At 35.3% G+C, this 72089-nt stretch overlaps 5 protein-coding genes and 1 pseudogene across 9 annotated transcripts; 1 reads left to right on the top strand and 5 right to left on the bottom strand.

The window, feature by feature from the left end:
• Nucleotides 1-24043: 24043 nt before the first annotated feature.
• LOC113360383 (uncharacterized protein Mb2253c-like) lies at nt 24044-24652 on the bottom strand. The gene has a single exon (XM_026603895.1). It carries the CDS (start codon nt 24650-24652, stop codon nt 24044-24046), a length of 609 nt encoding a protein of 202 aa, XP_026459680.1.
• A 12-nt stretch (nt 24653-24664) lies between these two features.
• Nucleotides 24665-25252, bottom strand: LOC113360382. The gene has a single exon (XM_026603894.1). The coding sequence runs from the start codon at nt 25250-25252 to the stop codon at nt 24665-24667; it is 588 nt and encodes a 195-aa protein (XP_026459679.1).
• Nucleotides 25253-26820: 1568 nt separating this feature from the next.
• On the top strand, nt 26821-37177 carry LOC113358132 (protein trichome birefringence-like 6). Of its 5 annotated transcripts, XM_026601655.1 has the most exons (9): nt 26821-27651; nt 27827-28019; nt 28108-28298; nt 28503-28661; nt 28744-28780; nt 31961-32011; nt 33050-33154; nt 36131-36295; nt 37002-37177. In XM_026601655.1, exons 1-9 carry the CDS (start codon nt 27008-27010, stop codon nt 37029-37031), a joined length of 1575 nt encoding a protein of 524 aa, XP_026457440.1. In that variant the 5' UTR covers nt 26821-27007; the 3' UTR covers nt 37032-37177. The 5 variants fall into 5 exon arrangements, with proteins under 5 accessions (XP_026457440.1, XP_026457441.1, XP_026457443.1 ...); XM_026601656.1 differs by lacking the exons at nt 36131-36295; nt 37002-37177 and adding an exon at nt 34082-34277 and having other exon boundaries at nt 26823-27651; XM_026601658.1 differs by lacking the exons at nt 36131-36295; nt 37002-37177 and adding an exon at nt 34779-34878 and having other exon boundaries at nt 26825-27651.
• On the bottom strand, nt 34174-35749 carry LOC113358134 (annotated as a pseudogene).
• On the bottom strand, nt 37092-38491 carry LOC113360381 (DELLA protein RGA2-like). Its single transcript, XM_026603893.1, has 2 exons — nt 37317-38491; nt 37092-37146 (listed from the first exon to the last, which is right to left on the bottom strand). Exons 1-2 carry the CDS (start codon nt 38489-38491, stop codon nt 37092-37094), a joined length of 1230 nt encoding a protein of 409 aa, XP_026459678.1.
• A 17643-nt stretch (nt 38492-56134) lies between these two features.
• Nucleotides 56135-56716, bottom strand: LOC113360380. The gene has a single exon (XM_026603892.1). The coding sequence runs from the start codon at nt 56714-56716 to the stop codon at nt 56135-56137; it is 582 nt and encodes a 193-aa protein (XP_026459677.1).
• Nucleotides 56717-72089: the final 15373 nt, after the last annotated feature.

Here is a 72089-nt window from a genome sequence, read left to right as displayed (position 1 = left end):
TTTGATACCAAAAGTGATGAAGGTATCTTCCTTGGATATGCTTATGATAGTCGTGGTTTTCGAGTGTTTAATCTCAGAACCCAGGTCATGATGGAATCTGCTAATGTTATTACCAATGATATTATTAATTTTTATCATGATGATCCTCCTTCTGAATTGCCTCCAACCGAGACAATTGAGAAAGTCAAAGAAATACCAGAATCTGTTGAAGTTATCCCAATTGTTGATGATCCTGATATTTCTAGTGACGAGGAGAAGAGCACTGATCAGGATACTCCTGACGAACAAGAACGTGTCCCTCCACGACACCTCTGGGTTCAAAGGAATCATGATCCCAATAGTATTATTGTGGGAAGAGATTCTATAATTAAGACTAGAGGACAACTTCAAAATATCTGCAATTTTGGTTGTTATCTGTCACAAGTAGAACCAAGAAATATTGATGAAGCTCTTAGCGATCCCTTCTGGGTGAATGCAATGCATGAAGAGTTAAATCAATTTCAAAGACAAGACGTATGGGAACTTGTACCTTGTCCCTCCAATATCAATATTGTTGGTACGAAATGGATATTCAAGAACAAGTCTGATGAATTTGGCACAATTGTCAAAAATAAAGCCATACTTGTCGCTCAAGGATATTCACAAATTAAAATTATCTACTTTGACGAAACCTTTGCACCTGTGGCACGCCTTGAGTCCATTAGACTTTTATTAGCTCATGCATGTTTTCTCAAGGTTAAGCTTTTCCAAATGGATATAAAATCCGCATTCCTAAACGGAATTATAAAGGAGAAAGTTTATGTTGCTCAACCTAAAGGATTTGAAAACCTTGAGTTCCCAGATCATGTTCTTAAACTCAAAAAGGCATTATATGGGTTAAAACAAGCACCTAAAGCCTGGTTTGAAAAACTTACCACTTCTCTTATTACGAAAGGTTTTTCAAGAGGCGGAGCTGATAAAACCTTGTTTACCAAATGGAATGGGAAAGATGTTGCCATTGCTCAAGTTTATGTAGATGATATCATCTATGGCTCAACTTCTGAGAAACTTGCAAAAGATTTCCAAGTTTCACTTGCTAAAGAATTTGAAATGAGCAATGTTGGTGAATTAAAGTTCTTTTTAGGATTACAAATTCAACAACATAAGGATGGAATTTACTTATCTCAAGAAAAATATGCAAAGGATCTTGTTTCAAGATTCGGTCTGGATAAGTCAACTCCAAAACTAACACCTATTCCCACTACTGGTAAACTGCACAAACATGAGAAAGGAGTAAAAGTGGATCAAAAGTTATATCGATCTATTATTGGTAGCCTTTTATATCTTACAACCACTAGACCTGATATTTCTTTTAGTATTGGTTGTTGTGCTAGATTTCAGGCTAATCTAAAGGAATCTCATCTTGCAGCTGCAAAAAGGATCACACGATATGTCAATCACACAGTCGGGTATGGTCTATCCTACACTTTTGATACTAACACTGACCTTTCTACTTATTCAGATGCTGATTGGGCAGGATGTGTAGAAGACAGAAAAAGTACATCAGGGGAATTCTACTATGTAGGACTGAATCTTGTGGCTTGGAAAAGAAAAAAACAACATTCACAATCCCTGTCTACATGCGAAGTAGAGTATATTGCTGCTGGGTCGTGTTGTACTCAACTTCTGTGGATGAAACAAATACTGGATGATTGTGGAATCGATACTTGAATAATGAAGATCTTTTGTGATAACTCTAGCGCGATTCGAATCACTAAGAATCCTGTTGAGCGCTCAAGAACAAAGTACATTGATATAAGGTACCATTTTATTCGAGATCTCTATGAAAATGGTATCATCAATATGGAATTTGTGCCTTCCGAACAACAGTTGGCTGATATTCTCACCAAACCATTAGACACTGCTACATTTCAACACTTATGGCAGTCTATTGGTGTTGTTTTGGTTCATTAGTCGTTTCCGTAACTCTTGCCCCTGTGTTTATCTCGATCTTTTGGGCAATTGAGTTTGGAACTCCAGTAAGTGTTTACTTCAATTTTGCATTTGTTTCAGTAGGTTGATTTTCTGTCAGTTTCTTTTTTAGTGTGTTGTGTCCAAAGAAAACCTTCTTTTCTTTTGAAATTAAGGTCGCTCTTGTTGTTCTTTCGGGAATGACATATTATGCGGGAGAGTTCTTAATTAAACTTGTGCTTAATTTCCAAATCTTTGTGGGGAGTGCGGCTGTGGAATATTATAGGGGTTATCTTGTATCTTTAAACTCCTTGATGAATGCATTTATCTTCGGCTATATGATTGCATCTAAATAAGATGATATGTGCCTTCTTTTGGTCATGAAATGTCTCCTTCGGAAATTCATTAGGATCCCGTTTTCGTACCTTTGCCAATTTTATTAACAAAAATGGGGAGAATTAATATGTAGTTCACACTACAAATACATATGGTTTTCAGATCATTATGTAAAGGGGAGTGGTTTCCATGTGAGATGGAGTATTGACTAAGGGGGAGTGATACATATCACCATAGTATTGTTGTCGAAGTTGTGATGCAATTGAACTTTGATACCATATAATGATACTATGACACTGTATAACAATAATTGAGAACTCTTGTTTTCTCGTTGTTATAACTATGGATTTTCAACAACGATGATGCTGAACTTACAACCTTTGGGATCATTGGAGTACTTGCAAGTGACGAAGATTTCGAGTAATGTTGAAGATTATGCATGTGGAATAGGAGTTACAAAAGTTATTTCATTTATTTTTGCATTCCATATGTATTGATAGTTTTGTCACTAGAATTGACAAAGGGGGAGATTGTTACAGCATTGCTCGGTCGAACTCGCATGCGTTGCTATTTCAAGCATGTTTGTCAATGTTAGTGATCAAAACTATAAGTCTTGATTTCTAGTCTACTATAGATAAGTCTTGGACTAGGATAGAAAGTGTAGTTGAGCTCAAGATCTCCATGGCAATCATCATACAAGATGAAGGACTACTCAAGGAACTAGTGGATCTTCATCGACTAAAAGGTATGTGGAGACTTGAACTTATCTGTCACTCAAAAGTCTATCTACTTTATCTCCTATTCTGAGATAAAAGTCGTTTTGCTATATAGACTTTGATTATACACATTTGCTATTTCGAGCCGAGTTTATCTCGCCTATCTATTTCTCGAAATATGTGTTGGTAAGCTTTTTCTTTGGCCAAGTTCATCTTTACCTAGTGACAAAAGTCATGTTATGTTTCAATCACTTTGAAAATTGCTCTGACGAAAAATGATTTGTGAATAACAACTATATAACGTCCTCTGAGAATGTTTCAATGATTGAAATGAGAGTTTAGATTATATAAAAATTGATGGATATAAGCATTGTGTGGTAACACATATATGTATAAGTCCTTTTTCCTTGAACCGAAGTTTGCGAACTTTGTTGATCAAGAGAACCGGAATAGTGGCGTGAGCTAAGTCCGCGAACTCAGTCCGCGAACTGGCGGAAGTTCTCGACCCGAGAATATCTGCTGGAGTTTGTGAACTCCTTCCGGGAACTCAAGTCCGCGAACTAAGTTTGCGAACTTGAGTTGGTTATATCTAAAAACGATTGTTTGTGAACTTATTCATATTAACTAAGGAATGCTAAATGCAAACCGTGGCTATATAGTTCATGAACCGATTCGAGTGAATCAAGTCCGCGAACTTTGTTGATCAAGAGAACAGCAATAGTGGCGTGAGCTAAGTCCGCGAACCCTGTCCGCGAACTGGCGGAAGTTCTCGACCCGAGAATATCTGCTGGAGTTTGTGAACTCCTTCCGGGAACTCAAGTCCGCGAACTAAGTTTGCGAACTAGAATTGGTTATATCTAAAAACGATTGTTTGTGAACTTATTCATATTAACTAAGGAATGCTAAATGCAAACCGTGGCTATATAGTTTTTGAACCGATTCGAGTGAATCAAATCATTTTTTCTTTGATTGTGTCTTGTGTAGTTACATAAGATTTCCTTGCAATTGAACAACTCTCTAACTAGTTCATTTGAGTCATTTAAACTAGTTATAGTGAAGAAGAACATGGTTGATATGAAAGTGCTCACATGGCTAACCATTTGGTTAACTACTGTTGAACCAACAAATGTTCATGTTTGGGTACGGTTAGATAAACCCAAATCAGTACATTTCATTTGTGTGTAACAAGATAAGCTTTCGAACTAACTGTTGAAAGATATTAGCTTGGATCTAATCAGGTTTTCATCAAACGGTGAATATTGAATGCTTTGTTACCAAGCTAACATTGATTGCAAACCCTGATTTGAAAGACTATATAAGAGAGAACTCTAGCAACTGGGAAACGTAATCCCCACACCTACCATGTGATACTAGTTGTATTAGCTAGAGTCGATTCTCCTTTAACCTTAGGTTTTCTTCTTAAACCAGGTTAACGACTTAAAAACTTTATTGGGTTTGTGAATCCAGACCGATACTAATTTCTTGTAGTTGTGTGATATGATCTTGCTGATTCTGTCGTGTTGAGTATAATCGTAACGATTGGATTGAGATCTTTATCTCCGATAGGCAAGATAGAAAAGTAGTCACAAACATCTTCGTCTCATCGTTTGTGATTCCACAATATCTTCTTTCGCCGCATCGATTAAGATTATTGTGAGGTGATTAATAATACTAGGATGCTCTTCGGGAATATAAGTCCGGGTTATCAATTAGTTCTTGTTCACCTTGATTTATCAAAAGACGGAACAAAAACTTGTAGGTTTATCTATGGGAGACAGATTTATCTATTTTATAGATTTTTCTGTGTGATACATATTTTTTTATTAAAGTCTTCGACTTTGGGTCGTAGCAACTCTTAGTTGTGGGTGAGATTAGTTAAGAGAATCAATTGCATAGTATCCTGCTGGGATCAGAGACATAAGTAGCACAACTGTACCTTGAATCAGTGTGATATTGATTTGGGTTCAACTACAGTCCAGACCGAAGTTAGTTTGTAGTAGGCTAGTGTCTGTAGCGGCTTAATACAGTGTGGTGTTCAATTTGGACTAGGTCCCGGGGTTTTCCTGCATTTGCGGTTTCCTCATTAACAAAATTCTGGTGTCTGTGTTATTTTTATTCCGCATTATATTTTGTTATATAATTGAAATATCACAGGTTGTGCGTTTGAATCAATCAATTGGAAATCCGACCTTTGGTTGTTGATTGAAATTTATTGATCCTTGAACATTGGTCTTTGGTACCGTTCAAGTGATTTCTCTTGTATTCAATTAGACTCGCGGATTTGTATTTGCTTGAGTAAGAATTGAATCGAGAAAGAGAGATACAACTCTTTGATATACTTTGTTAAGATTGAGTCTTATTGATTCTCTTGAAAGTATATTGGAGTTTTGTCCATACAGATTGCTAAGCGAAATATTGGGTGTGGTTGTTGTACCCCCGCTTTTTTAAAGTTCAAAAAGACTATGATGATAGAACTTGTTCCAAGTGCTATAAGTGTGTTCATGTTTTTTATGGTAATCCTGATAGGAAGGTTAGTGAGTTAACCAAAGCATGTATGGCTACTCTAGACTACTGTCCTGAGGAAGATGTCTACGAAAGTTCTCTCAACTACTTTCATGATATTCACACCTGTTCTTCTAACATTTCTGATGTTTCCATGATAAATGATCCTACTTCTCCGAAAAACATATATCAACTAGAGAAGGATTTTTGGATTAAAAGGATTAAAAATCTGGAATGTCAACTGAATGAATTAAAACATGAAATTGCTACTCTTCGCAATTGTGATTCTAAGAAGAAAAATCGAGTATCGTCGATAAACTCTTGTAATCAGCATATTACTCCTGAAAAGATGTCATATCCTTGTGATGAGGATGACATAGTAGAATACAATGACATAACAAATTGTTTGTCTGTCTTGTATAAAAAACAGGATGAACCAGAAACCATGTTCTCAAAGGTTCTTAAAAAATCCTCTTCTGATTTACCTTGTCAAAAAAAGAAAAGAAAATCTCCTAAGAAAGCCTTTCCAAAAGAGATTTTCAGAACCACTCATAGTTTGCAAAAATCGATAAACAAGATATTCAGAACTATACAGGAAAGGAAGAAATATACTCTAGATTTTCCATCCATAAAGAGAAATAAGAAACAAGGGATTATGAAATTTCCATCCTCTCATAAGAAACCACCCGGTCGTGTACTAGATGGTGATTGTTACAAATTGTAAAAGGATCTAAGATTGTTCTTGTTTATCCCTTGAGCAAGAACCATGATCTTCAAGAGGGCTGTAAAGAAATTTTTTTTTTGGTTGTTTATCTCCTATCTTGTTTCTGGTTCCTCTTATTGTGTTCTATTTTCTATTTTGAGCTAAGAACCGTTCCTCTACATAAACGGTTTTCCTAGTCTTTTTGGGATATCCAAAATTCTTTTAGGGTTATGGTCAAAGGTTGTTTTGGAAATTTATCCCATATCTTATTCCTTTTAAGTTGAAGACTTTTCTCCTTGGAGAAAGCACTTCATTTACCTCTGCTGTCATGTCCTCATCAAGTATTTCTAGTAAAGAAGATTATGTCTGGACTGTTCTCTTTTGTTAGAGCATAGCTCGGTTGAACCCACCAAGCGTTGGTATGTCAAGTTTGGTTGTCATATTTTAGTGAATCAAAACTCAATTTAAGAGTCGCTTGATTATGCACTAGAGACAACTTAGTATAGGTTAGGCTAGAAAGATTAGGATAATGAGACATACAAGTATTACCCGAAGACTTGAAGAACGTGAATAAGTAACAAGCTACATCGACGACATCATCCTTCCTCTTGAGGTTAGTAATATTTTGACTTGAACTGTTTCATTCCTAACGTATCTTTCAAGTCGTGCTATATTGAAAACATAACTGCGAAGCTGTGAATGATTATACTCTAGTAGACATAGTGTTAAGGAATTATAATATGAAGTATAACGCTTATCTTATGAACTTCGTATATAAGACATCGACATAATTGTATGAATGCAATTGTGATTATGTGTATGTGTATGGGTGAAGATTTCGTCCTAGGAAACAATGTTTACATTCGTTTAAAGGAAGTACATTCATGAACTTGTTTTGTGAATCGAAAGGGAAATCGCTAGGCTTATTGGTATTGTTGTTCATTGCATATCTCTGGATTAACAATATGTGTGAGTTAGTAGAACCGATCATTACTTGTTATGTATCTTGGTAAAACTAGTCACAATGCATGACTTATGTATTGGTATGACTTTTATTAGTGTAACCGATCCTAAGTAATCACCTAAGATGGTATGATCGATATTTGTAATTGGTGTGACCGATCCTAGTTTTTGGTGTGACCGATCACAAAAGAATGTGTAATTGATCCTTGTAATTGGTGTAACCGATCCTGGTAATTGGTGTGACCGACCACAAGTAATACCACGAGAATATGGTAACCGGTCCTGGTAATTGATGTAACCAATTTGGTAACTGATGTAACCGGTCCCGGTAACCATATTAAGGTAGAACCGATCCTTGTGTTTGGTAGAACAGTAAACCCATGATTAGTGTGTTGATTTGATCAATCACATAGTTCTCGGAAATCAGATGAACCAGTTCTAAACTTGTATGGAAGTGTGGTATAATCGGTTCCAAGATTGTAAATATCAAAGAGGATTTACAGAGAAATAAGATGTCGACATACTTTGAACATGTTCAGTAACTCTTATCTTTTATTGTTCAAAGATATTCCTTAATAACTCAAGGATATCCCAGACCGAAATAATTGGAGAATCTTTTAATTAAGGTTGTTAATTTTATATGCTTTTAATTACCAACAATTAAAATGCATATCTCTGGAAAATAAAAATTGGTAATGTGCATCTACTAATTGGAGGTTTTCTAGTAGGATTTCGGTTAATATTGGACAGAGCATTTCTAGGAATTATGAAAACCAAATTTGGAAATATATTGCATATCTTGAGAATATTTTTGGTTTTGGAAATTCCTTGGTGTCCAAACTTCCTTGGTCTATAAATACCCAAGTTTGAATTTCGAGCAAACTAACCTAAGAGATAGCAATACTACCTTGTTGTGTTGTTACTGGTGGAGCCATCTATTCGGAGAGGAAAGTACCCTAATTATGTGAAATCTCTTACGACCGCTCGTTTAAAGACTTCATTGGGATCAAGAATCTTTACGAGTACCGTTGGTGGGAAACTAGATAATTGCAGTATTATTAGTTTTCGATTCGATTTGATTGACTAACGGTTGTTGAACTTAGATTGCACCTAGTTTGTTTATTCTTGAGAATCTTCTATTCTGATATAAGATTCAATCAAATTAGGTCGAAGTGTCGACGGGATCTTTAGAACTGTTTGTAGATCTAAAGACGTCTTGTGATAATCCATTGTTAACAGACTCCGTTATGTGCGTGATTGATCACAAGAGATTCAAGTTTTGGTGTGCATGTGTTTATTAAAGATTTAAGAAGATTTGAAGACGAAGAAGATTTCTGATTTTGGTTCATAATCTTTGGTGTGCACAAGACTTGATTGGCTGAGATCCAATTATAATCGGTTTATCTTTGATAGATTTGATTGATTAGTAGTGTAGATCAGCATCAATATTTAGCATCTTGATAGATCCAATTATTGATTGCATAATCTAAACTCTGCTACTTTGGTAGTTTTTTGATAGATTGATCTAAACTCGACAAAGGAGTTTACTGGATTAAACAGAAGAGCCTTTGTCTAACTCATATCACTGAGATTGAATAGAGTTATGTTGTGTTCCCACGACAAGATTGGATCGAGACTTACGTTAAGAACAGAGTAACTTCCTTAATTCCGAAGAACTAAAGCCTTCTAGCTCAAAGAGCTAGCCTAAATCGATAAATCGATATTTTGATTATAATTTGGATAAGAGTTTCAATATAGACTCAATCAGCTTATAAAGCTATCCTTTCCTAACCTAGTATCCACGACTCACAAGCGTCCACTTGGTTACATCCCAGCCCACCGTTATAACTGAAATAAACTGACTAATTACATAATTAAGATAATTAATTCAATCTACTACTAGTAATATTAACCAATACTAAATACCGACAGAAGACACGATAAGGGACACCCTCCATTTAGCTAGGTACATGACAATACCTTCCCCTCCAAAACATCCTTGTCCTCAAGGATGGAGGATTGAGATGCAAGGCTTTTCCAACAACCTCATTAGGATATGATACCAGCCACTCTTCAGTAGAACACAGCTTGTCATGATTCCTGGTCACCACTCTTTGCTTCGTAATACCTCCCACATCTAATGCAACATTGTGTATGAGCTGACTGAACATGTGTGTACAGTTGTAACTTCCCAACACTTCCAATTTCCGCACACAAGAATAACCCTCCTTGGAACGACATTTGTGCTGAATTAAGAAACCCAGCAACTGACTGCAACAAGAAAGGCATTTTAGCTGCTCAAGAATGCCAGTCTGGATCCTGATCATACAAAATGAACTGTGCAAAGCCACAAACATGTCTTCTGAGAAAAAATTTCAGTTTAGTAGCAAATGTAGCTTGGTGGACTTTCTTAGTTGAAGCACAAGAAAAAGAACGCCAACTAGTATAAGAATTCCTCCCTGATGTCAAGCTACCTGAAATTTCCACCAACTTCCCTATGACCTCCACACCCACTTTCTGAAAGACGGATATAAGCCTGACATTTATAAATTCACCAGTTAAGGTGTGAGCATTTCCTTTGGCAAATACTGGGTTGCAACACTGAGCTGGCACAACATGCATCTGCCACCTAAGAGTTTGTTGGAGCTTGGTCGGCCCCCACTCTTGTTCCACCAGTTCTACAATATGAGTGTTATGATTCCTTTTGGCATTTCTACTCATCGTGTCTTCTAGTAAATCATGTATTATTCTCTAATCATCCTTAACCACTTTCAGCATCTCCTTGATCTTTTCTTTCCTTTCACATGACTTTATCCCTTTACAACTTCTTTTGATGATCAATAGCTTATTACTATCACCTCCATTAGTTGGTATACAAACAATTACGCCAGACAATGAATCTGACCCATTAAGCACCAGCTCACAAGAAGTAATTGTATTATCATGGAAATCATAAGAACTATCAAAACAATAATATCCTTCTATCAGTTCAATATCTCTCTTACGATCAAATACTCTACTGGTAATTTTGAAACAAGGGTGAAAAGATTTCTCAGTAGTTGGTTGGTGACTGTTAACACCTTCCCCGTTGAGACACATAATACATAATTGAAGCATTTTAAGAAACAGATAACCTCCATCACCAGGATTACCATTTTTAACCAATGAATTTCCTATTGAATTCATAAACAACAATTTGAATCGAAATCCATGTTTTAAAACTGATTCACAAACGAATCTCCTATTGTAAACATCCATTAAAGCTGACCCATAAAACCATTTTCCACGATCGAATATGGAACGATTATAATCAAAATGAAGATAAAAAGAATTCTTACAATTCTTTTTGAGGTGAGTAATGAAATCCTTCGAAGTTTCCTTTTGTTCGCCTTTTTTCTCGCCAGTTTCAGCCTGGCTTGTCCTGATGAAGTTATTCACTTCAGCTTCATCTACTTCTTCAAGTTCTAAACTCACACCCTTGGTCGATTCATCCTTGCCTTCAACTCCAGTAGGAATTGATACAACTTCTTGCGATACAAAATTAGGGAAAACTTGATAAGTAGTTTGAGAACCAGAACTACAATTGAGGTCACTCACTTGATTAGATTTGGTAGTATCTATCTCTTCAACTCTTTTGTTATCTTCCTTTCGAGTAGTTGTTTCAATCATTTTACTCAGTAATTCCTTCATCTGCTCATCTAGTCTCCTTGAAGATACCAAACGAGCTTCAACTTCATACGCACATTCATTCAACTCCTCCATCCTTTGTATCAACAGATGCAGCGCCTCCCTCTCTTGATGACTAAACACATACCTTGCCATCGAATCCCCCATGGATCGTGGCTGCTCTGATACCAATTGTCGTGTTCCCACGACAAGATTGGATCGAGACTTACGTTAAGAACAGAGTAACTTCCTTAATTTCGAAGCACTAAAGCCTTCTAGCTCAAAGAGTTAGCCTAAATCGATATTTTGATTATAATTTGGATAAGATTTTTAATACAGATTCAATCATCTTATAAAGACATCCTTTAACCTAGTATCCATGGCTCACAAGCGTCCACGTGGTTACACCCCAACCCACTGTTATAACTGAAATAAACTGACTAATTACATAATTAAGATAATTAATTCAATCTACTACTAGTAATATTAACCAATACTAAATACCGACAAAAGACATGATAAGGGACACCCTCCATTTAGCTAGGTACATGACAAGTTGTTACAGAATAGATTTGTTGTTCCTTTACTGTTTAGAATACGAACCAAAGGAATTCTTCCAGTGCATGCACTTATTGAATGTCGGAAGCGCAAGGATATTGAAGAAACTAGGTGAACTATAAGTTTAGTTGCTTGGTTTCAACTATACGAAGTTGGTGTGATTTTGTATAGCGGCTTAATTCTGAGAGTATTCAATTCTGGACTAGGTCCCGGGGTTTTTCTGCATTTGCGGTTTCCTCGTTAACAGAATCTTTTTGTATCATTTACTTTTGTTTTCCGCAATTATAATTGTTGTTATTATAATTTAAAGTAAATTACACAAACGTTAACTCCGTATTACTTGATAGTGATCCTATAGAGTTTGGTTAAGTCTGAACCTATTATCAAGTAATCACACTTTGATTGTTGTATTGTCTCGATATCGTATCCATAGACGATCACACAAAGTGTGAATACCGATTCGTTGTATTGTCTCAACTCAGTCCATAGACAATCACTTTCGGTAAGAGGACTTATAGGTGGAAAAGTATAAGATTGCCTTATATTTGGGTACCCTCGTCTTTTCATCTTTCCCTCTAAGAAAGTTCGTTTCGATTCTTCTGATAATGAGATGAGTCAAGACAAACGTGATTCCTCCTTTGATGTGAATCTTACTGTCTCTCATTTTGAGAAACTCACATTAACTATGAATCTTGTCTCGGAACAAGTACGTGCTTTGAAGAGTGAACTCGAATCTTTAACCAAAAGACTTGAAGACAATATGGATAATCTCGAATCCTGGATTGATTTAATCGAAGACGAGCTTGATGATTATAGGGAGTACGAGAAGAGTCTTTAAAGTAAGTAAAATGATAGCTTTTTCTTGATTAAATAATTGTATAGGAAACTTCTTATGAGAATTTATTCTTATGTTGAAGAAGGATAACTAGGGTTTGGAATAACAATTATTTTGAGTACACATAGCTATTTCAAAACGATTTTCATCTTGCAATTTTTTTAGATTTATTTATTTAAACGCTAAAGTTTATTTGGAAGATGATTTTGCAGTATTAATCTTTATGGTTCTATTGAAACTTGTTATGGGATATGTGTGTTTGCGTTCGTGAACTTTGATTGTCCCATACATGGTCAAAAGTTAAGTCTTTCATATGTCAGTATGCAAGTATTGACAAAAGATTGAATAAACTTTTGACAAACAAAAGTTAAACCTATTATATCATTATGCAAATATTGATGGAAGATAGGATGAACTTTTGTTTACAAAGATTAAGTCTATTACATATCATTGTCCAAATAGTGATGAAAAATAGAATGAATCTTTGTTTATTCCGCAGTATTGATCTTCTCTGATCCATATCTTTATGTAACTACTGTGCGGCTCCGTAAGTTCTCTTATGTGAGCATTTCCGATTAATTTAATCATGGGTTGTCTTGTGGTTAATTTAATTGAGATTTTTGGATACAATTTCATGGGAATTGTTAATGTCCAAAGAAATCCTTCTTTTCTTGTGAAAGCAATGTCTCTTTTGTTGTTCCTTTTGGAATGACATTTTAGGGGGGAGAGTTCTTAATTGAACTTGTGCTTAATTGCCAAATCTTTATGGGGAGTGCGGCTGTGGAATATTATAGGGGTTATCTTGTATCTTTATAAACTCCTTGATGTATGCATTTAGTTACGACTATATGATTGCATCTAAAAAGTTGATATGTGCTTCTCTTTTGGTCATGAAGTATCTCTATGGAAATTTCATTAGGATCCCATTAATTTTCGTACCTTTGCCAATTTTATTGACAAAAATGGGGAGAATTAATGTGTAGTTCACACTACAAATACATATGATTTTCGGATCATTATGTAAGGGGATTGGTTTTCATGTGAGATGAAGTATTGACTAAGGGGAAGTGATACATATCACCATAGTATTGTTGTCGAAGTTGTGATACAATTGAACTCTGATGCTGTGTAATAATACTATGACACTGTATAACAATGATTGAGAGCTAATGTTTTCTCATTGTTATAGCTACGGATCTTCAACAACGATGATGCTTAGTTGAACACATTTAGAATCATTGGAGTACTTGGAAGTGACGAAGATTTCGAGTAATGTTGAAGAACTAAGGAGATCAAGCATTTGGATGAGAAGCTACAAAGTTTATTTATTTTATATTCCATATGTATTGATAGTTTTGTCACTAAAATTGACAAAGGGGGAGATTGTTAGAGCATTAATTGCTCGGTCGAACTCGCAAGCGTTGTTATCTCAAGCTTGTTTGTCAAGTTTAGTTGCCAAAACTATAAGTCTTGATTTCTAGTCTACTTATAGCTAAGTCTCGGATTAGGATAGTAAGTGTAGTTGAGCTTTAGACTCCACGGCATTCATCGAATGAAGACGAAGAACTACTCAAGGGAACTTTTGGAACTTCATCAACAAAAGGTATGTGGAGACTTGAACTTATCAATCACTCAAAAGTATGTCTGCTCTATCTCCTATTTGAAACAAAAGTCGTATTGCTATATAGACTTCAATAATATACATTTGTTATTTCGAGCGGAGTTTATCTCGCTTATCTATTTCTCGAAACATGTGTTGGTAAGCTTTCGCTTTAGCCAAGTTCATCTTTACTCGTGACGAAAGTCATATTGATTATTTCAATAACTTGAAAATCGTTTTGATGCTAATAGTTTGTGGATAGTAACTATTTTTAACATCCTCTAAGAAAGTTTCAATGATTTAAATGAGAGTTTAGAACAAGTAACCATGTTTGGATATAAACATAGTGTGTTCTCACATTTATGTAAAAGTCCAAAACCGGGAACCTAAAGTATGCGAACCCGTACGCGTATTGCCGGTTGTTGAAAATCCGGGTAAGTATGCGTACCCGTACGCATACTGGCGGAAGTTTCACATCCATGAATTTCTGCTGGAGTTTGAAAGTAAAAAACAAACTCAATCCGGCTACTTAAGTATGCGTACCCGTTTGCATACTTAAGCAGGTTACTTTCTAAAATTGGTTTGTTCATCAACTAAAACATTTATATAATAAGGAATGCAGTCTTTGCAAAGCGTGGCTATAATGTTCATGAATTGATTTGAGTGAATCAAAATCGATTTTGCTTCGATTGTGTCTTGTATACTTCTATGAGATCTAAGCAATTGAATAACTCTCTAACTAGTTTCATTTGAACTAGTTATGGTAAAGATGAATAAGGTTGATATGAAAGTGCTCATATGGCTAACCATTGGTTAACTATTGTTGAACTGACTAAGTGTACACGTTTAGGTACGTTTACTCAAACCTAAATAAAGATACATTTTATTTGTGTATGACAAGCTAAGTTCGATCTAACGGTTGAAAGATATTAGATTGAAACTAATCAGGTTTTTATCTAACGGTGAATATTGAATGCTTTGTTACCAAGGTAACTTAGATTGCAAACCCTGATTTGAAATCTATATAAAGGAGAACTCTAGCAACTGGGAAACCTAATCCCCACACCTCCTGTGTGATATTAGTTGTATAAGATAAAGTCGATTCTCCTTTAACCTTAGGTTTTTCACGAAACCTTGTAGGTTAACGACTTAAAGACTTCATTGGGATTGTGAAGCCAGACCCAACTATTTTCTATGTAGTTGCATGATCTGATTTTGCTGTTTTCTATCGTGATTGATTACAATCGTAAGATGCTTGAGATTTATATCTATGATAGGCAAGATTGAAAAGTAGTCACAAACACCTTCGTCTCATCGTTTGTGATTCCACAATATCTTGTTTCGTTAATCGATTAAGATTATTGTGAGGTGATTGATAATACTAGGCCGTTCTTCGGGAATATAAGTCTGGGTTATCAATTGGTTCTTGTTCACCTTGATTTATCAAAAGACGGAACAAAAACTCGTAGGTATATCTGTGGGAGACAAATTTATCTATTCAATGGACTTTTCTGTGTGATACAAATTTGTTTATCAAGTCTTCGACTTTGGGTCGTAGTAGCTCTTAGTTGTGGGTGAGATCATCTAAGGGAATCAAGTGCTAAAAACCCGGCGTGGTTCAAGAGGCGTAAGGAACACGAATGTACCTTAATCAGTGTGAGATTTATTAGGGCTCAACTACATTCCAGACCGAAGTTAGCTTTGTAGTAGGCTAGTGTCTTAAGCGGCTTAATACAGTGTGGTGTTCAAATCTGGACTAGGTACCGGGGTTTTTATGCATTTGCGGTTTCCTCGTTAACAAAACTTCTGGTGTCTGTGTTATTTCTTTTCCGAATTATATTTTGTTATATAATTGAAATATCACAGGTTGCGCGTTGAATCGATCATTTGGTAAATCCAAACTTTGGTTGTTGATTGAGATTGATTGATCCTTGAACATTGGTCTTTGGTACCGTTCAAGTTATTTCTCTTATATTTAATCAGTCTCGCAAATTCTTATTTGTTTAATTGCGGATTGAATTGAGAAATTGAGATATAACTCTTTGATATACTTTTCTTAAGATTGAGTCTAACTGTCTAGTTGATTCTCTTGAAAGTATATTGGAGTTAGTCCATACAGATTGCTAAGTGAAATATTGGGTGAGGTTGTTAGACCCCCGCTTTTTCATCCCTGTTTTTAGGAGGAACACGATTATGAGGTTTAACCGATGACTTAGGTTTATCTCTAGAGAACCGTTTACTTCTCTTCAGAAGAATATCTCTAAATTGTCTGTGATCAAAGAGATTGACTTGTCAAGATCTTCATCCGATGAATCTACCTCAGAAGGATCATCTTCAGAGATGCCAACACTTTTACTTTTATCAAGTAATTTAGTGTTCTTTTGTGCTTTGAAAGCAATATCCTTACCAGATTTGGATACATGCTCATGGTCAAAGATCTTTAACTTCCCAACAAGAGTATCTCTGGAAAGAGTTTCAAGGTTATTTCCTTCAACGATGGCATGTTTCTTAGAATAGTATCTAGATAGCAATGATCTGAGAATTTTCATCACAATGTCCTTTTCAGGAATAGTCTTACCCAACGCAAAAGATGCATTAATAATTTCAGACACTTTGTGATTAAACTCATCAAATGAATCTTCATCTTCCATACGAAGGTTTTCCCAATCATAATTTAGGTTTTGAAGCCTAGCTTCTTTTTCACAGGTATTCCCTTCAAATACGGTTTCTAAGATATCCCACGCATCTTTAGACCGAGTGCACGTAGTCACGTGGTGCTGAAGATCTGGGGTAATGGCATGGATGATTTCATTCAATCCGTCAGAATTTTGCTTCGCGACAAGAATCTCGACGGCATCATAATCACTGATATCCTTTGGAATAGTTACATCGCCTTCTGTAACAACCGGAGGATTATAGCCATTAACAACATAAACCCATGATTGAAAATCACGTGCTTGAAGAAAGGCACGCATAGCAATTTTCCACCATATGTAATTCAAGCAATCGAAGACTGGTGGTACGTTTATAGAGATAACACTTTTGTCCATAGAGTCAGATCGCTACAAACACAGACTTATGAGGTCTTAAACGTGTTTGCCTGCTCTGATACCAATTGAAAAAGCGGGGGTCTAACAACCACACCCAATATTTCGCTTAGAAATCTGTATGGGCTAACGCCAATGTACTTTCAAGAGAATCAACTAGACAGTCAAACTCAATCCTGAAAAAAGTATATTCAAGAGTTATATCTCAATTTCTTAATTCAATCTGCAATCAAACAAATAAGAATTTGCGAGCCTGATTGAATATAAGAAATAACTTGGACGATATCAAAAACCAATATCCAAGTGTCAATCAATTTAATCAACAACCAAAGGTTGGATTCACAATTTATTGAACTTACGCGCAACCTGTGATATTTCAATTATATAAATGAATATAATGCGGAAAAGAAATAACAAAGACACCAGAAATTTTGTTAACGAGGAAACCGCAAATGCAGGAAAACCCCGGGACCTAGTCCAGATTTGAATACCACACTGTATTGAGCCGCTACAGAAAGTAGCCTGCTCCAAGTTAACTTCGGACTGGAATGTAGTTGAACCCTAACCAATCTCACACTGATCAAGGTACAGTCGTGTTCCCTATGCCTCTAGAACCACGCCGGATTCTGCGCACTTGATTCCCTTAGATGATCTCACCCACAACTAAGAGTTGCTTCAAACCAAAGTCGAAGACTTGATAAACCAATCTGTCTCACACAAAAAAGTCTATTGAATAGATAAATCAGTCTCCCACAGATATACCTATGAATTTTGTTCCGTCCTTTGATAAATCAAGGTGAATATGAACCATTTGATACACCAGACTTATATTCCCGAAGAACAGCCTTGAAATATCAATCACCTCACAATGATCTTAATCGTATGATAGCGAAACAAGATATTGTGGAATCACAAACGATGAGACAAAGATGTTTGTGACTACTTTTTATCTTGCCTATCGGAGATTAAATCTCGAGCAAATCTTAGAGAAGCTAGTACTCAATACGATAGAAAACAACAAGTTCAGATCGCTCAACTATAGAGAAAATATTGGGCCTGGCTTCACAATCCCAATGAAGTCTTCAAGTCGTTAACCTACAGGGTTTTGGAAAAACCTAAGGTTAAAGGAGATCGACTTTAATCGCAACTAGTATCACACATGAGGTGTGGGGATTAGGTTTCTCAGTTGCTCGAGTTCTTCCTTATATAGTCTTCAAATCAGGGTTTGCAATCAATGCTACCTTGGTAACAAAGCATTCAATATTCACCGTTAGATCGAACTTATCTTGTTACACACAAATGAAAAGTGACTTCATTTAGATATGAGTAACAATACCTAAACGTGTACACCTTTGTTGGCTCAACAATCATTAACCGAAGTTAGCCATATGAACACTTTCATATCAACCATATTTATCTTAACCATAACTAGTTCTAGAGATGTTCAATTGTTTATATTCTCATAGAAGTATATAAGACACAATTGAAGCAAAATCGATTTTGATTCACTCGAACCAATTCATGAACATTATAGCCACAGTTTGCAAAAGATTGTATTACTTATTATTTAAATGTATTAGTTCATGAACAAACCGATTTTAGAACATAACCTACTCAAGTATGCAAACGGGTACGCATACCTAAGTGGCCGGACTTGGACTGTGTTCGCCAGTATGCAAAGGTACGCATACTACCGTACACTTCCAAACTTCAGTTGAAACCTGTACGCGTATTGGTAAGCATACTATAGTACTCGGACTTCAACTGACTTCGTCAGTACGCGTACAGATAGGCATACTCTAGCTCCCGGACTTTACCTGACCAACCAGTATGCATACGGGTATGCATACTATGGTTTCGGTCTTTGATCAAGACATATGCAAGTATGCTTACCGTGCTTATAATCCAATCATGGTTAAGTGTTCTGAAATCCCATTTTAATCATTGAAACATTCTTGGAAGACGACAATAGCTGTCTCGCACAAACTATTATCTTTAAAGCAATTTTCAAGTGATCAAATGATCAATACGAAACATTCCGAGTCTACATCAAATGACTATCTCACATAAATCATGTAAGATGTTACAACGCGATTTTCACATGATCATCTTTTGACTTTCATCAAGAATATAAGATGAACTTGGTTAAAGCGAAAGCTTACCAACACATATTTCGAGAAATATGTAAGCGATTAAAACTCAGCTCGAAATATCAAATGTGTATAATTGAAGTCTATATAGCTATACGACTTTTGTCTCAAATAGGAGATAGAGTAGATAGACTTTTGAGTGATAGATGAGTTCAAGTCCCCATATACCTTTTGTTGATGAAGTTCCACAAGCTCCCCTTAGTAGTTCTTCGTCTTCAATCGATGAAAGCTGTGAAGTCTAATGTTCAACTACACTTACTATCATAATCCGATACTTAGCGATAAGTATACTAGAAATCAAGACTTATAGTTTTGGCAACTAAAGTTGACAAACAAGCTTGAGATAACAACGCTTGCGAGTTCGACCGAGCAGTGCTCTAACAGCATGTACCCCTGATGGCATAATTGAACTTTTATCCACAATCATAATTTTCTAATTTCTTCTTTTAACCTTCCTCTCTAACTTTGGTTCTTGTTTACTTCTTCGAACACAGAAAACAAATCATCCCTCTAACCACCTTCATCTCCATCACTCCTACCACCATTACCATCTCAATCGCCTCCACTGCGACCAACATCACCACCTTCGTCACATCCGCCACTATTATCAGATAGTGAATAATAGTTTTTCGATTCCAAATCGATTTGTAAGGTTTCAGAAAACCTAATTTTATCGATTTTATATTGATTTTTCTAAATTTAATCATGACTAAAGTAAAGATCTATAACTATCTTGTCTCAATCTCGTTATTCTAGCTGGTGATTGGTACAAATCAGATGGTGGCGGTGGTGGTGGGAAGGATTATTTGAAACATTGGAGATATCGAATGTAACAACAAACAAAAATTAATTTAAGGTTCCTCAAATTTAACTTCAATCCCTCAGGTTTTATTGAATCTCAAGGAGTAATTGATAATGATGTGATGGCAGTGTGGCGTTTGTCGAATAAGAAGAAGTGAAAGTTGTAATGGTGAATTGAGAGCATAAGAATATGAATCTATATTACGATGATGATAATGGTTCTGACTTTAAATGGAGATATGATGCTCAATCTTTGATTCTAATGGGCAGAGAAGATATTACTCGAAGCAAATAATGGTGTTTGTCACTGTAATTGATTGAATTAGAAATAGAGTTAGGGCTATCATATGAAGAAGATCCGATGGGATCTATGTTGAGTCAATAAAGATAATGGAGGAGATGAAATTGAAGGGTGATGTTTCTAGGGTTCGATTAGAAATGGGTTTTAGTAATTGTTGTTATGTTTTCGAATTTGGTATCCTAAATTGGTTGGATTTGATGATGGATTCGATTATGATGATTTATAAGATGGGAGGTGCTGTCAAGAATGAAATTGGTGGTCTGAGAAGAAAAATTGCAGTTGGCAGTGATGATTGAGTTGGTTGCTGGATGCTATGAGTACTGTTGTTGTTGATTTAGGTGGAAGTTGGAGCTACAGTTACAGAAAAGGTGGAGTTGCTATGGGTATGGTAGTCGAGTTCGAGTTCGAGATGGTGCTGGTTGTTTTGATGGTTTGAAACTTTGAATGCAAGAGGAATTGTTGGAGAAGTTTTAATTTTGAAGCACCAGAAAAGATGAGAAATAATTAAATCTTATAATTTGCAGATGGAATTGAAGAATGGTGGTGTGTTGAATTAATAATGTTGTTTTACTGGTGTTGTAGAAATCAGTAATGAATTGGGTTTGTCTTGGCAGATAAATGGCATTGATGTGATGAATTAAAGGGTGAAATATGATGTTGTTATCTATTTCGTGTGGCTGTGTATGGAGTTTAATTGGCAGGTGTATTCCATGGAGGTTCTGAGATAAAGAATGGAGGTGAAACTGAGTGTACTGCTTTGGTCTGCAGATGGTACAACAGGTGTTTGAGCTGAAGCTGGTTTGCAGTGGGGATGCTATCGAGTCTGAAGCAGGGCAATGGATTATGGAGCTTCTGAAGTGTAGTTGGTAGCAGATGTTGGTTGTTGGTGCAGTAGATGAATGCCAGCTGAAATGCAGGAATGAAGCGCATTTAAGGATCCATTGTGTAAGTAGTACATTTAAGGACCTCCACCCTATGTTTTAGTACCATTATTTCCTTCCTAAAATTGATATATTACCTTCGTGTAAGCACTAACTGTATGGTATTTGTAGCAATGTAAGCTAATATACGGGATCAACCAGTGCATTGATGCTCTTCTCTTTTGAATACTTGGAAATGAATGCAACAATAAGTAATTATCCCGTCCCATGTTTTCGGTGAAACATTATAGACAGTTAACTATTAAACAACTTCTTGAATGCTAAAAGCTTAGGTGTTGTTTATCACAGTTCTTCTCTCAAATTTTGTATCTATTGGGTTTGGACTTTAGGATATGAAACTTGTTCTTGTTGAAATTATGTCTCTATGTCTCGTTGATAGAACCAAATTCTTTAGAAGCTTTGTTTGAGTGGCTTTTGTATTTGTATTTTTGTGCTTTGCTTCTTGCAAAGTGATTTCAGGTTGTGAAGGAGATAATTTTAGGTTGTTTGTTGGTTGGCATGTTTGGTCTGTATTACTATTTATCTGTCTATCAGATGTGATTTTGATATGTTGTTTTGTATTGACGAATCTGTAGTGCAATGGTAGCACAACTGACTATATGTCAGAAGATGTGTGTTCGACTCACGCCAGGTTCATTCAATTGTGTATAATTTTTCTTTTTGGAGAGAACTTGTGCTAGTTGCCTACATATCCGAAGACAACTTCTTCTAGTTGCCTCCATATTTGGGTACAACTTGAACAAGTTGCTTATAGATTTAGAGACAATTTGAGCAAGTTGCTTTTACTTTTGAAGACAACTTTGGGCTAGTTGCCTCTACATTTGAAGACAACTTGAGTTAGTTGTCTCCATTCTATTGGAGATAACTTGTGCAAGTTGCCTCCACTTTCGAAACAACTTGAGCTAGTTGCCTCAGATTTGGAGACAACTTCAGCAAGTTGACTCCACCTGGTGGTGGTGGCGATGACGGTGGTGGTTGTGGAGGAAAGTGGTGGTGGTTGGCGGTGGTTGGTGGTGGTCGACAGTGGTGGTGGCTGTCGACGGTGGTGGAGGAAAGTGGTGGTGGTTGTTGGTGGCGGTGGTGGTTGTCAACAATGGTGGTTGGCGGCGACGACGATGGTGGACAGCGGCGGTGGTTGGTGGCGGTGGACGACGACGATGGTTGACAGTGGTGGTGGTGGTGGACAGTAGAGGTAGTATTTTATTTTTTTATGTTTTTCTCTTAATAGTGCTTAGTGGTAGTGGTTTGTACATACAAAGAGGGTATTTTAATAATATACTCCCTCTGTCCCAAATTAATTGAGCTATTTGGTTTTAAATTTTGTCTCATAAATAATTGAACTATTTTACTAATCAAGGGGATATCTCTAAAACTACTCTTTTAATTGATTATTGTTACTATAAGAAATATATATAATTTGATAGTCTTGTTTATATTCGTTACGTAGATGTTTTAAAATGTTTTTCAACGGTATAAAGTTTATGAAAAACCGTGATACAGTTTAAGTTTTACTAGTTATTATGTATAAGGGTATGATTGTAAAAAATATTTAAATGTACTTCTATTTCCTCTTGTCTTAAGAATTGTGCAAACTACAACTAGTCCAATTAATTTGGGACGGAAGGAATATTGAGCTTAGGGGTATAATTTAAGTTGATAAGGGTATATTTCATTGAGCCTAATAATAGGGTATATAGATAATATGTCCCCTACGAGAAAAGTCAACATTCCAACTAACGATAACATACCAAAGTTTAGTTATATCATTTCCATTGAAAGTATGTGGGTTGTTTTCTTAAATGTTTAATTACCAGGCTAGCGTATTAAAATCATGGGACGCATTACGCTATAGCCTATAAACACGTTCCCTTCGGACTGTCAAATTTTATTAGACCAAACATACCCCTTGCCTCAAATGTATTCCCAACTTTCGTTGTTTGCGTTAGTTGGTCTATTTCATATGATTGCCATAATTTATTGCAAAATGATCCAAAACCGGCTCTAATGCGACTCTTCATTTATTCTTTACTATTCATCATTTTTTAGAACTAAATAATATCCATGTAACTGTGACACCAAAGTGCCATCACAGCCGCTAGTTGGATACCAATGTCGTTATTTGGCAGAAATAAATGCAGAGTGGATATTTATTGTCGACGTTTTGAATGATAGTGTGTGATCTATAAACATTCAGTCCCAACAAAATTAATGATTTGCTATTTTCAAATTTCAATTGAGCCGGTAGGGGTAAACAATCAGTTAAAAAAGAATGAAAATGATTCATTGATCGAAAGAATTTACCGTAGATTTCACGTGTCTCACATAAAAACTGGCCCCTGTAAATCCTCGGTGATGAGCTTCAATGGTTTCACTTTTTATGTGAGGCAGGGAGAATTTACAGTGAACTCTTCCTGTCAGTGAAGAATTGTTGAAAAAAAATGCCACTACGCTCTGGATATTAGAGGGAACCAGTACTGAGGTTGGTCCACTGACTTAGTCTGCCCATGAGAGTTACACCCAGTTGTGCCATATAAAAGGAGCGGATGATTCACTTTCACCATTATATTCATATAGTATCTCGTACTTTGAGTGACAATTTTCTTTATAACGATAATTGAGTTAAAACTAATATCTCATCATGAGACTTTGAGTGACATGTTCTTCTTATGAGACTTTATATATTTAGACAAAATAAGTATAACATTACCATTAATTACATCGGAAATCAACGGTTAATAGTTAACGCATTTTTAACTGTTGAAATCAATTTTTTTTAACCAAATTTTTTTTTATTGATAATACCAAAAATTACAGAAACCGTAAAGAGCCAAAATTTTGGACAACATGTCCTGCTGACCCATAACTGAAAATAAAAGAGGCGTAGATAGACGACAAGTCTTAAGCCCATTATAACCGAAGATAAAAGAGGCATGGATAGACTACATGTCTTAAGCCCATTATAAAATGTTTTTTTTTAAAACGTGTAATAGATCTTGTCAGGCATTTCCATCCTGTGCATGTTAGATGGCCTGTTAGAGAACTTCATTTCCTGCCCTTTCATTAGATAAACACATTTATTGGCAAAAAAATCAGCAGAAAAATTAGTTTCTCTGTAGACATGATTAAAGTGGATGGATCTCAACTTCCTGCAGATAAACAACCATCTGGTCCATACAAACCATGGAAGTTTGGTTTTTATGAAAGCAGTAATGGCAGTTGTAGAATCTGAGTTGATGTTAACCTTGTCTTTAGAATTTAACACAGCCCATTCCAAAGCACCAATAATCCCCAGAACTTCAGCTATAAATTTTGTTGAGATACCAAGTCTAACACTTTCAGCAAAAATGAATTTACCTTCACTGTCTCTAGCAATGAACCCATAACCAGCACATCCAGGATTACCTTGAGATGCTCCATCACAGCAAAGCAATATTCTATCTGAGGCAGGTAGAGAGAAAGTACACTCCAATGCTCTAAAGGATTTCACTTTTCTGCAGCCAATGTTAGAGTATTTCAAAATTTGGAGATCATAAGCAAAGTTATTCATATTACCTTTCAATCCGACTTCACAATCATGAACCATCCCAGCTATCCTTTATTTTTCTTTTCTACTATTAAGGTATATATCTTCAAAAAACAACTTATTCCTGATGAACCAGATATCCACCAATATGTTAAAAGCGGCAATATGCCACAATTCCTGTATCACTGAACTTTTGTCTTTGCAAGAAGACATGATATCATCAAATGATTTAGGATTTTTAAAAGCAAAGACTCCCCCTATGCAATTCCAAATAATTTTCCCATAATCACAAGCCCACAACAAGTGAGAAATGGTATCTTGGTCTTTTAAGCATAGATAGTATCTAGAAGCAATATTCATACCTCTTTTCTTCACATTCTCATCAGTTGTGCAGGCACCTCTGGTAATTTTCCATACATTTGCAGTTGTTGAAGAATGCACACATGCTTTCCATATTTTTTTACACCATCTCAGTTTTGGATGTTTTTGCCTGACTATATTTATTGCACTTTGCACTGAAAAGGAGCCATCTTGAGTTGCAGTCCATATTAGCTTGTCAGATTCTGTAGATAGTAATGGTAGATCACCAGCTGAAAAAAATTTGAGCATTTCTTCTGGTATATTCCAAGTATTATTAATGATCAAATCTTCCACTTTCATATTGATGTGCTGTTGGATGTATTCATCTTCAGGAAATAATTTAATAATACTTGATTCCAGTATCCAATTGCCCTCCAAACTGAAACATGGTGTCCATTACCCACCAGCCATCTAGTATTGTCTTGAAATTCTTATAAAACCCATTTAATCCCATGCCAAATAGAAGATTTTTTGTAATGTGTAATCCAACAACCATTTTTTTCTTGATATTTGGCTAAGAAAAATCTTGCCCATTCTTCATCAGATGTACAAATCTTCCATAAGAGTTTCATCAATAGAGCTTTAATGTTGAAATCAAAATTGATAGATAATAAAGTTTGGTATTTCGGAACGTGTTCATTTTTGAGAAGTATGTATAATTTTTGTAAACAATCCGAAATATTATCTTCAAATTTGTTATCGTTTAAGTTTTATAAAAAAATGTGAAATAATATAAAAATAATACTGTGAAGGCATCTCCCTAATCACGTAATTGTAAAAGTTAATTCTAAAGATCAAACAATTTTTTTTTTTGATGGAAAGGATCATATATTAAAGCTAGCAAATGTAATACAACAGATTTACAAAATCATTTTTATCAAACGAATTAGAATCTATGCTAGATTTGTGAACTCGTTGGTTTAGGCTTTCTGACATGTGTTATAGCTTTTTAATTCTTGCCTCCTTAGCAATGTAATCCGCTGCATTGTTGTTCTTTCTCTTTATAAATTTCACTTTAGCTTGAGGTAACTCGTCCAACATTATCCTTATTTCCTGTAAGGTATTTTCTGCCGACCATGGAGATTCTGAAGTAACCTGGTTTAAGTTGTTTGCCAAATCTTTGCAGTCAGCTGCAATGACCACACTTGATAAGATATTATCCTTTAACCACGTAATTGCCTTTAGCAAGGCTTTTGCTTCTGCATGGAAAGCTGACGTAGCCCACTCCGAACCCGCCGAAAGGTGCATGAAGGTATCTTCATCAGCAGAGTACAGGATGAAAGCATATCCCATCGAAGAATCTTCTTTCTTGTAAGAAGCATCAATGAAGATTATCCAGTCTGAATTCAGGTTGGACCAAGAATTATTGATTGATATTTCCTTTTGATTCTCCTTATTGCTTTGTAGGGTATTCGACAGGGAGGAATTTAAGAAATTATTTATTTGTCCTAGTAAACTGACTGGATCTGGGTGGATTTTCTCAAAAAAAACCGAACATCTGTATTTCCAAATGAACCTAAGCGTGCCGGATATTTTTACCTGGAAATGACTTAGATCAGCTTCCGTAATCCACCATTTAACCCAATCAACAGCACAGCTAGGAGAGTATCTAATGATTATTCCAACAATTTACTACATAAAATGTTATTCCAACAAACTTCTTTTTTCTAAACTGTTTTGCCAAACTAACTTCGGATTTTTGGAGCTAATTAGCCTTAACATTCCAACAACTGTTAACTTAAATAGAAATGGCAAATTAGTCATTTAGTGTTTGTCACTAAAATCCCACTAGTCCATTACCAACCAACCAAATAACCAACACACTCCCACCTTACCTGTTACACTCTGCCACTTCTCTGTCTTGTCGTGTTGATTTCTTTCTTTCTTTACCATTTTTTAAACACTTTTTTCTCTTTCAACCAACATCTATCTTCTTGTTTTTCTCCTTTCATTAACTATACACCATCTCAAAAACTGTGTACCTTTTTCATCTTCTTCTTCATCTCTTCTTGGCTTTTGGGGTTTCTTCTTCTTTCATGGAAATCAAGACAAAAAATGGAAAAACAAAGAAGTTTTTCATTCAAGTCGAGAAGTAAATTTCTAGTCTTTTTCTTCATTGTATCGTCTTCAGTTCTCTTCTTTTCATTTCTTTCTATATGGGTTTTTCAAGTTTCCCCTTTAAACCATCAGTTAAAATTTCAATCCTTTTCAAGTTTGAGTCATACCTTTGTAATCAAACCTCATAATTCTACAGATAATGTTATTAGAAATGGGAGTTTGAGCAAACCCCAGTACAACAAATCAGATCATTCTTCTTCTATACAAGTTCAAGTTTTAGTAAAAGGTGTTGATGATGAGAAGAAGAAGATTAAAGAGAAAATAAAGGTCAAGGAATCTGAGATAGTTCTAGGTAACAAGAATGCTGCTAATTTTACAAGTCCTGATATTATTAGTAAAGTTACTGAAAAAGTTGATATTTTAATTGTAAATGAGAATAATACCAATATTGAAGTGGAGAAAAGAGATAATAGTAAATGTGATATATTAAATGGGACATGGGTGTTTGATGAAAGCTATCCTTTGTATAAGAGTGATTCATGTCCCTTCATTGATGAAGGTTTTAGTTGTGAAGCTAATGGAAGATTGAACACAAATTATATGAAGTGGAGATGGCAACCTCATGAATGTAACATCCCAAGGTACCCCACTTTTCTTTCTTCTTTTTCCATTTTCTTTTTCAGTCAATGGGGTTGGAACCTTAGACCTCTTAATAAGAATGGTCATGAGCACCAAAACTGGATACTAGCATTATTAGTATAGTTGAAACTAGAAATGAAATTTGAAGTGGTGGATTTTTTTTTGTATTTGTAATAGGTTTGATGCAGTGAAAATGCTGGAATTGATTAGAGGGAAAAGACTAGTGTTCGTAGGAGATTCAATTAACAGGAATCAGTGGGAGTCAATGCTGTGTTTATTAAAATCAGCTATTACTGATCCGAAACGTGTTTTTGAAACTCATGGAAGGAGAATTACTAAAGAGAAAGGCAATTACAGTTTCAAATTTCTGGTAATTTTTGTCTACAAATCATGTTTGTGGAATTGGATTATGTTTTTTTTTTTACCGGAAAGTGTAATCATTGAGTTGATTCTTGCAGGATTATAAATGTACAGTTGAATATTATGTTAGTCATTTCTTAGTTCATGAGGGTAAAGGGAGAGTTGGTTCAAAACGGGTTCAGACTCTGAAAATCGATACCCTTGATAGGGGATCATCTAGATGGAAGGGTGCGGATATTTTGGTTTTCAATAGTGCGCATTGGTGGTCCCATGCCAAAACTAAATCAGGGTGAGTTCTGAGAACAATTGGAAAACATTTTCTAGTATACGTTTTCATGTTCTTTAGGTGATCAGAATAGAGTTAATACTGGTATGCAATACAGTAAATTTAAGTTGACTCTAAATGTCACCTGACAAATGTACTTCACTACTGTGATACTTTTGGTGGGGGTTCCACGTAATTCTAATTCAAACTCATCTTATTTTATAATAGGGTGAACTACTACCAGGAACGGAACCAAGTTTATCCACATCTTGATGTTCCTACAGCTTTCAAAAGAGCCTTAACTACCTGGGCGTCATGGGTTGATAAATATGTTATACCGGGTAAAACACAGGTGTTTTTTCGAAGTTCAGCACCAACTCATTTCAGGTAAACCATCTTACATTTGCTTTATGAACCTAGTTCTCTCTTTCTACGTGGTCGTGTAGTAAAATATTGTCTTGCTCGATAGGGGTGGTGCATGGAATGCTGGCGGACATTGTAAAGAGGTAAATCAACCCCTTAATTATTCTTCAAATATATTTGACCCTGAAAAAAGTTTAATAACCGAAGAGGTCATAAAGCAAATGAAAACCCCTGTAACTATCTTGAATGTTACTAGTTTGTCAGAATTTAGGATAGATGGTCATCCATCTATATACGGTAAAAAACCTGGGAAAGCCTCTCGCTCACATGTTGAGGATTGTAGTCATTGGTGCCTTCCCGGAGTTCCAGATACTTGGAATGAATTGTTGTATTATTATTTGCAATCTAATAAAAAAGTCAGTTCCACTGTGTAAATTGGGGTATTCATTGGCTCATATATTTAGTGCAAATCTTCATTTCGTGCATTTTGTTTTTACAATTCCTTGGTACTAGTTCTATTAGTAAACGATTATACATCTTGTGGATGAGTAAGATGTCTAAATGACCATGAAGTCCTAGCTCCTACAGGTAATCATCACTACGAATATATAAAATGTGTTACAGCAAATTGAGATGCTGACACGAACAACATGAGGAGTTCTTGATGAGAGAGAGAGAGAGATAGTTACAGACACAATGAAACTTCCTGGAAGAAAGAGAGTGTATTGGCATTTCCTTCCACCCAACAGTTAAGGATTTTCCATCCAAGCCAACTGTGCAAGAACTCCAACACGGAACTACTTTCAGAACCAGGTTAGCTTGATTGATACAAGGATGAGAAACTTCTGTTTCTACAATTCCAGATCTTGTAAAGAATGCTCTCCGTGTATCAATCAATATAAACGTATATTCTAGGCCTTCCTTCGCCACATATTGGTAGATAATTGGATGAAACACACACTGGCAACACTAATTATTTCTCGTGGGTACAATCTCCGAACACTATAGACTGTACTAATGTTTGTTTCGCCTGGCTGCTAATTTAGTTTGACTTCTTGGGGAGACCTCCGGTCATCTTAAATATTGCGTTCTTCATTTTCCAGCTTTGTTTCTATGCATGGTATAAATGTAATCCTCTCTGAAACAAAGAAAGATAAAAATAAATTCCAAACAGATGCTGAAAGTCAAGGCTGGGTTTTTAGCTATAAAATTATTGGTTTATAATCAGCTGTCTACAATTATTCAATCTGCTCTCACTTTTGAGTTCCTTGCCTATGTTTGTGTGTTTAGCATTCAAGTCTTGAGAGTATATTGAGTCAGTTTAGAAGTCTAATACAATTGAACCATCATAACTTTCCAGAGTGATAGTTAACGCATTTCTCGCTCAACTTTCAATTTTGGCGGGCATGTAGGTAACTATCATTGTCGTCAAGTTCTGTTTACTCACTTTAATGTTAATTGAAGTATAAGGTATTTGGAGTAAAATTATTTCTGTGCTCTTTGAAGAACTTTGCACGTGACGGAGTACCTCATTAGATAATGACCTAGCAGAAGAGTTACCATAGTTCCTTTTTATCCAACGGCATACATAAGTAGGCCGCAAGTACTCAAAACTCAAATTATTACGTACTTGTATTCATAACTTGCATGACTATGGCTAAACTTTACAACCATAGATGTCAACTTATAGGTGATTCAATATCTTGAAATACACATAGTCGCCATGTAGTACATTTCACGACAGTGGACAAATTTAAGAAAATTTAGCAACAAGGAGTACACTGTTAAAAGAAACGAAGAAGCTTCTCGACATAGAAAATTTAGCAACAAGGAGTACACTGTTAAAAGAAACGAAGAAGCTTCTCGACATTAGCTTTGATGTACACACCATAGCTCCTAGAAATAATCGTCAAGTGTGCAGGAACTCCAACATGTAACTTGGTTCACAACCAGGTTAGCTTGACACAAAGCTGGGGTACTGAGTTCAGATTCAACCATTCCAAAATCTCAGTAAGAAGGCTCTTCTTCAATGGCACATGTCGACATACATGTTCCCAGCCTTCCGCTGCCTCTGTATTGCGTATTCCTTTATCCAAGTACATCCTCTCAAGTATTATTCTGCTCTCATTATCTTCATTGTCCATACAAGATTCAAAACAGTCATACCCGCACTATTGTAGTACGGAACTCAGTAAGTCTATTATCAAAAAGTGATGAGCAATTTGGTCCTTCATATTCAGTCACCACCATTATACATGGGTTCAGGTTTTTGATCACTGTCATTAGAGCAGTTCCTATGGAATGAACAAACTTGAAGTTTGTTCATTTTGCTCCCACTATGGACTCAACAAACATGAAAAACGGATGGGCAAACCAACAAATTAGTGATTCTACGTGACCAGGGATGGAGATCAACGACTTCAGTAACATTGGTCAATTAACAGAGACAGCTCCATCATTTTTTATATCAGATAAGTTTCCTTGATAACTTTCTTATGCGTGATATAATTACTATCTTGAACTTGAATTGTAAGTTGATAGGTTTTGCAAAACTTTCTAATCTCTGACATGTCTCCTCTTTCTTCTGATGCAAACTTCCAACATTAGTTACCTTGAGAAGAGAAGTTTAATTGGACATTGATGTCTGGTTGCACGAGCTTGCATAAATACTATACCGAGCAGAAATTTATAATGCTACGTTATCTATAGCAGTTTGCATTCCTGCAGATTGCAGTATTTTCGGGAAGGGGAAATTGTGGTGGCATGCAAGAAGTTTCCGGTCTTGGGTTCACCATGTTTTTTTTTTTTAAATTTATTGAGTGGCTGATAATTCTCTCTATCTTTTAGTACTTTTGAATATGTTCTTCCTGTTACTAGTTCAATCCTTTCTCTAAGAGCTTCTGAAATCAATATATGACTCTCTGAACTGGGTTCCTTGTGCACGGTGTAACAGAAAACATCGGTTTGGCAGTTCACTTGCTAAATCGATTTATTTGTTGCTTACTTATTTAGCCGCGTGCAATAGTAGTTCTGTCTCTAATTTCCTCATCGGTAAGAGACAAAATAGAAGTAGGCACGTTAGGATTGGAATAGTTTTTGGCAGATAATTGGAAGAAACGCGCACTGGCAATACTAATTATTTCTTGTGGCGACAATCTTCCAGCATTATTAACAGTGGTAGATTCTGCTTCACCTTGTTGAGCATTTAGTCTTATTTTTTTGAATTTCGAGCCTCTCTACTTGTGCATTTAGATGCTCCAATGATGTTAGTTTGTTGGAACATGGATTATTCTTCCCTTGTTCATATTTATCCTCTATTACAGGTAGGATTGGCTGCAGATTCTTGGGAAGAGGATGATCCGGCCATTTTACTGGTAAGTGAAATATCACAACTAAATAATCATATTTAAGGTTGATTTTGAAGTTTTAGCTCAAGTTTCTACACATGTTAGAAGCATAATCCCCAATAAATAAATAAGGGAACCTTAGGCTGATTAACTTGTCATAGTGTCAAAACTATATAAACCTAATAATGATGATTAACTAACTATAAATGTTATTGACTTAGCTTGCTGCGATATCATGTTAAAGGTTTTAACAATGCAGTCAGAAAAGTTGAAAGCTAAGAAACAAATTCAGGTTTCAAAACAACACGTGTTATATAAGAATTTTTGTGGGTGTATTTATTGAAGGTCACAGTCAACTTATCATTTCCTAGAAAAACTGATGTTGGAGTCTTGGCCAAACTTGCACCCATTACTCCAGTTTTCACTGGATGTCTTAGATAATGTGGCCCGCTTGATGCATCGATCGCTGGTGTGTAACGTGTGTAACCATTTGCTTAAATTAACTAAAGAAACACTCGAACCGACCAAAGAAGAGCAAGTTTGGTGAGAGGGAAACTCCAGCAAATAACCTTGTATCTGACATTGCCACGGACAGGAAATCAGGATCGATAGGGCAACTATAAAAGAGATCCAAGTAGTAATATAAGCAGGATTGTTGTTTCTGCATGTCAAGTGGCAACTCCAACACTAGATTTGTTTCTAGAATCAGGTTAGCTTTATACATATAGACGGCCTAAGTTACGCTTCTACTACAATAAAATTTCCAGTTGGTGATTTTGGGTGTATACGTCCATGCATTTATGATATAATATCCACATTTGAAAGTGTGTGTTCCTCTAATCTTTTCCTGTTGCCATCTCTTATTGCCTACCCAATATTGTCACAGCTCTGGCAGGAAATCACAGTATATGGGACACAAGATAATAGATTTTGCAATACGGTTAGGCACTGTAGCATATGCAATGATGGTTTCTTTGTAACTGAACTTCACATTAATGCATTTTCTTGTGTTTTTAATATATATACTACTTAGGAACCAAGTTTATCTCCATGTTGTTCCTATAGGTTTCAGAGAAGAGCTTTAACTACATGGGTTACGTTCACAAAGATGTCACGGGGAGTAAAAGACAAGTCTTTTTGCAATGTTCAGGGCACACCAATACTTTTCAGGTTAGCCATTTTACATTTCTTGATGAAGTAATTTTTTCTTGCATGTGCCTCCTTAGTAAGACCAGTTTCATGTCTTTTTATATTACAAGTAGTGAGCATGTGCGATGCATGTCGGCAAAATTAATTTTTTAATCCATTTTCTGAAATGTGGTACCTTCATTTTACTTTTCAATTTAGCCTAATATTAGCTAAAAATGAAAAGGAAAAAAAAAGTAAAATATCACTTTTAATGAAACGGAGGTAATCTTTCGTATCGAAACTAAAATCTATAGATTCTTCTAAGTAATTCTATAGTATATCAGGTGAAGTATTTGAGCATTATATAGGCAACATATAAAAAAAAATACATAAGCTCTTTCAATTTACCTTTAAATTATAGCTATTTTTTCGGAGAACTATAAATATATTAAAAAGTAATATGGTTGTTTATACTCGTTGCGTGGGTGATTGAAAGAGCTCTCTAAATATATAAAATTCACAAAAATCAATAGGAACATTCGAAGTTATCTTTGTTTTTATAAAAATGGCATTTCTGTAAATAAACAATTTCATATATTATTATTTTTAAGTCCCTATTCCGTTAAGCATTTCAGTCCTTATTTATATTTCTTAACTAAACAGTCGCTATTTTGTTTAACATTTTAGTCCCTAATCCGTTTGGTTAACCATTTTCGGTTTAGTTAACCAAAAAATGAATAAGGATTTCAATTAAGCTTGCTTGTCTTAAAGAGGGGGGAGGTAATCTAATAAAATAGTCAGTTCCACAGAGTAAACGGACATATTCATCTTCATATACATGTAATGCAAGTACATTTTGCTCGTCTATGTTTTCAATTTTATACTGTTTTGTGCTTAAGAAACATTTTATCTACTAGAGGTAATCATCACTAAAAATACAGAATATTTTCCAACAAATTGGGATGCCAGATAGAGAGGGTTAGTATCTCAACAAAACTTCCAGGCAGAAAGGGAATGTATTGGAGTTCCCTTCCACCCAACAATTAGGGATTTTCCTTTCATTTCAAGTGTCAAGAGCTCCAACAATCAACCTGTTTCAGTATCAAGTTAGCTTGATACAATAATGAGTGACCAAGATCCTCTTCTGCCATTCCAAATCTTGCAAAGAATGCTCTCCATGTACCAATCTCCGCATGTCGACATGTACGTACATGGCCTTCCATCGCCACCATATTGCGTATTCCTTGACCACAATACATCCTCTCGAGTTTTATTCTGTTCTCTTCATGTTGGTCATCCATGCAAGTTTCGAAACAGTCAAAAAATGCACCATAGAAATATAGAGCTTTGATGAATCTATTATTGAAGGAAACTGAATTATGCTTTCCTTCAAATTCAGTAACCACAACGATACATGGATTCAGGTTTTTAATCACTGTCATTAGTGTTTCTAAGTGGTCAGGATGGGTGATCATCGACCTTAATAACAATGAACAGTTGACAGCAACAGCTTCATCAGCTTCTATATCAAATAACTCTTTCTTAATATCTCTCATATGTGATACAAGAGCTATCTTGAACCTAAACGGAATGTTCATAGATTTTGCAAAGGTTTCCAACCTCTTACCTGTCTCCTTCATTTTCTGACGCATCTTTCCAACAGCAGTTACCTTGAGAAGCTCAATTGGACATTCATGTCTAGTTGCAAGAGCTTGCATCAAGACTACGGCATGCATTCCTATCCGTATCACAAAGTCAATCAAGTGAACACTACTAGCTGAAGCTACATTCTCTACGATGGCTTGCATTCCTGCAAATTCCAAAACTTTTGCAAATGGAAGTGTTTCATGACAGGCCAGAAGTTCCGGTAATGGATTCATCATCGCTTCTTCGATATCTAGTGGTTGATATTTAACTTCATCTTCGAAGACTATGGAATTGATTCTTCCTGTTACTAGATCAATCTTCTCTCTTAGAGCTTCTGCAAAACAATATACAAGTCTCTGAACTGATTACCTGTACTTGATGAGAAGAATACACATTGGTTTACCAATTTAGTTGCTATATCAAACAGTTTGTTGCTTACTGATTCAGCTGAGGCCAAAAGAAGCTCCACTAACTCAATGTCTCTAATCTCCTCAATAGTGAGAGACTGGGTAGAACTAAGCATGTCATGATCGTCATTCTTTTTGGTAGATAATGCAACATAACGTTCACCGGCAAGACTAATTGTTTCCTGTGGGGATAATTTTCCGCCAGTATCAGCATCAGTGACTTTTGTTCCGCCTCTTACTCCTTTCAACTTATTCAGCCTGTCTATGCATCTATTTAGAAGCTCTATCGATGTCTGCGAATTTGGGCATGGACCATTCGTCGTTGGTTCGGCTAGTCCCGATAGGACTAATCGGAGAGCTTTAGATTCTGGAAAAGATCAAATTGGTGACAAAACCACATCGAATTGTGCATCTTCTGGCGTCAACAAACTTGAAAACAGCCCATCTTGCTCATTTAACGGACTGATTGGACCATACTTCTGAGTGTTATCTTGACTTAATAATTCAAGACTATAATCTGGATGAAGATGATTGATGTCTTCCCAATCTTCAGTACCAGGAGGATAGGAAAATGGGGAACAGCTCATCACTGGTAAGTAAAAACTAAACTGTCAATTCAAATGAGACAGATTAATATTGGATACGCAGGTTTGAGCTCAAATTTATGAGCCTGCAGTATATCTTTTCCGAATAAATTCTATCATGTAAGTGCGCTTAAGGGAGTAAAACAAACTTAAGTTCTGATGTGGATTTGTCGATTATATCAACTTTATGTTAAGCCATACCATGTTAAAGATAAAGGTTGTTAAAAACTATTACTATATAGGTTTTGAAACAAGAAATGTCGCATCAAGAGTTGATGGCTGTTTTTGTAAGATGTCTAATTTTGAGAAACATTTATATTGTAATCTCCGCATCTGTACTCTTTTTTGCGACATGACACCAACAGTACTTGTGCATGCAGATACTTTTTGGGATTGATCCAAAAAAGCGACGCACCATACTTGAAATCTCCAAACTCCAGCCAAGAAGGAAGGAAACAATAGGGATGAGACAAGTATATTACATGACAGAAAACAGAAGAGGGAACAGGTCATTAAAAAGTTCATACTCATCACAGCCTTCACAGGTACTCGATAGAACATTGGTCTTATATTACTTAATGAATACAGTGTGGTATATGTTTTACGTTTAGTCTTTGTTCATTTGGATTTTCTTGCTTGTATGTTTATTGAGTGAATTATGACCATTATTGAGCTATTTTGTACATATACAAGGTTCTTCAAATGGAAAATAACGCGCCATTGCTATGAATAAAATAACATTACTGGATTACTGTGATACCTTAGGAACTATCGTCACTATAATTTTAATCAGAACTACAACAAATACAGAGGCAATTAGTTATGGACTATTAGAAACAACCTAAATATAAAGATGCTTAAGTTGAGAGGTCAATTTATTTGCGGGTGTGCATGCGCACACTCACACACTTGCTTGCTGATTGAAAATTATGTCAGTGAAACTTCCAAGCAGAAATAGATGACAGTGGAGTTCCTTTCCACCCAAGTATTAAGCATTCCCCATTCATGTCAAGTGAGCAAGAACTCCAACATGGAACTTGTTTCAGAATTAGATCAGCTTGATACAAATTTGACTGACTGAGTTCTGTTTCGACCATTCCATATCTTGTAAAGAATGCTCTCCAGATATCAACTCCAACATGTCGAAATGTTCTTTCCTCGCCTTCTGTTGACACTATATTATTTATTGCTTGACCATAATAGAACCTCTCAATTACTATTCTGTTCTCATGGTTCTGTTCATCCATACAGGTTCCAAGACAGTCAAAAACTGCACCATAGAAGAAAAGCGTTTCAATGAAACGGTTAACAAAAGATGGTGAGTTATGGTTTCCTTCAACCTCAGTGACCACCATTACACATGGATTCAGGTTTCTTACTACTCTCATTAGCGTTTCTAGTCGATCAGGCATAAGTATCATCGTCCGTAGAAACAATGGACAGTAAACAGCAACCGCTTCATCCGCTTCTATTTCAAATGATTCTGGCTTTAGTTCATTCAAGTCTGATATAATAAGCACCTCGAACTTGAACGGGAAATTCATGGATTCTGCAAAAAATTCCAACCTCTTACCCGTTTCCTCGATTGGCTGTCTCAAAGTTCCAACAGCAGTGATCTTGAGAAGTTCAATTGGACATTGATGCCGACTTGCAAGAGCTTGCATCAACACTGTACCCTGCATTCCAATCCTGATTCCAAAATCAATCAAATGAACCTTACTAGCCGAAGTTACATTATCCACAATGGCTTGAATTCCTGCAAACTGCAAGACTTTTCCGAACGGAAGTGTTTGATGACAGGCTAGAAGTGCTGGATTCAGAGTCATCATCGCTTTGTCCACATCGATTGGCTGTTCTCCTCTTCCTTCAGATATCTTTAATGGAATTCTTCCTGTTTCTCGATCGATCCTGTCTCTGAGACCTTCTGCATAATAATATACAACTCTCTGTACTGGGTTTCCTGTAGTCGATGATAAGTAATCACATTGAGTTAGCAATCTACTAGCCAAGTTGAACTGTTTGTTGTTTACTGACTCTGCTGAAGCTAAAAGGAGTTGTGCTAATTCTACATCCTTACCCTCCTCATCGCTGAGGGAAGAAATAGAGCAGTCAAATTGATTTGTAATGACAATCATATCATCTTCTTGTTTAGCAGATAACTGAATGAACCGCGCACCTGCAACTCTAAATACTTCTTCAGTTGATAATCTTCCACCATTATCGACTGTTGTAAATTTTGCTTCATTTTGAAGCTCATTTGATCTTCTTTCATCTTTCAATTTCTTGAGTCTCTTAGTGTAAATATTTAAAAGCTCTAAAGAGGTTAACGATGTCGGGCACATGTTTTCCTTCTTTCCCTTATCCTTCTTTTCTTCAACAAGATCTGGAATTTCATGCATGTCAGAATGGAAAACTATAGAATCTTGAGTTATTATTGACTGGTGAACTGGAGGAAACCCCATGTTGAGCTGAAAATTGTCCAGCATGGGGAAGTCAGAAAACAACTGTTCTTGATCTTTAGGGAACCAGGTTCCTTTCTGTAATGTATTTTCATGATAAATACCATAATCTAGTGTACAAAGGTTATTGATACCTTCCCAGTCTTCATATCCAGAGAAAGGATGTAGCTCATTTCTGTTAACAATTCTTTCTTTCTTCTCGTAAATTCGAGTAGGATCACCATAAACTTCTTGATCTCCTTCGAACTCATAGTTCTCACAAGCGAAGACAGCATTCATCATTTCTATAAAGCGAAAACCAAAATGAATCTAATCTGGAGCACTTGTTTTCTTTCTCGAGCTCAAGTTTTAAAATCACAAGCGAAACCTTTCTTTGTCGAAGCCATAAATATACTAGCCGGTGGTGGCACATTACGCTGTCAACATGTAAGAAGCGTGAGACGAATCGATATTATCAACTTGGCCTGCAGCAGCTATGACATGCTATAGATTTTGTTATCACAATGACAATTGAAAATACATTATCTCAAACAAGAAAACAAGTTTTTTTAACAAGAAGTTTGTGAGTGTTATCTAGGGCGATAACAAAGACATTAACCAGAAATGGATTATTTTATGAACACAGACAAATTTGATAAATTCTAAGAAGTTAAACCAAGTAGTAAATGACAACCAAATAACTAAGGAAATGTGAGGAACATTGAGCATGAAACAAGTACATAGTTATAAACTTATATGTTTAAACAGAGATTGTGATGTTTAGAGTGCAACAAGGAAGGAAGCAAGCAAGAAACAGAGATTGTGATGTTTAATCATCAAACATATATCTACAAAACATTAACCAAAAGTGATGTCATGTGGGTTCAAATTTGTGCACCCCTTCAAAACCGGGGTGCATATTCCGGCCATTCCTATTGGCTAGATTTTTTTTTGCTGAGAAACACACTGATATATTACAATAAAAGGGAATTAAAGAGTGCCGAAAGGGGATCTTTCCTCAACAGAGAGTTCAAAAAGGGAGGAAAAGAGATCCAACTCTCTTTTAAACTAAACTTCCTAGCTCGACGTGCAAGTCGATCAACTACATTATTTTGGGAACGCTTAATATAAACAAGATTGAAAGTACTACTGCAAACAAATAAACTCCGACAGTGCACCAGCAGGTCACTGCTTCTCCAATCTACCATAGCATTGCCTCCATTTACAAAATCAACCAACTGGAGGCAATCACTCACGAACAGGACTCTAGACAAATCCATCTCCTTCGCCCAAGAGATAGCCAAAATGAGAGCAGTTGCCTCAGCACCAACTGCATCTGAGATAAGTCCAAAGTCTGCCTTCGTTCCCCTTACTGTTCCTGCAATATCACACAAAATAACACCAACTCCCATGTTAAAATCCTTAAAAGAACCATCTAAAAACATTATGTGATTAACATTCTGAATGGAAGTTTTAGCAATCAAATTAGAAGACTTCTTAGTCTCTGGCGCAGCTACATAAGTGTTTACAAGTCTTCTGGTATCTAAGACGATTTTATCCAGATTGATAGAAGCATTTTTGAAAACAACCTCGCATCTCATTTCCATATACTCCACATAACTATAGACCCAATGCTTGGCCAGTTAACCACAAAGGGAGACTTTCCAAAAGAATTATCAAACCACAACAGAAAAATATCTTCAATGTAATCAGTCCCAGAAGCTACCATATGTTGTATTGATAAAGCAAACCAAATATGAGAAGCAATAGGACACCTGACAAACAAATGCATCACAGTTTCTCTTTCATTCTTACATAAGGGACAACAATCATCAATATACTCATTGTACAACTTCAACAGGCTGCAAAAATTTTCCACATGAAGTATTTGATTTTAGGTAGACAATCAAGAGACCAAACTTTCTTCCAAAAAGAAGTATCCTCTACTGATCTAGAAATATTCATATACACATTATAAGCAGATTTAGAAGTAAAATTCTCACTTCTAGTATGAGCCCATTTTAATTCATCTTTCTTATTAGTATTTATCCTTAAAGAACTAATCTTTTTAACATATTCAGGAACAAACAAGGATTGCAATAAATCTAAATCCCAAGTGTTATTGTCATTGTTGATTAACTCACTAACCAAATTAAAATTGATATGATCTGGATTATTCGACACTGGTGGAGCATTACTTAAGGGCAACCAGTTAGAAGTCCAGATTTTTGTACCAGTACCATAATTTATTTTCATCACAATGTTAGACCTTAAGAAAGCTAAACTATTAACTATACCTTTCCAAAACCAAGAAGACGTATCAGCAGCTTTATCAATTTCCAGTAAATTCTGATTTGGGAAGTACTTATCTTTTAAGAAAATAGAAATTAAGAGATCTGGGTTATTGCTAATTCTCCAACCCAGTTTAGCAATGAAGACTCTATTTGTAGCATAAGAGTTTCTAATACCTAACCCCCCCACACATTTTTGGTTTACCAATATCATTCCAAGACCGAAAGTAAGCAGCACGCCTTGGATTGCTTTTATACCACCAAAAAGTTCTTTGTATTGAATCTATTTTTGTTGTAATCTTTTTGGGGAGAGGAAAACATGACATGTGATAAACTCCCAAACTTGAAAGAACATGCTTAGTAATCACTGTTCTACCAACAATATTAAGGTTAGTTCTCTTAGTATTACCTAATCTTGAATAAAATTTATCAATCAAAAACTGAAAAGATTTCAGACTTCTTTCTGTTAATAAACAAAGGAGTACCTAAGTATTTTTCAGTACTACTCAAGTATTTGATTCCTAGAGTTTTAGACAACAATTTAACATGTTTATGATGCATCTTTGCACTAGTAAAAAACCCAGACTTTTCAAAATTTATTGCTTGACCTGAGGCTTTTGAGAAATTACCAATAATCTTCATAAGGTGTCTAGCATAAGAAAGGGATGCTCTTGAAAATAACATACAATCGTCAGCGAAGAATAAGTGAGAAATGGAAGGACTATTACTCTTTAGCTTAAACCCCTGAATCATGTTATCCGCTTCAGCTTTTAATAAGAGACGAGATAACATTTCCATACAAATGATGAAAATATAAGGGGAAAGACAGTCACCTTGTCTTATTCCCCTGGAAGGATAGAAAATATCACCCGAAGATCCATTAACTAACACCGAATAAGAAACTGTACTGATACATTGATGAATCAGATGACACCATAAATCCGAAAAACCTAGCTTTTTAAAGACTGCAATTATAAATGGCCACTCTAGTCTGTCAAAAGCCTTTGAAAGGTCTAGTTTTATGGCCATGAAACCATTCTTATTCTTCTTCTTTTTTCTAGTTTTAAAGGAGTGAAAAATTTCATGACTTATGATGATATTATCTTGAATCTGCCTATTAGCAATAAAAGCCGACTGAAACGGAGAAATCAGCGAATCAAGAATGGGTTTTAGTCTATTGGTTAAAATTTTAGAAATTATTTTATAAATGGTGTTTGTTAAGCTAATATGTCTAAATTCACTAGGGGAAGAAGGATTACAGACCTTTGGAATCAGTGTGATAAAAGTGTGATTAAGCTGCTTGAGAAGATACTTATTCCTAAAGAAATTTTGAACATGATTTATTACCTCTGTAGACACTTCATCCCAATTGTCTCTGAAAAAAACCCCAGGGAAACCATCTGGTCCTGGCGATTTCCAAGGTGCCATATTTTTAACAGTAAGATAAATTTCTTCAGCAGAAGGAATTTCTACTAATTTAATATTTAACTCATCTGTTATAATAGGCTGAACATCCTTGAGCACTTCATCAATATCATCCTTTAAAGGATGAGAAGAAGAATAAATACTTTTGAAATGGTTAGAAAGCAGAGCAACGACTTGTTCTCTACTTTCCAACCAATTACCTTGACTGTCTTTTAGAGTATGGATAGTGTTGTGCATATTACTAAGCTTTATAGAGTTATGGAAAAAGCTGGTATTCTTATCATAATGAAGAAAATAGTCAATTTTTTCTTTTTGCTTGTAGAAAGAATTTTCAATCGCATACCAGAAATCCAGCTGCTTCGAATAATTCAAAATGAATTCTCCAAGAGTTGGAGTATAGGCCATGGATTGAAGTTTCTCAATTTCAAAATTTAACTTACTAATTGTTTGCTTGATGTGACCAAAGGAATCTAAATTCCATTTGATAAGCTCTTGTTTCAGATTCTTGAGCTTACCAGAAACAATGAAACTAGGAGAACCTTTAACATCTTTCCTCCAGGCATGATTTAAGACATTTTTAAAGTCAGGACTCAGCTGCCAGCACTTGAAAAATTTGTAAAGTATATTTAGACCTTGATGTTGATGGAAACATTTTAAGAGAATGGGACAATGATCAGAAAAAACCTTCCTAGATTCGTAATCCTAGTATGAGGCAAATATGAAACCCATTTATCGTTCAAGAAACCCCTATCTAGTTTTTCGAATATCAATTCATAAGGATTCTTAAATCTTCTATTACACCACGTAAAAGGACTACCAAAAGCAAATATTTCATTCATTTTTAACTGGATCAAACTATTCCTAACAAAATTCAGAGGGAAAGAATTCTCTGGATTACCACCTTGTTTTTCCGAAGAATGCAAGATAAAGTTAAAATCACCCAGTAACAACCAAGGCCTATTACTATCCTCGTTCATGTGATGCAAGTAGTTCCATTGATTTCTTTTACCCAAAGCATTTAGCGAGCCATATATGAAAGTAACCATGCAATTTTTAATAGTCGGGGTAATATCACAGACAATATGTATCATGTTAAATGCATCACCAATAATTTCAATATTAGAGTTGGCAAAGTATCCTAAAGCTAGCCCCCCCCCCCCCCCCCCCCCCCGATTTTCCTATAGCTGGCACGATATACCAAGAATCGAAAGGTAGATGATGGCTATATTTCTTCACAGTATCAGAATCAACCATGGTTTCAAATAAACAAATAGCATTTGGCTTATTTTTCCTAAAAATATTTAATAGATGAAGCCATTTTTTATCAGAGCAACATCCATTCATATTCCAACAAAGAAAAATCATGATAGCAGATATGTAAAAAACTAGTTTCAAGGAATTGCGAAATAAAAAGAAAAACGTAGTAAAATAGAAGAGCAGTAATCAGAAAAACTTACAGGGTCATGAACTTATGAAGGCTCTTCATCCACATCGTCAACAGAGTCAATCAACATGAGATTTACTTTCTTCTCAAATTCTTCAACCGACACAAAAGGTTCCAGTGGGAGAGTATCCAAAGGGAAAGGTTCAAGTAAAATTACACCATCCAACTCATTCAAAACTTCTGGATTACTTAGAGGAGTAATATCAGTGAAAAACATTAGCATAACCATCCGAAGAAAAGCTCATTTCAGTAGAGGTATTAAATATGAAACCCGAAGAAGTAAAAACTTTCTGGGAAAAAGACGAACACGAGGATGACGATAAAACATTTGAGCTACCCTAAATGAAAGCATACTCCATAGGCTTCTTAGACTAACTAATATCCATCAAATCAATAATTCAAGCACCCAATTAAGGACCAAATTAAGTAACTTGTAGAGAAAATTAAATTATTAACAACAGCCATAGATAGATCTTCCCCATTTATAATATCTAATAAGAATAAGTAGAATAATCCCTACAGAAAGTAGGATCTCATCATGCAAAAGCATATCAATTTGCTTATCTTCTCAAAAAATCACATACCCTCCAAACCAAAACTAAGAATAAAGAGCAAGAACCATACCCAAAATTAGAAGTAACCACCACTTTCCCAATCAACTTTGTAAACGAATCTCATGATGAATACTCAGTGATACTATGTCGAAGCCTCCATCAGTTCATGATTAATCCTGTAGAAAATACGAAAAGATTAGATAACAAGGGTTAGAAATAAATCCACAAGATAGAATCTTTAGCACCAAATCAGACAGAGAAAAAGAAAAACTCTGAAATCATGATTTAAAACAAAAGCCCTGGAACAAATTGAAAGCGAAAAATCAATAAACAGGAACAAAAGCAATATGCGGCTATTAAGAAATTAGGTTTTGCATAAAATTGATTTTAAACACTATTTCTGATTTTGAAAAATATGTTGAAGGTAAAAAGGATCTAAGTGAATTCGAAATTCATAAGGAATTACTGAAAAAACATAGCAAAATCGCAGAGAATCAAGGAAGAAGATGAAGAAAACCCTAGATTGACTTGGTCATCGTCGCCTGACCAGTCTCCTTGACAATCGCCTGACCAGTTTTTTCTCTCTTAAAGCTTATTCCTATAAAATCTAATCTCCTATTGGCTAGATATTCGGTGGAAACTACTTTCGGGTATTTCTACAGAAAACAAGGCAAGGGTATCTCTCTACTCTCTCTATAATCCATAATCACCATTATGCTCATCCATATGCTACCATAAAATCTATATGCTATAATGAAATCTATGAATGTATGGTAGTAAATTGAAATTCCATGAGAGCAGTATAAATTAGATCAAATCGAACATGAATAATAGTATTCCTAGAGTTCTGTCCCCTAAAATTAAAGATGAACAAGAAGAAGAAGAAAAAGAGGAATGCTTATCATGTCAATGTTGATTAGAGATTCAGGAACTGATGCAAATTTATATTTCCATGTGTTTGTTATAAGAATCAATTTCTAACTTTTAAAAGGTAATCTTTTCATGGTAGATATAGAGAGGGGTGATCGGTTTAATTCAATATCAATTTTTTTTTGAAGGAAAGATGGGTTTAACAACCCATAATTTATTAAATTACCTCATTAAAATTGAGGTTTGAAGGATACATTGGTGGAGAATTATTATTCCACCGATTGGAATCATGGTAACATGATAGTTCGAGTACATCATAATGATACAACATAAAAAATACAAAATATAATGTATCTCAATTCTGAAATACAACAATTGTACTGAATAGTTGATCACAGATAGATGATGTAATCCAAACAATGGTCTTCTCATTAAACTACAACCATTTGAAAACTTCTTCTTCATTAAGATATAATCCTTCATAAAAGGAATAATCTGCTCCAAATATCATCATAATTACGACCAATTCCAGTATCCATTGATCAACTTTGTAAGAATCTTGATCATCGTCACGCCGGATTTGGTCCTCTCCGAAAATACACTTGAATCTATCATCAGACTCCATAAGAAAAGCCAAAGGGCATTAATAAATCTCTGCAATAGCGAATCGTTTATTGAAAACACAAAGTATTACTGAAAATCAAACCCTAATTTCGCATGCGATTTTATTTTTTAAAACAAGATCTAGTGAAGAAATACTATCTAGATTTGCTCGGAAGATATGAAACCCATATCTAAATCCGAGTAAATCTAGATTTAGGGTGAAGAAGATGGAGAAGAAATATGATTAATTTTTTGAAAAAACGATTTTGGCAGAGAGAAGAGAGAAGAAATGTGCCAATACGTAACACCAATATCAAATTTTTGATGTTTTCTTTTCCTTTTTACTAAACAATCCCTTTGTACCATTTTTTTCTATACTTTTTATTCTGAATGTGCGATCTTCAGAAGAAATTTGATACACTGGTGGTTTTATAGTTTCAAATCCAGTTCTAACCACTGTCATGATAATTACTCGCAGAAACTCTAATGATTTATTGGGTAAGTTGAATCGGGCTTTGATATGCTTATGCCATCAACTGATTTTAAATCACAATTAGTATTTTAACTCTATCCTATTACTTAACCATTGAAGTTTTTATTTTGTGCCTATGAATGAAATTGATCCCCCTGTCTCCTTTACTAAAATTAGTCTCTATAAAAGCATATCAAAAGTCTCTGTAAAAGCATATCTTCTCCACTTTACATCTTCTAACATTTGATTTTGTTAGAAATCTTGTTCTTATCACCTAATCTCACTTTGTCCTGTTTAGCATATGAAAATTTTAGGAGGGACACGGAGTGGAGAAAAATTAATGGTAGTTTTTTTAGATTCTCTATGTTTTTAGACTAAAAAGTCGAGGTGGTTTTTAAGAGTTTCACAACAAATAAGAGTAGCAGTAGTGTGCACCCCGGTTTGTAGGGGGTGCACAAATTGGACTCATGTTATATTAAACATTAAACTTATATGTATAAATATTTTAAAAAAAATTGTTTTGTTTTGATCAATATAAAAAAAACAAAGAAAAAACATTAAACTTATAAGAAACATTAAACATTAAACTTATATATTTAATCATCCAAAAGTGTTTTCCTTATTAATATTGTTGCAGCACCAACATAGCATAATAGTGATGTTCAATAGCGATGTTTAACGCGGATTTGGTGAGGCTTACAGATTTTTTGCTTATCGATGTTATATTGAACACATCATGTCCGATCTCTAGCAACACCTTTGAAATCCTTCGTAAATTATCAACAACAAATAAACTAAACTAAAACACATTTAGAATCTTTTACATCATATTTGGTGTAAAAAACAAAAAAACAAGTTTTCTTACCATCTCTTGGGTCTCCAACAAGTTGTCTTCCTTTTTTTCCGCTTTCCAGTGCTTCCTTCTCTTCATTTGTTTCATTACTCTCATTTCTAGTGACATTCCCTTATGCAATGACAACAGTAGTTGAGCCAAAATGCCCGGCACAGGCACATCATGCATTTTCAGAGATCTTCTCCATTCTTGCATCTTCACTTGTTTCATTACCCTTGTTATTTCCTTATACGCTGGTTCAAAGATTTGAGACATAATACTCGTGTAATTTCTAAAATTATCCCCGGAATCCTTTCCAAATCATCAAACACAATAATTTGTTTTTTTAACAAATCTATAATCATTTTAAATTGAGTAATCCATACTTCGTGAGACTTTTTTTTCCTTACACTCTCATGGGGCTTCGACATGTTGGCTTCCACTGCCGCAGTTTTCTTTCTCCCATTTTTTTCAGCAACCTTTCGTATCCCTTTGCATGTATTCTTTGTCATCTTCGGAAGCACAATCTAATGCGATTCTCTGGATAAGGCATATATAAAACTCATATTGTTGCTTGACTTTTTGCATTTCCTGGAAAACATCACTTGATTCGGTGTCTTCTAGCTCTGTTACATTTATCACCTTCTAAATCATCCATTATATTAAAATCAAACATTAACATGCAGTTAATTAAAAAAAAACTGCTCAAGTAACAACAACAAAAAATAACACCTAGTAAAGTAAAGAATTCTCTTACACTATTCGGGGGTAATGAAATGATTTGTGCTTCACTTTTTGTGTGATGTCAAAAGTATCCCACCTTAGAAATCTTAGGAATTCTGGATTGGGTAGCTCCCTTGATTTGACGCAGTGCACCAAAAACCAATACTTAAAAACAAAGACAAACAAATTCAGGAGTTAGTATCTTTGAACCAAGATAAAAAAAAAAAACAAAAAAACAAAGAGAGATAAGAAGGACAAAAGATAACCTATACTCACCATTATATAAAAAGTACACCCAGTTAGTTTAGATGTATGAATATTCACATTTGTCAATTAGATTTATTAAGTGCTCATGGATGCGGTCTTCTGATGAGACCTCTTCTAGCTCAAAGATGAGAGGAACAAAAGAAAGCTGGAGTCGACACCCACTATCATCAGAGAAGAACACTTGAATGCAGAGGTATGCGGCTAAAAGTCTAACAAAGTCTTTTATTTTCAATAGATCTGTAGCAGTTTTCCGAAGATTTTCCTCCACAACCTTTTAACTTATCCTCCCAGACTTCGGTTCCTCGAGGTAATGGGTGTAGATAATGTTCACTATAATCTTTTTCTTTTTTCCATTTTTGTTTTTGTTTTTTTGGACACTACTGTTCCGAACATTTTTATCTTTTCAGATTCTCGAATACACTGTAAAACAAAAATATCTGCCAACAGCTCTGGGGTGGACCTGAAACACTTGAATTCCATGTTATCACGACTTTCCATAAAATAATCTACAACCATTTTAAGTCCCATATCTACCATTTTCAATTGTTCCTTTGTAATTCGTTCTTCATGAAATAACCTGTACATATTCCAAAAAGGAAATTTCTCCAGGGCTTTCAAGTGTTCTCCCATCATTAACGTTTTCAAATCCCTTGTAATTTTGCACAATGGTATAAGAGAACTCTTATACATATAATTTGTCATGCTTGTTTCAGCCTAGATCAAACAACAATGTAAAAGAATTAAAAGTCGCGAAACGTTAACAATTCTTAGACTAAATTTCAAATGCCAACCAATATCATTCCGCGCATTCACAACTATTGTCATTATCATTCACTACTGACGTGTGGTGGCACATTACGGTGTCAACGTGTAAGAAGCGTGAGACAAATCAATATTATCAACTTGGCCTGCAACAACTATGACATGCTATAGATTTTGTTATCACAACGACAATTGAAAGTATATTATCTTAAACAAGAAACATGTTTTTAACAAGAAGTTTGTGAGTGGGTGACAACAAAGATATACTAACCAGAAATGAATTATTTTATGAGCATTTACAAATTTGATAAATTCTAAGAAGTTAAACCAAGTAGTAAATGACAACCAAATAACTAAGGAAATGGGAGGAACATTGAGCATGAAACAAGTACACAGTTATGTGATTCCATTTGAGTTGGTGAAAAACTTATATGTTTAAATAACACTTATGTGTATGTTAAAATATAAAGCTACATATGTTTAAAGTGCACAAGTGCAAGGAGGGAAGCAGGCAAGAAATTGTGATGTTTAATCATCAAACATATAACTAAAAGTGATAATAGTGATATTATATTAAACATTAAACATTAAACTTATATGTATAAACATTAAACTCTTTTTTTTTCTGATTAATATTAAAAAAAAAAAAAACTTATATTAAACACTAAACTTATATGTTTAATCATCCAAAAGTGATTTCCTTATTAAACTGTTGCGACACCAACATAGCATAACAATGATGTTCAATAGCGATGCTTAACGCTGATTTGGTAAGGCTTACAGAGAAAAAATTTCTTATCGATCGCGATACATGTTGGAAAACAACTTAAAAATAAGTTTGAGAAATTTTACCATGGTCTCTAAGATTTTATTATTAAAATAAATAAATATTGCGTGTATCCAGTTCGAGCTCTTGACCTACTACTGGTCACTCCACATGTTTTGGCTTTTCTTTTGTGAAAGAAATGTTTAGTCTTATAGTTTCCACTTCATAAATGACGTTAATAGGTTAAGAGATTATAGAAATCTCATCCTATTGAGACATCAAGGAAAAAAGATATCGAGAGACCAAAAGAACAACGATTTTATCTTGTTTCCCTTAGGTATTTTTGGATTTTCCTTGAGGTTTCTTTTCCCGAGTTTTCAAGCTCAAATTGAGCATATACTACGAGTGATAATAGTAGGTGTAGCAGGGTGTATTATCCATGAGGCATCCTTCATATATGGATATAACATCACTCTTGAGTGTATATGGACGCTAATGTCTTAAGGACATCTTGTCGAACACGTGACTCACTCTGTTTTCAAAGTTTTGTTACATATCACTTCTATTACAAATGGGATGGAAAATTATGCCTTCATTAACGAGTTACGCAGGCCAAAACTTCCAATGCGCCACCCGTAACGCAGTCAACAGACCGTCAATCTTCGAAGCTCAGCAGGTAAATGTGTTAGGATTAAGACATTAGAGTTAACCTCTTCATAAGACACTAGTTCTTTTGATTACCTAGAACTAAAAAAAAAAACAAAAAACAAGATTCACGAAACAGAAACAAAGACACAAAATTTTACGTGGTTCGGCAATATGCCTAAGTCCACAAACGGCTACGATCAACTCTTATTATAAAACAAATTTAAAGATAATTAAACCTTAACGATTGATGACTTAATCAACAAAATATGACCAGCAGAATGGTGTTCAGAAACCCCAAACAATTCTCTATGAACAAAACGTTTTAAACCCTAAAACTCTCTAGCTATGAGAACTCTTATCTAAATTGTGTTGTGTGTGTTTTCCTAAGACTTGTGCGCCTATTTATATAGGTTATAAACTTGTCTTCCAAGTATATGAGTTATACTAGGAAACCCAAAGTTTAACTAAATCGGGAAACGTTGAGTTCATCCAAAACAGGAAACCTCTAGCTATACCAAAATCAGGAAACACCTAGACAATTCTAGAATATTCTAAAACAGAATCTTTTTAAAACATCGACAACTTCTAACAATTCTGCACCTTGACGATGTTTTCCCCAAACAGAGTTAACCTTCAAAACAAGTTAACGGTAGGCTCAAATTCCCATAGGGCCTCAACAACGAGCAACATTGATCAAGCTGAGACACCTTTCATACTTGAACTTCGGAACGACTTTCATCAATATGTCTGCTGGATTATCTTCAGTATCGACCTTCAATAGTTGTACTAATGCGTTATCAACCACTTCTCGAAGCTTCTGATAATGAACATTAATATGCTTGGTGCGTGCATGAAAAACTTGGTTCTTAGCTAAATGAATAACACTTTGACTATCATAGTTCACAACAAAACTCCGTTATATAATCCCCAAGTTTTCAACTAAACCACGAAGGCATGACGCTTCCTTAACAATTTTAATCAACATAATGAAGTAGATTATATGGAGACATTTAGTCCAATACTTTAAGTCTACCACAATAAGAGTAGTTGTGGCATTGACAATAAAAAAATTCTTGGACTATTAAGTAATTGGATGTATCCAATGCATTTTTTGCATGGTATATGAATGAGGATATGTATATTTTAGAGAATATCTCGGTTGAACCCACCAGGCGTTGGTATATCAAGATTGGTTGTCATATTTTAGTGAACCAAAACTCATTTAAAGAGTCGCTTGATTATTTACTAGAGTCAAATTCGTATAGGTTAGCTTGAAAGTATTAGGATATGAGATATTACAAGTATTACGTGAAGACTTGAAGAATGTGAAGAAGTAAGGAGCTACAACGACGACATCATCCTTCCACTTGAGGTTAGTAATATTTGACTTGAAATGTTTCATTCCCTAACGTATCTTTCAAGTCGTGTGAAAATACGAGGGTACCCAAATATACCTCAATCTAAAACTTTTCCACCTATAAGTCCTTTCTCTGAAAGTGATTGTCTATAGACCGAGTCGAGACAATACAACTAATCGGTTCACACTTCGTGTGATCGTCTATGGATACGAGATCGAGACTATACGACAACAAGATAACTTGTGTGATTGACTATGGATAAAAGACCGAGACAATACAACAACGAAGTATGTTTACTTGATAAAAGGTTCAGACTTAACCAAACACAATAGGATTACTATCAAGTAAATAGGAATTAACATTTGTGTATTTTACTTCTAATTATAATAAAAATAATTATAATTGAGGAAATAGAAAAGTAAAAGACACATCAAGATTTTGTTAACCAGGAAACCGCAAATGCAGAAAAACCCCGGGACCTTGTCCAGAATTGAATACTCTCAGGATTAAGCCTCTATACAAAATCAAACCAACTTCGTATAGTTGAGACCAAACAACTAAACCTATAGTTCACCTAGTTACGTCTGTATTCCCACGCCTCCAACTTGTAATAAGTCACGTGCTTGGAAAAATTCCTTTGGTTCGTATTCCAAACAGTAAAGGAACAACAAATATGTTTGGTAACAACTTTATTCAACCAAGTGATGTGAGTTCGAAAAAAGGCTCTTTCGTTTATCCCAATAAACTCCTTTGTCAGGTCCTTAGATCTATCTAATAACAACTACCAAAGTAATTGTCAAGATTTTGCAATCAATACTTTGAATCACAAAGAATTGTGTTGATGCCGATCTACTCAAATAATCAATCCAATTTACCACAAGGATAAACCGATTATAGTTGGATCCCCTTTAACCAAAACAAGTATTGTGCACACCAAAGATTATGAACCCAAATCAGAAATCTTCTTCGTCTTCAAATCTTCTTAGATCTTCAATAAACACCTGCACACAATCAACTTGAATCTCTTGTGATCAATCACACACAGAACGGAGTCTGTTAACAATGGATTATCACAAGACGTATTTAGATCTACAAACAGGCTAAAGATCCCCGTCGAAACTTCGATCTAGTTTCAGTGAATCTTATATCAGAAGAGAAGATTCTCAAGCATAAACAAACTAGGTGCAATCAAAGTTCAACAACTGTTAGTCAATCAAATTAATCGAAAAATAATAATAAACCGCAAATATCTAGTTTCCCACCAACGGTACTAATAGAGCTTCTCAATCCCAAAGAAGTCTTTAAACCGAGCGGCCATAAGAGATTTCGCCTAATTAGGTTACTTTTCTCTCCGAATAGGCGGGTCCACCAGTAACAACACAACTAGGTAGTTTTGCTGGCTCTGAGGATTAGTTTGCTCGAAATGCAAACTTTGATATTTATAGACCAGGGAAGTTTGGACACCAAGGAATTTCCAAAACCGAAAATATTCTCAAGATATGCAATAAATTTCCAAATTCGGTTTCCATAATTCCTGGAAATGCTTCGTTCAAACATTGACCGAAAATCTCTTAGAAAATCTCCAACTAGTAAATGCACATTACTAATTTTCATCTTCCAAAAATAAAATTAAAAACCTTAATTAAAATATTCTCAATTTATTTTTCGATCCGGGATTTTCCTTTAGCTATTGAGGAATATCTTTGAAAAATAAAAGATAAGCGTTACTGCACATGTTCAAAGTATGTCGACATATTTACTTTGTAAGTCCTCTTTCAAACTTACAATCTTGAAACCGATTTTCCACACTTCCAAACAAGTTTAGAATTGGTTCATCTGACTTTAAAGAACTATGTGATTAATTAAAAACATTCAATCACCAAACATGGGTTTCACGGTTCTACCAAAACAAGTTTCGGTTCTACCTCCATGTGGGTACTGGAATTAGTCACACTAGCTTTCCATTCTCCTTGAAGAGGACTCAGACAAGGAGATCCATTGTCTCCCATTCTCTTTGTGATAGTTGAAGAGGTATTGAGCAGAAACTTAACCAAAATGATTCAAAAGGGTCTAATCCAAACAATGGTCAATAGGAATGGATGTCAGCCATCTCACTTAATGTTTGCAGATGACATATTTATTTTCTGCAATGGGCACAAAAGAACATTAGACAACTTGATGGGTTTACTAATGAAGTATCAAGCTGCATCTGGACAAACAGTTAACAGAGCAAAAAGCAAATGTTTTGTTGGAGGGGTTACTGAAGAAATAAGAATGACAATTGCAGAGAGGCTACAAATGGAGCTTTCAGAATTCCATGACAAGTATTTAGGTATAATTCTGTGTCCTGTAAGAGTCAAAACTAATCAAGTTTGGGGAATAGTGGACATGCTATAAAAGCAGCTAGCTGGTTGGATTGGTAAACTCCTTGCATTCTCTGACAGATTAACTTTAGTTAAGTTTGTGCTTTGTCGCATACCAATATATAACATGTTTGTCTATAAATGGCCCAAAACTGTGATTAAGGAATGTGAAAGGATAATCAGAAATTTTCTATGGACTGGTGATCCATCTGTGAAGAAACTGATAACAGTTAAGTGGGAGGAAGGAAATGCACCATTTGCTGAAGGTGGCCTTGGCATTAGAAGATTAGAAGTGGTTAACAAAGCCTTGCTATTAAAACTTCTTTGGAAAATTGAAATTGAATATGAGGAATGGATTAAATTTATGAAGGCAAAGTATAAAAACAAGGAGGGTGACTGGATTACTGGATACAAGAAATCTTCCATATGGCATGGACTTAAATGGGTGATGAATGATCTTAATGAAGGAAGTAGATGGATGGTATGGAATGGAAGAAATATCTCAGTTTGGCAGGATAAATGGATAAAAGAAAATGCTCTTATCGATCAACATCAAAATGATCCATTTGTACAACAACACAAGAACTTAAAGGTAAGTGATCTGATTATAAATGGAGAATGGCAAATACCTGAAGATATGCTGCAATTTATTGAGGTAAATTTACCAGTTATTGGGGCTGGGAATGACAAAAGAATATGGACAACTGACTTAACTGGAAAGTTTACAGTTAATAATATTGTACAACAAATAAGAGAGAAGTATCAGCCAGTTATTTGGGCTAAATATGTATGGAGTCCTTATCCATCCATACACATCCTGCAACGTGTGGTAAATGCTCAGAGGAGCATGTGCAACTGAAGAAATGTCAGAAAAAAAAGGTTTCGACACAGTCTCCAAATGCTATTTATGTGGAAATGGACAAGACAACATGGAGCATATTCTATGGGAGTGTTCATTCAGTCTAGAAATTTGGTACTGGATTGGAGGTATTTTCAGTCTTAATACTCCCACAAAATTTAATGAAATTATTACATGTGTTAAAAAGCATAGTCCTGCCATAGGACAGATATGGTATATCAGTGCCTTTTCAGTAATGGTGGAGCTGTGGATGACAAGAAACTTGAGAATGTATGAAAACATTAACCCAAATGCTGAAAAGTTCAAACAAAAAATCCTAAGCTTCACTAAGGAATGTGGCATAAGAGTTAATGGAACCATGAAGAACTGTATGTATGACTTGAACATCATTGTAAGTTTTGGGATTAAGGGGATCAAAAGCAAAAACTCTACTGTGAAGGAAGTATTCTTTAAACTGCCACAAATGGATCAAACTTTAATCTGTTGTGACGGTACTGCAAAAGGTAATCCAGGAGCAGCAGACATTGGCTTTATTGGCAGAAAAAATGATGGATCATGCTTGGGTGCAGGGAGTGGGGCATTAAGAATTGCCAAACTACATTGCAGAGGTTATGGCATTGGTTGCAGCAGGGGAGTGGGCAGTGAGTAAACATCTTAAGGATGTATGTTTTAGTTTGGATTCAAAGGATGTTATAATGGCATTTTCAAGTGGTAAAATTCCTTGGATAATCAGGAAAAAATGGAAAAAAGTAACTAATTCTCTGAACAATATAACGTTCAGACACTCCTATAGGGAAGTTAACTTCTCAGCTGATAACTTAGCTAAGAAGGGAACAAATCTTAGAAGAGGAGAAGTAATTATATATGAAGGCAGGACAATTTTCTTGGGAATAATAGATCATGAAGATTCACATTATTTTACATTCACTTGAAAATAAATCATGAAGATATATCCTGTAATTTGATTTCAGTTATTTTTGTTTTCCAAGAAAGTTAGTCTTGGCATGTCATGAATAATTTGTAAATTTTAGTTTTCTCTTTTGAGTAATAAAATTACATCATTTAGAAAAAAAAAAAAGTCACACTAGCTTTCCAAAATTCGATTGACTAGGTACTAGGATCGGTTCCCACATATATATTATATGGTATCTAACTTGTATTTGTTGCATATGTCCATAGGATCGGTTCCCAATATCTAAAAACGTGTTGCACATGTTCATAGGATCAGTTCCCAATAACTAGAAACTTTTTGCACCTCTTACAAGGATCGATTCCCCTTTGTAATCGGTTGCACCTCTTACTAGGATCGGTTCCCCTTTGCCTAGAGTTGGTCATACCAATTACAACAAATCGATCATACCATCTCAGGTGATTACTTAAGATCGGTTTCACTAATAAAAGTCACACCAATACAAAAGTCAGGCCCTGTGAATAGTTTTACCAAAACATAAACAAGTAATGAGCGGTTATACTAATCACACATATTGGTAATTCAAAAAGTATGCAATGAATAACACTACCAATATTTTTTTTTATAGAAATCATGAAATTTTATTGCCAAAGGAAGCAAAAATACAACTTACAAAGGAGCCACACCATTTCAAGGCAAAGACCCAAAATGAAAAGACAGAGCCCAACAAGTAAGCCCAAACAAACAAAAGAGCGAAACCCCTACTACTCTGTAGTTGCAAAAACAGAGCAGCTACACATCAACATATACTTCTCCAAGAACTGAATCTAAAGTATACACCATCTTCTCTTTCCAACTGAGGCAGAAAACTTGGTTTGTCTTCATAATACATAACAATCCCTCTTGCAAGTAGAACACCCTGTTTAGCCATTTTATCAGCAGAAAAATTTATCTCCCTATATGAATGTATGAATGTGATCCTTGATATATGTTTTCTAATATTGTTCCATCTATTCACAACAATCCAAGGTATTCTATCATTGCTGAAAGCTAGTAAAACTTCTTTAGAATCAAGACTGAAGCAAACATTCTCATACCTTTTCTTCATAGCCCATTCACCAGCAACCACTAAGGCCATTACTTCTGCCAGATAATTTGTTGCTAACCCCAAGCCTCCATAAGCTGCTCCCAAACATCCACCTTGATCATTTCTTGCCACAAATCCCAATCCTACATTTCCAGGGTTACCTTGTGATGCTCCATCACAGCATATCAGAACTTGTCCTCTTGCAGGTAATTTGAAAAAACATTGCTTTACTTCAGTCATGTGAGTCTTAATTCCTGTAATTCCAAAATGAAGTAAAATTTGGATATCATACATATTTCCCCATTTGGAACCTTTAATTCTTATCCCACACTCCTTTGTATAAAACAAAATCCTCTGCTTGAATTTTTCAATATTAGGCTCTTCATTCTCATAAAACTTCTTGTTTCTTGTATGCTAGAGTTCCACCATCACCTTGAAAGCACAGTTATACCATACTTCTTGAATTGCACAACTTTTACCCTTAGCGAATTTCAGAACATCCTCAAAAGATGAAGGATTAAGAAAACAGAAGATTCCTCCCAACCAATGCCATATATTTGTGCTAAATGTACACTCCCATAGTATATGGACCATTGTATCTTGTGCATTGCCACATAAATAGCATTTTGATACTGTCATAAAACCTTTTTTCCTTACAGACTCCTCAGTGGCACAAGCTCCTCTTAGAATTTTCCATAAATTGGTAGATGTATAGGGGTGTATACATGGATTCCATACTTGCTTTGCCCAAGACTGCACTGAATATTTTTTTCTTATCTGCTGAGCTACATCTGCAACAGAGAATTTTCCATTGAGATCTTTCTCCCATATCAGTTTGTCAGGACCACCACCAATTACTGGTACTTCATTTCTTTAAAAAAATTGAGCATTTGCTTAGGAATTTTCCATACACCATCTACAATTAATGCAACTAGTTTGAGTTCCATATTCATCTGGACATTAATGATCTGTTGCATGTCTCTCAATTAAAGCATATTCCTTGATCCATTTGTCCTGCCATACAGAAATGGATTTTTCATCACCCACTATCCATCTTTTGCCTTCATTCACTTCAGCAATGACCCATTTGGTCCCTGGCCAAATAGAGGATTGTTTGTAAGATGATATCCATTCATTCTTCTTGTTCTTGTATTTTGCTCTCATAAACTGAGTCCATTCCACCTCTTCTGTTTCAATTTTCCATAAAAGTTTCATTAACATAACTTTATTCATCACTTCCAGTCTCATCAATCCCAAGCCACCTTCCATAACTGAGCATTTACTTCATCCCATTTAACAGTGATTAATTTTTTAACTGCAGGATCACCAGACCATAGGAAATTTCTAATAATTTTCTCACATTCCTTTATAACAGATTTTGGCCACTTGTAGACTGCCATATTGTATATGGGTATGCTGCGTAGAACATGTTTAACCAATGTTAATCTTGCAGAAAAGGCTAATAACTTGCCCATCCATCCAGCTAACATCTTCTGCATTAATTCCACCATCCCCCAAACCTGATATGATTTTACTCTACCAGGATTCAAGATAACTCCCAAGTAAGTATCAGGCAGCTCTGAAAGTCCCATTTGCATATAATCAGCAATCTCATTTCTTCTTGCCAAGGTTTTTAAATCGTGAATCGAAACGTGTCTTTTTTCTATTTTTACGAATCGAATCGTATGTTGAATCGTGAAACGTAGATTCATGGTTTATTTTTGAATCATATTTTGGTTACGAATAATATAGATTTATAGAAAAGATTTGAAAATAATCATAACTTATGATTTTATAAGTAGTATATATGGTTAAGTATAATCACCAACAGTCGAATTGGCACAGCGGTAGAATGCTTAGTCCATAAGCTTGATGTCCCAGGTCCGAATCCTTATATCCTCTTAATTTTTTCATAGCTTAACTTGGTCAACACTGTCCAAATCGTAAGTCAACGTTGGTCAAAACACGATTCTTAAAGGAAAACGATTCAGGGACTCAATTTGAATCGAGTTGATTATATTTGACGCGAATCGTACGAGTCAACTCGTGACTCGTGCGAGTTTATAAACCTTGCTTCTTGCATTTGAAACCCCCCCAAAAAACATTTGCTTTTGTTTCTATTCACAACTTGGCCAGATGAAAGTTGATACTTGCTTAACAAACTCATCAAGTTATCCAAAGATTTCTTGTGCCCATTGCAGAATATGAATATATCATCAGCAAACATTAAATGTGAAGAATGACAATTACATCTAGTTACCATCGCTTGTATCTTGCCCTCCTGCGCCAATTGTGATAAATTTCTGCTAAGAACTTCCTCTGCAAGAATGAATAATATGGGTGACAAGGGATCACCTTGTCTAAGGCCCCTTCCAACACCAAAAAATCCACAAGGGCCATCATTGACAAGTACAGAGATCATTGCAGACTCAAATATTTTCCTGATCCAACTGAAACCAATTTCAGACAATCCAAACCTTCTAAGCACTTCAAACAAGAAATCCCAACTCAAAGAATCACATGCTTGAGTTATATCCAGTTTAAGACCAACATTTCCTCCTCTTCTTTTAATATTCAGTTCATTAATCATTTCAGAAGCTAACACAATTTCACCTTGTTGAGGAGATATTAATCTCTCAATCAAAGTACTTACTCTAGTAGTAATTATTCTAGTGAAGATCTTGAAAATGAAATTTTCTAAGCCAATAGGTCTAAATTGCTATGCTCTTCTTGCACCCTGAACTTTAGGAAGAAGAAATAAAAAATTGGAGTTTAATCCTTTAGGAATGAACCTGTGCTTCCAACAGTATTGAATTTCTTCAATTAATTCTGCACCAATAGTTTCCCATGCAAACTTATGGAAACAGCCAGGGAATCCATCTGGCCCTGGAGCACTATTTGCATTCATACCAAAAATTGTTTCTTTAATCTCCATTTCAGTGGGAATAACATCTAGAAATTCATTGTCTTCATCATTTAGAATCTTAGGAAGTACTCCCGTAATCTCCTCATGAATTATAACATTTTTGTTAGAGCATTGCTCGGTCGAACTCGCATGCGTTGCTATCTCAAGCATGTTTGTCAATGTTAGTGATCAAAACTATAAGTCTTGATTTCTAGCCTACATAGCTAAAGGTCTCGGACTAGGATAGAAAGTGTAGTTGAGATCAAGAACTCCATGTCAATCATCATACAAGACGAAGGACTACTCAAGGAACTGGTGGATCTTCATCGACTAAAAGGTATGTGGAGACTTGAACTTATCTGTCACTCAAAAGTCTATCTATTCTATCTCCTACTCTTGAGACAAAAGTCGTTTTGATATATGGACTTTTCTTATGCACATTTGCTATTTCGAGCCGAGTTTATCTCTCCTATCTATTTCTCGAAATATGTGTTGGTAAGCTTTAGCTTTAGCCGAATTCATCTTTACATAGTGAAGAAAGTCATGTTATGTTTCAATCACTTTGAAAATTGCTCTGACGAAAAATGGTCTGTGAATAACAGCTATATTTGTCCTCTGAGAATGTTTCAATGATTGAAATGAGAGTTTAGATTACATAACCATTGGTAGGATATAAGCATTGTTGTGGAAACACATATATGTATAAGTCCTTATTCCTTGAACCAAAGTTTGCGAACTTTGTTGATCAAGAGAAATGGAAGTGGCGTGAGCCAAGTCCGCGAACTGGCGGAAGTTCTCGACCCGAGAATTTCTGCTGGAGTTTGTGAACTCCTTCCATGAGCTTAAGCCCACGAACCCAGTCGAATTTCTGCTGAAGTTCTCGACCCGAGAATTTCTGCTGAAGTTATCTCCTACTCTTGAGACAAAAGAGAAATCTCTGTTATCTCCTACCTTGAAAAGAATAAGAAGGAATGTGAGGAAGCCAATAGTCGTTCCTTCAATCTCTCAGAAGTTTTCTGGTGTTCTTGAAGAGTTAAAGGAGATGCGAAAGGAGATTCAACAAATAAAGGCTTTTGTGTATAAGACTCATGAGATTCAGAAGGCCCTGGTTCGAAAACATCAGCCGAGAAGGTTTATTGATATAAACTCCTACCTTAATGAACCTTATGTCCCAATGGCTGTTGACGACAAGGATTTCGAGGACGATAAAGAATTCTTCAAAGGTCTTATTGCCTAGTAAATCTTCTATTTTCTATTTTTATTAGAAGAATAACTACAGTCTGGAATAGCCATTATTATGATTACACATAGCTATGTCCAACATTTTCATCTTCGTGTTTTTAGATTTATTGGTTTAAATTATAAATTTGTTTGGAAGATGATTTTTGCAGTATTAATCTTTATGGTTTTATATATTGCAATATTGTTATCGGATGTGTGTGTTTACGTCCGTGAACTTGATCGTCCCATATCTTGTCAAAAGTAAAGTCTTTCGTAAGTCGATATGCATGTATTGATAAAAGAATGAATGGACTTTTGACAAATACAAAAGTTAAGCCTATATTTTCAATCTTTGATGGAAGATAGGTTAAAATCTTTTGTTTGCAAGGATTATGTCTATTGTATGTCATTGCGCAAATAGTGATGGAAAATAGAATGAATCCTTGTGTATTCCGCAGTAATTGATCTTCTCTGATCCATATTTTATGTATTACTGTGAGGCTCCGTAAAGTGTCTTATGTTGAGCATTAAACAACCAATTTGATTATTTTTGATGAGCTATGTTCTTGTTCCGTAAGGTACTTTATGTCGAGCATTTTCAACTAAGTTAATCATCTTGTTTGGTTATTTAGTTGTTGCTCCGTAAGTTTTCTTATGTCGAGCATGACCAATTAAATTGATTACTTTTGTGAGTAATTTGGTTGTGTATTTAAATTAGATTAATTATGGGTTCTCTTGTGATTAATCTAATTGTATTTTTTAAGTCTCCATAAGTTCACTTATGTTTGAGCATTTGTCGATTAAATTAATCATGGGTTCTGTTGTGGTTAATTTAATTGAACTTTTTGGATTCAAATTCATACTTGTATGTGATTTGTTATGTCCAAAGAAATCCTTCTTTTCTTTCGAAATTAAGGTCGCTCTTATTGTTCTTTCGGGAATGACATTTAATGGGAGAGAGTTCTTTTGAACTTGCGCTTAATTGCCATATCTTTGTGGGGAGTGCAGTTGTGGAATATGATAGGGGTTATCTTGTATCTTTATAAACTCCTTGATGAATGCATTTAGCTCCAACTTTATGATTGCATCTAAAGAACAAGTTGATATATTTTCTTTCTTTTGGTCAAGAAATGTCTCTTTCGGAAATTTCATTAGGATCCTGTTCTTGTACCTTTGCCAATTTTATTGACAAAAAGGGGGAGAATTAATATGTAGTTCACACTACAAATACATATGGTTTTCGGATCATTATGTAAGGGGGAGTGGTTTCCATGTGAGATGGAGTATTGACTAGGGGGAGTGATATATATCACCATAATATTGTTGTTGAAGTTGTGATACAATTGAACTTTGACGCTGTGTAATGATACTATGACACTGAATAACAATGATTGAGAACTATTGTTTTCTTATTGTTATAGCTACGGATTTTGAACAACGATGATGCTAAACTTATAACCTTTGGGATCAAGTACTTGGAAGTGACGAAGATTTCGAGTAACGTTGAAGATTAGGCATGTGGAATAGGAGCTACAAAAGTTAATTTATTTATTTTTTGTATTCCATATGTATTAATATTTTTTCCACTAAAATTGACAAAGGGGGAGATTGTTAGATCATTGCTCGGTCGAACTCGCATGCGTTGCTATCTCAAGCATGTTTTTCAATGTTAGTGATCAAAACTATAAGTCTTGCTTTCTAGCCTACATAGCTAAAGGTCTCGGACTAGGATAGAAAGTGTAGTTGAGCTCAAGAACTCCATGACAATCATCATACAAGACGAAGGACTACTCAAGGAACTGGTGGATCTTCATCGACTAAAAGGTATGTGGAGACTTGAACTTATCTGTCACTCAAAAGTCTATCTATTCTATCTCCTACTCTTGAGACAAAAGTCGTTTTGATATATAGACTTTCATTATGTACATTTGCTATTTCGATCCGAGTTTATCTCGCCTATCTATTTCTCAAAATATGTGTTGGTAAGCTTTCGCTTTAGCCGAATTCATCTTTACCTAGTGACGAAAGTCATGTTATGTTTCAATCACTTTGAAAATTGCTCTGACGAAAAATGATCTGTGAATAACGGCTATATCCGTCCTCTGAGAATGTTTCAGTGATTGAAATGAGAGTTTAGATTACATAACCATTGGTAGGATATAAGCATTGTTGTGGAAACACATATATGTATAAGTCTTTATTCCTTGAACTAAAGTTTGCGAACTTTGTTGACCAAGAGAAATGGAAGTGGCCTGAGCCAATTCCGCGAACTAAGTTCGCGAACTGGCGGAAGTTCTCGACCCGAGAATTTCTTCTGGAGTTTGTGAACTCCTTCCATGAGCTTAACTCCGCGAACCCAGTCCGCGAACTTGAGAAGGTTATATCTAAAACCGGTTGTTCTTGAACTCATGTTTATTTAAACTAAGGAATGCTTTTGCAAACCGTGGCTAAAGTTCATGAACCGATTCGAGTGAATCAAACCGTTTTTGCTTCGATTGTGTCTTGTGTAGTTACATAAGATCTAAGCAATTGAACAACTCTCTAACTAGTTTATTTGAGTCATTTGAACTAGTTATGGTGAACAAGAATATGGTTGATATGAAAGTACTCATATGGCTAACCATTTGGTTAAATATTGTTGAACCAACAAATGTTAATGTTTGGGAACAGTTCGAAACCCAAAATTGGACATTTCATTTGTGTGTAACAATCTAAGTTTTCGATCCAACGGTTGAGAAATATTAGCTTGAATCTAAACAGGTTTTCATCTAACGATGAATATTGAATGCTTTGTTACCAAACTAACATTGATTGCAAATCCTGGTTTGAAAACTATATAAGGGAGAACTCTAGCAACTGGGAAACCTAATCCCCACACCTTATGTGTGATACTAGTTTCATAGCTAGAGTCGATTCTCCTTTAACCTTTGGTTTCTTCTTCTAAACTATGTTAACGACTTAAAGACTTCATTGGGATTGTGAAGCCAGACCGATACTACTTTTCTTGTAGTTGTGTGATCTGATCTTGCATCTTCTATCGTACGAGTACAATTGAAATAAATGGCTTGAGATTTTATATCTCCGATAGGCAAGATAGAAAAGTAATCACAAATACTTCGTCTCATCGTTTGTGATTCCACAATATCTTTTTTTGCTGCGTCGATTAAGATTATGTGAGGTGATCAGTAATACTAGGTTGTTCTTCGGGAATATAAGGCCGGTTTATTGACTGGTTCCTGTTCACCTTGATTTATCAAAAGACGGAACAAAACTCGTAGGTATATTCGTGGGAGACGGATTTATCTATTACCGTAGACTTTTCTGTGTGATACAGATTTGTTTATTAAAGTCTTCGACTTTGGGTCGTCGCAAGTCTTAGTTGTGGGTGAGATCAGCTAAGGGAATCAAGTACGTAGCATCCTGCTGGGATCAGAGGCGTAGGAGCATAATTGTATCTTGGATCAGTGTGATCTTGATTGGGGTTCAACTACAGTCCATACCGAAGTTAATTTGGAGTAGGCTATTGTCTGTAGCGGCTTAATACAGTGTGTGGTCAATCTGGACTAGGTCCCGGGTTTTTCTGCATTTGCGGTTTCCTCGTTAACAAAATTCTGGTGTCTGTGTTATTTCTTTTCCGCATTATATTTTGTTATATAATTGAAATATCACAGGTTGTGCGTTGTTCAATCAATTAGAAGATCCGACCTTTTGGTTGTTGATTTAAATTGATTGACACTTGGATATTGGTCTTTGATACCATCGAAGTTATCTCTCTAGTATTTGATAAAGACTCGCAGATTTCTATTTGCTTGAGTATATATCAAATCGAGAGATTGAGATATAAACCCTTTGATATAATTTTTATCTAGATTGAGTCTGACTGTCTAGTTGATTCTCTAGAAAGTATATTGGAGTTTGTCCATACATATTTCTAATCGAATTGTTGGGTGCGGTTGTTGTACCCACGCTTTTTCAGTTTTGGAACTCAAATTTGTTTGTATAATGTGCCACCAAGATATTTGCAATTTGTGCTTGTTCTGTAACTACATTTCCCTATGCACTTTCCAGCTTTGTAATATTGTTTTGAGATTGCCTTAACTTTATGGAAGTATGAAAAAAAGACGTATTAGCACCACCTTCCTTAATCCATTTTACTCTAGCCTTAGCTCTCATTAACTCATTATATTGCTGAGAAGTAATTTCATGTTTTCCTCTTGATGTAACCAAGTTATTAAGTAGTTCAATATTTTCTGGATCTGCATCAGATAACAAGGAAGTTGCAAGTACTTCATCTTCTGTAGTTTTTACTTTGATTCTGAGATCACCAAACACCTCCCAATTCCGCTTCTTCAATATTTGTTTTAGTCTTTTCAATTTATTCAAAAAAGAAAAAGCCGGATTACCTGAAATTTCTTCATTCCATGCATCCCTAATTACTTCAAGAAAACCAGGATGAGAAGTCCAAATATGTTGATATCTGAAAAGAACATTCACAGGTTTAACAGTATTCACTACAGAACCAAATAAAGGACCATGATCTGATGTGCCTCTGATACCCACTTTACAAGACCAACCATCAAATTTTTCCAACCATTTAAGGTTATAGAAAGATTTATCAAGATCACATAAAATTCTTTTTTTACCATCTCTATTATTGCACCAAGAAAATTTGATTCCAGTTCTTGTGGCTTGAATTAAATTGCATGACTCTAAACAATCTCTGAAATCCTGCATTGATACTCTAAGTGGTCTTCTACCTCCAAATTTTTCATCATAACTCAAAACTACATTGAAATCCCCAATCATCATCCATGGGTAATTCATTTGACTAATCAACTCACCCCATAATTCTCTTTTGTCCACAGTAATACATGTTGCATGAATTCCAGTTACGATCACATCTCCAACTTTAACAGTAATGGCTTGACTTGAAGATGATACCACAATTGGTCTAGATAAAGATGAATTCTAAAAGAGCCATATATTACCCTTTGAAGTGTCACTAGAATTATGTATAACCATTTTTCTCATCCCAGTTAAATTCAAACACTTAATTCCACTACTAGAAACTTTTAGTTTTGGTTCAGCTACCCATAATAATGAAGGACTAAAATATTTTACTAAATTTCTCAGTTTATCTTTGGCTTGAATTCTTTTCAAGCCTCTGATATTCCAACATAATACTTTCATTGAGAAAGAGTTAATTGGGAGCTAATCACTAATATTTGATTTAACTGAAATACTTGCTTGCTTCCTAGTGATAACATTAGGAGCACCTTTAGCATTTTTTCCTTTAACAGGTTTACTAATTACTTTAGAAAAAATTTGATCATGTTTTTCAGCAACCTCAATTGAAGATTGAAATTTGCTGGGATAAGCAAAACTTTTACCTGAATTAGAAATGTTATTCACTTTTTTGAAAGTGGGATTAGAACTAGTTAGTTCCTTCCATCTATCTGAACTTGTTACCTCAGTTGAGACATTGGTTGTCATTGCTCCTGTTTTAGGCTCAGCATCTCTACTGTGTTAGCTTGCTCTGGAACTAGTATGTTAGATGGTATCTCAATAACTGAATGTAGAGACTGCACTCTTGCACCCACATCAATAATTTTATCCACAGATAAGGTTGGAAAAATCATTTGGTCACTCCAGAAGACCTGTAAAACCTTTCTCCTTATTAAATGAAGGACGAGTACTCTGAATAGGAGGAAAAGTTGCATCCACTTCTTCTGCATCTTTACCTTCCTCGAAACTGGAACTAGAAGGAAAAAAAATATCAAATCCACCTGAGCTCTGAATTGTGACTTTTTTTGGAGTGTACCTCCATTGAGGTTTCTGTAAATTATTCTTCACTCCTTGATTATGTTCTTTCCTTGCAACTCTGCATTCAGTTACTAAATGACCCATAATTTTGCACTTACTACAAAATGTAGGTAGTTCGGATATTCTAATTTCTTTCTCAATTTTACAGTACTTCGATTCAACTACTACCTTATTTGGAATTTCATTTTCAAGATCAATTTCCACCAAAATGCTAGCATAATATCCAATTTATTTTTTCAAAGTTGTAGGATCAATACGAATTGGTCTACCAATAGCCCTCCCCATAGATATAAGAATGTATTCTCTCCGATATTCAATACTAAGACCAGGAAATAGCATCCATACAAAAGCACTTGTAGATTTTTGTTGCTCAGGCTTAAAATCACGTTCCCAGTAACGAAGTTTCAGATATTGAGATTCAACCTCCCAGAAACCCTCATACACAAATTTCATATCCACCTTATTCTCTAGTTTGATAATAAAGAAGCCTTTTCCAATAGGAATGAATTGACATTTACCTGTAAGAGTCCATTGCTTCCTTAAAATTGTTTGTGCAACTGATATCTTCAAATTCAAAAAATACAGTCTTCCAATTAAGCTAAACCTCCATTCATTAACACTCTCATCAATAATCTCATCAGGAATAAACACTGATGGACAAAGATTCATTGGGATTTTTTTTTGAAACCTCAGATTCCGATCTAGAATTTGAGTTTTCCGCCATCGATTTTAAATTTTAAGATATATTAATGATGTTAACCTGAAGAAAACAATAATGAATTAACTCTCACTAACACTTGAATCGATTTTTTCACCTGAATTGACGATGAAGAATCACAGAAAACGAGAAAAAACTGAGAAAAAGTCATCGTTTCGGTCGCCGAGTTGCAGAGCACGACTCGGACCGGTTCTTCTTTCTTTTGAAATAATCCCAGTACCAATAACAATACCAATAAGACTAGCGATTTCCATTTCGATTCACGAAACAAGTTCATGAATACTTCCTTTAAACGAATGTAAAACATTGTTTCCTAGGATGAAATCTACACCTCATACCCATACATAATCACAATAGCATTCAAACGATTATGTCGATGTCTTATATACGAAGTTCAAAAGATAAGCGTTATACTTCGTATTGTATTCCTTAATACTACGTCTAACTAGATTATAATCATTCATGCTTCACAATTATGTTTTCAATATGCACGACTTGAAAGATACGTTAGGGAATGAAACAGTTCAAGTCAAATATTACTAACCTCAAGTGGAGGGATGATGTTTTCGTTGTAGCTTCTTCACTTCTTCAAGTCTTCATGTAATACTTGTAATGTCTCATATCTTAATACTTTCAAGCTAACCTATACGAAGTTGACTCTAGTACATAATCAAGCGGCTCTTTAAATGAGTTTTGGCTCACTAAAATATGAAAACCAAACTTGACATACCAAGGCTTAGTGGGTTCAACCGAGCTATGCTCTAACAATCTGCCCCATTGTCAATTTTAGTGACAAAACTCTTATATCATATGGATAAACAAATTACAAGAATTCATTACACATACGCTTGATTCCCAAATTCAACAGAACAATAACCTGTATACATTCAATCCATAAATGCTGTTGTTGACATTATAATAACAAATCTGATACTCCCCCTAAAGGTAAGATAGGTAGATTTTATCAATCCACACGTCTTTGTTATTTCCTTTGTAGTCCATATAACTACAAGTATATGATATGTTACTCCCCCTTAGTCTATGCTTTCACTCTTTCGTTAAATAGACGTTTAAGCACCAATGTCCTTTCCCTTAGTGATATCAATCAATATAAATCAATACCAGTATCACTTGTTTACTCCATATAATTATCCCCCTTTTTGTCACAAAATGACAAAGTAACGAAAAAATAAAGGACAAACCGAAAGGATCTTACAAATCTCAAAATAGACTTGCAACCTATAGAGTTAAGCACGAGGGTTCCACACTCCATTTATGATAACCAATATCAAAACCGAAACTACAAAGTAATTTATTTTGATATGTTACCAAGGAAACAATTGCCCGAAGCAATCTTCCCTAATAGTTTAGCAAACCAAAAATCAATTAAGCACCTTAGTTCCTTTGCTAAACCGATTGTACAAATACAATCGCTTGTTCGATAAGAGAAAAATAAAGATAACTCTATTTTTCTCATCAGGTTCTAATTATCCATATAACTTATACCTTTAACTTTTAAACAAGACAAGTACTAGGTTAGTTAACTAGTATTGTTCTTCTTCTACTTCCAAACGGACTTTTTGATCAATAACAAAAGACATCTCTTGTTCTTATAGAGGTTAGGGGTACATGAATTCTTTCACAGCTTGATGTAGGAGGGGGTTCTATAAAGCTTTGGAACAAGGATTTCCCTTGTTGACACCAAACGACCGTTGGTTGTATGAAGAAGCTGAGTATTTTGAGGAATAGGATAGCGAGGATGGAGAAGAAGTTTTGTGAGAATGATAATTAGGACGGGATAGTTTATGATGGTGATTCGGATGACCCCCTCGGAACAATAGACACAAGCATACCTTTCAGAACCCCCAACGATCTCTATATGAACTCTGCGCAAACTTATCATCGGTCATACGATCTATAATAACCGATATGAGCGATAGTTCAACACGGTAGTATGAGAGACAAGTCATACGGGAGGAGAAATTTATTCCCGATGATCCAATCGTATTGCCAGTATGACTTTTCGCTGATATTCCCACCATGAGTGTATGACTAATGGTTGATATTCTCGTTGTTGTCATTACACCAAAAGGACTTACGGGTCATTACGAAGTTTCTTTTCACCCCTAACAGTATAGAGTTCCTTAGTTCGTCAATATGAAATGGCACGTCCATACGGCAACAATATTAAAAAAGCCCGTCCCCGTCTGAACCATTACAACTTTAGCAAACCAAAAATCGACTAAGCACCTTAGTTCCTTTGCTAAACCGATTGTACAAATACAATCGCTTGTTCGATAAGACCAAAATAAAGATAACTCTATTTTTCTCATCAGGTTCTAATTATCCATATAACTTAGACCTTTAACTTTTAAACAAGACAAGTACTAGGTTAGTTAACTAGCATTTCTTGTTAAGGCATTCGATTAAACTTGAATAACCGAAACCTCCACTTTCATAAGTCTAACTAAGATCAGAATTAACTTAGTTTCTCTTATCCGTAATCGAATTGGACAAAACAATTCATCCCGTAAAACTTTTCTTTCGTTAAGCCATAAACAATTCATACAAACCAAAATAAATTAACTTGCATAATTATTCACCTCAACCGGAAGCAATTGAAACAACATAGACATTAAAGCACCACAATTGCACCGAAATTTTGTAATCCTAAACAATTGATACCAAATAATAAAGCAAGATAACAATAGTTTTTCTTAACCGGAAACAATTGAATCACACACACATCCATACACAAATAATGGAATAAAACATCAATTGTACCGAAATTTTGTTAAGAAAAAGCAATAAATATACGCGATAAAATCAGGCTTATCTTAAACAGGAAAACGACTAACTAACAAAGTTGTTACCTCAAATTTCGCATCCTCTTCTCCAATATGTTTGCATATTCTTTCCAGGGAGAATTGATACCGAAATATCATTATGTTGTCATCCTTATGCAAGACACAAAGAATAACAACAACCAACCTTTATCAGAGAAAGGTTGAAAACCGGGTTTAACTATTGCAAGCAAACGTTGAAACCCCGAAACACATATGCTTTTATGCTAAACCAAACGATTCAACATATTGTGACTTTTTCACATATTTTTTCTATCAAAACCCCTCATGATCCTTTGATAAGGCCTACCAACATGGGATAGAACTTAATCCTGCTAAACTAAAAAGTCACCCAAACCATAAGGGTTCACAACATATGAGATCGAATATTAAGGTCATGAAAACCGAAATCAAACATCCTATAAACATACATAGCAATAATATAAAGCATTCAAGCACAGGCTATATAATCATAAACTATCACAAGAAAAACTATAACCAAATAATTTTATTCATAATAAGATAGTTTTATTCATAATAGACTTTATTGAAATGAAAAAGCTACTGTCTATTTTAATTGCAACTCAATTATTGGGAAGAACATTCTTTGTGACCAAGTGATTTTTGACGCTCTTCTTCAATTCCCGATTCTTGTTTCCAAAACTGTGATTCAATTTTTTGAATTCCTTTAAGAGTCTCTGGATCTTTTCGAGCAGCATAGCCCAGCTGTTTCTGAAAACAATCAAGTTGTTTACCAAGATTTTCAAGATGAACTAGAAGAGACTTATTGTTGGAATTTGGTGAAATTGTTTTAACAACATCATTGTGGGCTTGTCTCCCAATCATTTGACTTATAGTTGTTAGAGCATTGCTCGGTCGAACTCGCATGCGTTGCTATCTCAAGCATGTTTGTCAATGTTAGTGATCAAAACTATAAGTCTTGATTTCTAGTCTACTATAGGTAAGGTCTCGGACTAGGATAGAAAGTGTAGTTGAGCTCAAGAACTCCATGGCAATCATCATACAAGACGAAGGACTACTCAAGGAACCGGTGGATCTTCATCGACTAAAAGGTATGTGGAGACTTGAACTTATCTATCACTCAAAAGTCTATTTATCTCCTATCTAGAGACAAAAGTCTTTTTGCTATATAGACTTAGATTATACACATTTGCTATTTCGATCCGAGTTTATCTCGCTATCTATTTCTCGGAATATGTGTTGGTGAGCTTTCGCTTTAACCAAGTTTATCTTTACCTAGTGACGAAAGTCATGACAAGTTTCAGTCACTTTGGAAATTGCTTACTTTGAAGAAAAATAGTTTGTGAATAACAACTATAGAATATTAACGTCCTCTAAGAATGTCCCAATGATTGAAATGAGAGTTTAGATTATATAGCCATTGGAGAATATAGGCATTGTTATGGAAACACATATATGTATAATTCCTTATTCCTTGAACCGAAGTTTGCGAACTTTGTTGATCAAGAGAACCGACATGGTGGCGTGACCCAAGTCCGCGAACTCTGTCCGCGAACTGGCGGAAGTTCTTGTCCCGAGAATTTCTGCTGGAGTTTGTGAACTCCGTCCGGGAACTTAAGTCCGCGAACTTGAGTAGGTTATATCTAAAAACGATGTTTGTGAACTTATTCTTATATAAACTAAGGAATGCAAATACAAACCGTGGATACATAGTTCATGAACCGATTCGAGTGAATCAAATCGTTTTTGCTTCGATTGTGTCTTGTGTAGTTACATAAGATTTCCTTGTAATTGAACAACTCTCTAACTAGTTCATTTGAGTCACTTGAACTAGTTATGGTGAAGAAGAATATGGTTGATATGAAAGTGATCATATGGCTAACCATTTGGTTGACTATTGTTGAACCAACAAATGTACAAGTTTGGGTACGGTTACACAAGTTTAGAAACGTTCATTTCATTTGTGTGTAACAAGCTAGTTTTCGATCTAACGGTTGAAAGATATTAGCTTGAATCTAAATCAGGTTTTCATCTAAGGATGAATATTGAATTCTTTGTTACCAAGCTAACATTGATTGCAAACCCTGATTTGAAAGACTATATAAGGGAGAACTCTAACAACTGGGATACCTAATCCCCACACCTTCTGTGTGATACTAGTTGTGCTAAGCTAGA

Source organism: Papaver somniferum, chromosome 3 (assembly GCF_003573695.1).
Source record: "Papaver somniferum cultivar HN1 chromosome 3, ASM357369v1, whole genome shotgun sequence".
Classification (NCBI taxonomy): Eukaryota; Viridiplantae; Streptophyta; class Magnoliopsida; order Ranunculales; family Papaveraceae; genus Papaver; species Papaver somniferum.
Note: the sequence above shows the minus strand (reverse complement) of the source record. Positions and strands in the feature narration are given on the sequence as shown.

Coding starts and splice junctions, on each gene's coding strand:
- LOC113360383 (XM_026603895.1), bottom strand. CDS start 24,652: ATGGTTCATGATTGTGAAGTCGGATTGAAAGGTAATATGAATAACTTT.
- LOC113360382 (XM_026603894.1), bottom strand. CDS start 25,252: ATGAAAGTGGAAGATTTGATCATTAATAATACTTGGAATATACCAGAA.
- LOC113358132 (XM_026601655.1), top strand. CDS start 27,008: ATGGAAAAACAAAGAAGTTTTTCATTCAAGTCGAGAAGTAAATTTCTA. Junction 28,662..28,743: donor TCAGCACCAACTCATTTCAG/GTAAACCATCTT, acceptor CTTGCTCGATAG/GGGTGGTGCATGGAATGCTG. Junction 36,296..37,001: donor ACTCATCACAGCCTTCACAG/GTACTCGATAGA, acceptor TCATCCATACAG/GTTCCAAGACAGTCAAAAAC.
- LOC113360381 (XM_026603893.1), bottom strand. CDS start 38,491: ATGATGAATGCTGTCTTCGCTTGTGAGAACTATGAGTTCGAAGGAGAT. Junction 37,147..37,316: donor ATCGAGGAAACGGGTAAGAG/GTTGGAATTTTT, acceptor CTGATCGACTAG/AAACGCTAATGAGAGTAGTA.
- LOC113360380 (XM_026603892.1), bottom strand. CDS start 56,716: ATGTATGATATCCAAATTTTACTTCATTTTGGAATTACAGGAATTAAG.